General features: G+C 38.7%; 1 protein-coding gene and 2 long non-coding RNA genes across 4 annotated transcripts; 2 read left to right on the forward strand and 1 right to left on the reverse strand.

Annotated features, from left to right (window-relative positions):
* Positions 1–4,582: 4,582 nt before the first annotated feature.
* Positions 4,583–31,296, reverse strand: LOC147379343 (uncharacterized). Of its 2 annotated transcripts, XR_015160546.1 has the most exons (3): positions 31,037–31,249; positions 29,453–29,595; positions 4,583–4,996 (listed from the first exon to the last, which is right to left on the reverse strand). It is a non-coding gene; the product is annotated as an uncharacterized LOC147379343 (long non-coding RNA). The 2 variants fall into 2 exon arrangements; XR_015160545.1 differs by lacking the exon at positions 4,583–4,996 and having other exon boundaries at positions 27,507–29,595; positions 31,037–31,296.
* On the forward strand, positions 31,267–32,083 carry LOC147379344 (uncharacterized). Its single transcript, XR_015160539.1, has 2 exons — positions 31,267–31,434; positions 31,714–32,083. It is a non-coding gene; the product is annotated as an uncharacterized LOC147379344 (long non-coding RNA).
* A 135-nt stretch (positions 32,084–32,218) lies between these two features.
* On the forward strand, positions 32,219–34,727 carry RAP2B (RAP2B, member of RAS oncogene family). The gene has a single exon (XM_086391325.1). It carries the CDS (start codon positions 32,710–32,712, stop codon positions 33,259–33,261), a length of 552 nt encoding a protein of 183 aa, XP_086247451.1. The 5' UTR covers positions 32,219–32,709; the 3' UTR covers positions 33,262–34,727.
* The last annotated feature ends 37,362 nt before the right edge of the window (positions 34,728–72,089 follow it).

The following is a 72,089-nucleotide window of genomic DNA, read 5'->3' on the forward strand; positions in this document are numbered from 1 at the left end:
GATGCTGTGAAAGTGCTGCACTCAATATGCCAGCAAATTTGGAAAACTCAGCAGTGGCCACAGGACTGGAAAAGGTCAGTTTTCATTCCAATCCCAAAGAAAGGCAATGCCAAAGAATGCTCAAATTACCACACAATTGCACTCATCTCACACACTAGTAAAGTAATGCTCAAAATTCTCCAAGCCAGGCTTCAGCAATATGTGAACCATGAACTTCCTGATGTTCAAGCTGGTTTTAGAAAAGGCAGAGGAACCAGAGATCAAATTGTCAACATCTGCTGGATCATGGAAAAAGCAAGAGAGTTCCAGAAAAGCATCTATTTCTGCTTTATTGACTATGCCAAAGCCTTTGACTGTGTGGATCACAATAAACTGTGGGAAATTCTGAAAGAGATGGGAATACGAGACCACCTGATCTGCCTCTTGAGGAATGTGTATGCAGGTCAGGAAGCAACAGTTAGAACTGGACCTGGAACAACAGACTGGTTCCAAATAGGAAAAGGAGTACGTCAAGGCTGTATGTTGTCACCCTGTTTGTTTAACTTATATGCAGAGTACATCATGAGAAACGCTGGACTGGAAGAAACACAAGCTGGAATCAAGATTGCCAGGAGAAATATCAATCACCTCGGATATGCAGATGACACCACCCTTATGGCAGAAAGTGAAAAGGAACTCAAAAGCCTCTTGATGAAAGTGAAAGTGGAGAGTGAAAAAGTGGGCTTAAAGCTCAACATTCAGAAAACTAAGATGGCATCTGGTCCCATCACTTTATGCGAAATAGATGGGGAAACAGTGGAAACAGCATCAGACTTTATTTTTCTGGGCTCCAAAATCACTGCAGATGGTGACTTCAGCCATGAAATTAAAAGACGCTACTCCTTGGAAGAAAAGCTATGACCAACCTAGATAGTATATTGAAAAGCAAAGACATTACTTTGCCAACAGAGGTCCGTCTAGTCAAGGCTATGGTTTTTCCAGTGGTCATGTATGGATGTGAGAGTTGGACTGTGAAGAAAGCTGAGCAGCGAAGAATTGATGCTTTTGAACTGTGGTGTTGGAGAAGACTCTTGAGAGTCCCTTGGACTGCAAGGTGATCCAACAAGTCATTCGTGAAGGAGACCAGTCCTGGGCGTTCTTTGGAAGGACTGATGCTGAGGCTGAAACTCCAATACTTTGGCCACCTCATAGGAAGAGTTGACTCATTGGAAAAGACTCTGATGCTGGGAGGGATGGGGGCAGGAGGAGAAGGGGACGACAGAGGATGAGATAGCTGGATGGCATCACTGATTCGATGGACGTGAGTCTGAGTGAACTCCGGGAGTGGTGATGGACAGGGAGGCCTGGTGTGCTGCAGTTCATGGGGTTGCAAAGCGTCGGACATGACTAAGCGACTGATCTGAATATCCCATTGTATATATGTACATCTTCTTTATCCATTCATCTGTTAATGGACATTTAAGTTGCTTCCATGTTCTGGTCATTGTAAATAGTGCTGCAGTGAACATTGGTGTGCATGTGTCTTTCTGATTTATTGTTTTCTTAGGGTGTATATCCAGTAGTAGGATGCTGAGTCATATGGTAGTTCTGTTTAGTTTTTAAGGAACCTCCATACTGTTCTGCATAGTGGCTGTATCAACTTACATTCCCACCAAAAATACAAGAGGGTTCCCTTTTCTCCACATTTCTCCAGCATTTACTGTTTGTTATCAAAATTTTTTTTGATAATGGCTATTCTGACCAGTGTGAGGGGATAACCTCGTTGTAGTTTTGATCTGCATTTCTCTAGCAATTAGTAATGTTGGGCATCTTTTCATGTGCCTCTTAGCTATCTATGTGTCTTCCTGTGTCTAAAGTGTCTCTTTAGGTCTTCTGCCCATTTTTTGATTGGGTTGTTCATTTTTTTGATGTTGACCTACATGAGCTGTTTTTATATTTTAGAGATTAATCCCTTGTCAGTTGCTTAATTTGCAAATGTTATAACCTTTTGATACCATGTCGTAATTTACAAGAATATTGCCCCAAGGATACAGTGCATGAAGTTCATTAAAGGAAACTCTTGCTAAGAAGTCTGGTGAAACTGCCCTGCCCATTCCCTATGACACACACAGCAAGGTGTGTTACAGAAACTGACGCGGTTAGGGAAAGCATGATCAAGCATCACTGAGGCGGAAGCTGGCTGACAGGAAAACCCAACATGTTCTGTCAGGTCAGCAGTCAGCGTGGCTATAAGCAAATGAGGTTGCAGCGTTTTGAGGTAATCCTAGTCTGACTCAGTCCTTTATCAGTAACTTTCAGGTCATGTTCATGAATGTTCTGTTGAGCAAATAAAACAGTTTCACAATGATGCCATAGTTAAATGTTATGTCTCTGCTTATCCAATCCTCTACTTATTCTTTCTTTTATTTACTTTTCTTGAAATAATCCTTTCACAATAGAGAGCAATGGGAGAGAAAATGAGGGAGCAAACAGTGTCATCTTCTTCTCTATTACTATGATGCCTCTACTTGAGGCCACATTCTAAAGGCTTTAGATACTTGGGAAATCAGGAGAGAGAAAGGAGATAAAGCATTTTTAAGTAGAAGCAGCCTTCAAAGTCACTGCATTTGTTCCCTTAAATTTCTAGATGAGAAACATAAAAGGCCCAAAAAAGAAGAGTCGCTTGCTTAAGTTATACAGCAAGTTAGTGAAAGAACCTGAATTAGAATTCCAGTCTTTTGACCTCCAATCTTAATCTAAAAGTTTATTTATAAATTTTGTTTTAGTTTAACTATAATTTATTTACAGATTGTGTTAGTTTCAGGTGTACAGCTTCAGATTCTTTTTCATTGTAGGTTATTACAAGATATCGAATATAGTTCTCTGTGCTATACAGTAAATCCTTGTTAATCATCTATTTTGTAGGTAGTGGTCTGTATTTGTTAGTCTCATATTTCTAATTTATCCCTCCCCTACTCCCTTTTCTCTTTGTTTTCTATGTCTGTGAGTCTGTTTCTGATTTGTAGATAAGTTCATTTGTGGCATATTTTAGATTCTACATGTAAATATCTTATGACATTTGTCTTTAGCTTACTTCACTTAATATGACAATCTCTAGGTCCATCCATGTTGCTGAAAATGACATTATTTCATTCTTTTTATAGCTGAGTAGTATTTCATTGTATATATGTACTATATTTTCTTTATCCGTTCACAGAATAGTGGATCCAAGCTGTGCTGCTGAGACACAGTACTGTGATTCCAGAATAGCAAGCAAGTTTCCTTGGCATCAGGTTTTCACTTCTCTCTGGACTCAACAGCAAAATAAGGGGCAGGTCATTGTGCAGCTCAAGTGTGGGGCATGCAAGGGCACTTGCGCACACTGATTAGCAGGTGTGAAAGTTAAACTCCATTTAAAGCTGGGAGAAAACAGGGCTCTGGAGACTCAAATCTATGTAGGAAATTTCTTGGGTGTTAGAGTTAAAAGACACATATATGTACCACTGACTGTAGCTAAATTTTAGGGTTAAAGTGCTAGTAGCTAAGAACCCAAGACCTCTGATGTTGCTGGGAAATAGATCAGCTCCAAATAATAGAGACGATGTGGGAGTCAGGCCTCCAAGTGAGAAAAGGGTCTAGAAATCAATGAAAGGGGCTTCCCCAGTGGCTCAGCAGTAAAAAATGTGATTGCCAATGCAGGAGAAGTGGGTTCAATCCCTTGGTCAGGGAGGATTCCCCCGGAAGATGAAGTGGCAACCCACTCCAGTATTCTTGCCTAAGAAATCCTGTGGATTTAATCCCGGTGGGCTATATTCCATGGGGTTCCAAAAGGGTTAGACACAACCTTGCAACTAAACAACAAAACAACAATCAGTGAAAGGAATTGCTGGAAGGGAAGACGTTTTCCTGCATGGAGCCTGAGGAGAATTCCACTCTTCTCTGGGAGCTTGCATGTGATCTAGAAGTGAAACCACAGTGGAATCACCCAACTTCTACATGGGCCTGGTATTCGTCATACTCTGGAAGGAAAAGTTAATGTCCATAAATAGGGCTTTTGATCATCTATAAATGTGCCTTTCTGTGTATGATCTAAAATCTTGTAAATGGCTTTTTCAATTATAATAAGAAATGAGTTTCCTCTGATCTGCCTCATCTATATAAAGGGATATGGAAATAAGGTAAGGGGCTTCACCCCAAAGGCCGTAGTCCCATTTATTTTTTTAATATAAACTTTCAGTCATTCAACAAATATTTATTATGTCCCTCTTATTACATCCATATACTTTCTGATTGAGTATGGGAGAGAAAGATAATATCTCCATCTTCTTTAGGCTTCTAAACAAACAAGTGAATCAATTAAAACAGCATGGTTATGGATTTGATAAGTGATATCAAATCAAGTGATAAGTGATAACCTACATCAGGGGGTGACTAACTTTTCCCGTGAAGGGCCACACAGACAGTGTGTAGGCTATCTGGTCTCTGTGACAACCACTTCATCCTGTTATCCCTGTAGTTCAACACTGTCAGTCATACATCTTATATACTTGAATAGCTCAGCTGTGTTACAATAAAACTTTATTTATAGACACTAAAACTTGAATTTCTTATAATTTTTATATCATGAAATATTATTTATTTAACAACAAAAAGAGTTAAAACCATTCTCAGCTCATGGGCTGTATCCCGCCCCACCAAAAGGAAAGTGTCAGTTTGACCTGTAGACAAGCCCCACTATAGTCTGAATGTTTGTGTCCCTACCCAAATTCATGTGTTGAAATCCTATTGCCCAGTGTGACAGTATTAGGAGGTGGGACCTTTGGGAGGTGCTTCAGTCCTGAGGGTGGAGCCCTCATAGATGGGATTGTTGCCTTGTTGAAGAGACTGCACAGAGCTCCCTAGCTCATTCCATCATTTGAGGACACAATGAGAAGTCAGCAGTCTGCAGCCTGGAAGAGGGTCTTCTCCAGAGTCTGACTGTGCTGGTACCCTGATCCTGGACTTCTAGCCTGCAAATCTGTGAAAAAATAAATTTCAATTGTTTCCAAGCTACCCAGTCTGTGGCATTTTGGTATAGAAGCCTGAATGGGATAAAATATTTCCTTTGCGTTAACTACTGGCTATGTGGTTTAGGGAGAAGGGAGTACAGTTAACTTCGCTAGAACTTGATAAGGCTTCTCTGAGGAGGTGATAACTTAGTGGATGAGGGGAAGCCAGCTGTGGAAAGAGCTAGGAAAATAATACCCCAGGCAGAGGAAAAAACAAACAAACAAACAAAAACCCAAAGCAGTGGGAGCTCCCCAAACCCTTTAGTGTCCATTGAGGTTTATTAAGGAATTAAATACTTAAGCAAAAATCCTTTGAAAATATGTCTCATTGCATTAGCGGCATTGATCTCCAGTCATTAGGTGATAAATGTTATAAAAGAGATGGCATAAACATGGCATAAATAATCCTTTAAAGAAAATTTCACATCTTCTTCCTGTTGTCTCTGGCAAAGAATGACAGGTTGATTTTTTTTTTTTTCTTTCTTGTGTGTGATAACTTGGCAGAGGAAGAGAATAATCATTTCAGATCTCTGTATCAATTTAAATGAATTATCGTGCAGAAATGGCAGACATTTTTCATTGAATGTTTTTACTGTATGTTTGTGTCATTAAGTACAAAACCATATGTTTGCCAGCCAAATATTCTAATTCTTTTAGGCATTCTGCAATGAAATTATGTGTAAAGGTGAATAAAATATATTTATTTGTATATACATTTAGAAGTCTATCCATCAATATTTTACTTCTGTATAAAACGCTTTTATATTACTACAGACTTGTAACCTGGCCATCTGGTAGTATGGTTGGAGAATGTCCATAAAAATGAATGATGAAAAGAAATGTCCAAATACAGTTTTGTTCAGTGTATTTTTCTGAACCCATACTCCATTTGTGATTTCAAAGTTTGGCATAAAAAATACAAAAAAATTACTTGCAGAGTCACCTTATGTGGGAGAGAGATGATTACTTCTGTCTACATTTTAAATCTGCGACAGAACTCCAAATCTTACCCAGATGCTGGTAAAGGGGAACATTTTCTTCATTTTAGAAATAATACTCGGAAAACACACCCATCTGTCTGTTGTAAGAAAATGTCCAAGTCACATTCACATGTTTATCAAAAGAACCCAAAGTGTTAGCGAGAGCTAAAATATGCCAAGAACAGAAAGAAAAAAAAAAAAATCAAGGAAAATAGTGGGCAATAGTGTTTTAAAATGTGTCTCTGGTAAAAATGTATCTAGGGTGTCTGTTACATAAAAAGTACCTCACAGTATATTAAATTCATGATGTTCAAACAGTCTTAAGAAAGATGGCTGTGAGATTCATGTCAGATGTGAAGCAGAAAAATGACGAAATGATATCATTGGTACCTAGTTCAGATTTTTACCAGGTAAATAAGTATATCTTAGTTTACAGAAGAATTTCACTTTTTCTACCCTGTATCATTTCATACTTTAAGGATTTGCATTGTGTAGGTATATTGAGTGTTTTAGGTTTTATAATGCATTGAAATAATCTTTGGATATAACTTCAGTTAAATTCAGCATCACTTATCTAACTCCCTGAGGGTCCCAAATACAAAAATGAGTAAGACTGGAATATTTTCTAAAGTCTTTATGTTCATCAGTTAAAAAAAAAATCTCAAAGATCTCTGATTTGAAGCAGAAAATTGCATTAATCCAGGGAGAAAGTGTGAAGGGAGCAAAGGGAAGGAACTTGATTTCAGTGGAAAAAATCTAGTATGTTTCCTCAGTGAGCTGGCACTTGAGCTGGGCCTGGAACAAATGAGAATACATGAGAAGGCATCCAGCCACTGACATTTTCATCCATGGAAAGCCACCTCATTGAAGTTTTTGAGCAGGAAGTGCTCTGATCAGTTCTGATTTGTTTTTGTTTTTCACATTTTAAAAAAGCTGTAAGATAGAATAAACTTACAGAGAAGCACTTACATCATAAATGTTTGATTTGGGGATTTTTCTGAAAAAATACCTGCATGACTCTCCTCCTACCAAGGATAAATCAAGCAAGCATGCATTAGCAGAATTGCAGAAATTCTGAAACCAGGACCAGCTTCCTGAAGGTGCACCTGGGCGGTAGCACAAACCCCAGCACTGAGCAGGGTCCTTCCTTGGTTTAATGCTCTGCTTTTGCTTCTTGAAATTCTTATTAAATTTTGAACAAGGGACCCTGTGTTTGTATTTGGCATTGAGCCCCACAATTTCTGTAGCCTTTCCTGTCCTAACCATCATTCTCCAACTCATCCAAATGTGCAGTTCTCCTCACTAGGGCAAACCATTATTTTTTATTTTCTTTATGGTTTATTCCCTAATTACACATGCATGAATACAGTAGTTTAATTTTGTCTGTTATGAACATTATAGAAATAGATTTATAAGTCTGTATTCTGTTGTGTCTGGCTTTTTCCCCTTAGTGTTATGATTTTAAGAGTCATCACGATGTGATTCATTCATTTTCTCAGTGGTATTTTTAATGAGCTCTATCTGCTAGATTATGCAAGATTGGTTGGTGCATGGCGGAGAGGAAGACTGGAAGCAGAGAGACTAGTTTGGAGACTAAGCTTATGAACAGTTACAGTGGGAGAGCCTGAGACCTGTAAATAATACTACTGGACAATTTCTGCTCTCTATAAACCAGTATTTTAGAGCCCTCAGACTTTTGCAACTACTGTAGATGCAGAACAAACTTAAAAGCCCAAAACAACAGCAGCAACAGCAACAAAACTCTGGTTTGGGAGCTAAGAAGCAGGCCCTAAGCATCCAGCAACAAATGATAGTGAAGACAGTTCAGGAACCAGAAATGATTCCCAGCATGCTGGGTTAGCCAAGGGGGAAAAAAGGGGATGTTAGGATAGAAAACACACACATATTTTTATGTATTGATATAAATCCACACACATATGTGTAGATAAATACATTTATACATATGCACACTTTATTTTATCACAGATGAATTAAGGTATAGAAGTATCATGAGACAAGAAAATAACAATTTTTTTTTTAAGGGAAAAGGAAAAATAGAGATTAGAGGCTGTGGAGCAAGTTCAAAGTGGCTGGGCTGTGGTCATGGAGTCTATGGTTAGAAATAGATCAGGCAGTGGAAAGGGGCGAGGGTTAGCGACAATGTGAAACAGCTAGACCGCTCTGCAGAGTCCGGCACCATGTGCAACTTACATTCTGATTCAGCAATGAGGCTGCGTTCCCTGAGTGCAGCCCATTAAAATCACCACAAGCCTTCTGTTGTAGGACAGGATCTATATATAGCAATAGGGCGATATTTTATTTATTTGGTAGTCCACTAAAGACCCATCAAACACCACAGTTCAGCATTCTGGGAAAGGCATTCATTATTAAAAACAAATGACCTTAACTAAAGAAACCATCCCAGTGCAGCACAGAGTTGAGGTCAGGCAACTGAGCCAGCTGTGTTTAACACACATTCCTGTACTAGTGAAAAGCAAAAGGCAAGGATGTTTTTTAAAAACTGCTCATCTAAAATAAAAAGGAGTTCTGAAAAGGATGAACATGTAAAGATGACCACAGACAAATAATATTTGTTGAATTAACTTCTTCTGTGCCCTCATTATGCTACAGGAATGTATTGGGCAGTTTCATGTATGTGATCTTTCTGAATGCTGAAGGATTAACTTCCAAATTTGCCTTCACGGTTACCTGTAGTCCTGTTTGGAGTCAGAACCTCAGTTCCCAGTCACACTTCCCAGGAACTCCACCAGGTTCCCTGTTTTTCCTGATGATATGCAGCTGGCTTCTCACAGAGTAAGGAATTCAAGAGACACATAGAGCCCCGGATCAAAGTTCTAGTCTTTTATGACTTAACCTATCATGAAGCAACATATCATCATTTCTGGTCTATTGGTCATATAAGCCAACCCTGGTACACTACGGGAGAGGCTGTTCAAGTGTGAATGCCAGGATGTAGGAATAGTGGAAGCCATTTTGGAGATTGCTCTACCTCTGAAATTGAATTGACCAACTGTACAGCTAGAAAGTGACAGCCAAAATTTAAAAGTAAGTCTATCAGACTATGACTTTAGAACATCAGGAATCAATAAGTGTAAAAGATTATTTTTTTGCAGATTTTTGTGTAAAAAAAAGTTGAATTAACTATAACGTCATATCATATACACAACCAAACTTGAAGACAGATAAAACTTTTTTATTTGTAATTTTCAATGAAAAGATAAGATTATGCTTATCTCTTATCTAGTATTTATTGAGCAGGAATTAAAAATTATGTGTAATTTTAATTGCCTGAAAAATTCTGAGTTTCTAAAGGATATTTCAGTATTTGAGGTAGACACTCTAGGCTGGCTTCCTAAAACCATTCTTTATTTATTTCTCACTTGTCTCCCTTCGCTCTAAAAGGTGGATTAGTTTATTATGAATTACCCCAGCCTCTTTTGCAGCTATAAGGACATTCAATGCAGTACTGGCCAAAGAAATTTAACTGGAAGATTCCTGGAGCTTTTGTTTCTTGATGGAACGTAAAATCCTCCTGGCGTATCCTTGGTCAACCCTCCCACTCCCACTTTCTTCCAGCCTCAAAAACAGATTTGAAGTCTGGGACTCCATTTCTCTTCACTGAACTATTGAACAAAGCCTGGAAGAATTCCAGAATCAGACTTCTTGTTAAATAAAAAATAAAGCTGTATTTGTTTAGCCCCAAACCCTTCCTTGGGTTTCCAGTTAAGTGCAGCCTTAAGAATTCCTAATTCTTTTAGAGTGAGGTAGCATGACTTTACAAATAAAGTCAGAAATCCTGAGGGAAAAAGGGGTATTAAAAAGTTTGATGGCTCGTTAAGAAAACTTGCAAGTGTGTTCCGTCATGTCCAAGTACTTACGACACCATGGACTGTAGCCTGCCAGTCTCCTCTGTCCATAGAATTTTCCAGGCAAAAATACTGGAGTGGGTTGCCACTTCTTACTCCAAAGGATCTTCCTGACCCAAGGATTGAACCAAAGTCTCCTGTGTCTCCTACATTGGCACACAGATTCTTTACCAATGAGCAACTTGGGAACCCCAAGAAAGCTTACTTCTAAACAATTTCCATGTAACCTAAATTCCTACATACCTAACTGAGAAGTAAGACAACCGTAAGCATTTATTTTATTAGTATTATTTTGCCTCAATCTCTACAACAGTGCAGAAAGTCCAGTTCAGTTTGTTCAGTCACTCAGTTGAGTCCTACTCTTTGCCACCGCATGGATTGCAGCATGCCAGGCTTCCCTGTCCATCACGAACTTCTGGAGTGAGTTCAAACTCATGTCCATCAAGTCAGTGATGCCATCCAACTAATCTCATCCTCTGTCATCCCCTTCTCCACCTGCCTTCAATCTTTCCCAGCATCAGGGGCATTTCCAAGGAGTCAGTTCTTCGCATCAAGTGGCCAAAATATTGGAGCTTCAGCATCAGTCCTTCCAATGAATATTCAGGCCTGATTTCCTTTAGGATGGGTAGTTTGCTGTCCTTGCAGTTCAAGGGACTCTCAGGAGTCTTCTCCTGCATCACAGTTCAAAAGCATCAATTCTTCAGTGCTCAGTTTTCTTTATGGTCTAACTCACATCCATTCATGACTACTAGAAAAACTATAATTTTGACTAGACAGACCTTTGTCAGCAAAGTAATGTCTCTGCTTTTTAATATACTGTCTAGGTTGGTCATAACTTTCCTTCCAAGGAGTAAGTGTCTTTTAATTTCATGGCTGCAGTCACCATCTGTAGTGATTTTGGAGCCCCCAAAAATAAAGTCTGACACTGTTTCCACTGTTTCCCCATCTATTTGCCATGAAGTGATGGGACCAGATACCATGATCTTCATTTTCTGAATGTTGAGCTTTAAGCCCACTTTTTCACTCTCCACTTTCACTTTCATCAAGAGGCTTTTGAGTTCCTCTTCACTTTCTGCCATAAGGGTGGTGTCATCTGCATATCTGAGGTGATTGATATTTCTCCCGGCAATCTTGATTCCAGCTTGTGTTTCTTCCAGTCCAGCGTTTCTCATGATGTACTCTGCATAGAAGTTAAATAAGCAGGGTGACAATATACAGCCTTGACGTACTCCTTTTCCTATTTGGAACCAGTCTGTTGTTCCATGTCCAGTTCTAACTGTTGCTTCCTGACCTGCATACAAATTTCTCAAGAGGCAGATCAGGTGGTCTGGTATTCCCATTTCTCTCAGAATTTTCCACAGTTTATTGTTCCTCTAGGTACCTTCACTGAGGTAATTGCAAGGGTAATCCAAGAGGTACCCCCTACATTGGTAGATGCTACACCCCCTTTCTCTTTGGTGACCTTTGCCATCTTTGAATAACACTTATGAGCCTCAGCCATTTCTCCTCTTACCTCTGCAGTGGTAACTTGGTCCCTCACAGAACTGTGCATTTGCTGACCTGATTTACTGGTCCTGGGACGTCCTTTCTGGCTCTCCTGCATCTTAGAATGAAGCAGCTTCGGCTCAAGCTATGATTCTTGATACATAAAAGTCATATAAATTTGGCCTAATTTAATGTGTAGTTGTATACACTGATAAAAGCTTATTTGAATTAAATAGAATAAGAATAGTGTGATAGTTTAATATTTGGAAGATTACATGGGATGGTTCTAAAGCATCTGAGAATGTCCCCTATGGCTTACATTGTACAAATGGTCCTCAGAAAATCTGAAATAGCCTTTTCTGTCACACCCGACCTCCTCTCATTATTTTTATTTACATTAAACAAGGGATCTTTTCAAAACCATAGGCTTTACCTCAGAATAACAAAATATTCTGTTTTCACACAATTATTCAGCTCACCCAGTGGAAATACAGTGGTATCTCTGAACACTGTTTCTATCTCCCAGCTACCAAAATATTAAATAACTCCCTGGGTCAACCTATAGAAAACATGTTATTCAAGACAGGAAATTTTACTACATATAAGGTTTAATGAGAAAGATTTATCAGGTATGTAATATTCAGGAATTTCCATTTCACAGTTACATACACTTTAAAAATATTGCTTATGCCTAGTATTCTATTCAAATCAAATACTGAGAACAGTTTAGAGAAAATCTCAGCCTGAAACAAAGTCAGTAAAATAATCTTTTTTTTTTTTTCTTCTGATAAAGAATTTGCAGCCTCAAGGATCAGTCATTTCCCAAACATTCTGGGACACACTTTGGAAGTAGTGAGGGGCAGATTCCTTTTTAAACCTCAGGAAAAACTTTGGGCAAGAGAGATGGAAGCCTGGGTCCAGTTTGACAAAGGAAGCACGAATGTGTTAATGATGCAGAAGTCACAGCCTGGCTTTGAATGGTGCTGACACATCAAAGGGCACTGTTCACCACAGAAAGGAAGATCATTTCTGGACGGGGACAAACTGGGAGAAAGCAGCTGAAGCCTTTGATTCCCTGGTTAATGATGCAGGCCAGCAAGCAGCCTTTCTGTGCTCCTGCCCCAGGATCATGAATTTGAACCTCCTTCATCCCACCTTCAGAACAAACAGGCAAACAGCCCCAAGCCAGGCTGTCATTTGGGGCTTTGTCAATTAAATCACTTCCTGGGCAACATTAGCATACGTGAGAAATAGTCTCATCAGAATCCATTAAATAAGGAAGGGGAAAACTCTTTGATAAATAAGTTCTTAAGATAACTGTCTTACTTGACCAGTAGGTTATAGAATACCTGAGGTCTACATTAAGCTGTGTGTTAAAATAGTGAGAAAACTAGAATTAGTTTTCTATTTTTCAGATGTGAAAGTCACTCAGTTATGTCCAACTCTTGGCAACCCCATGGACTATACAGTCCACGGAATTCTCCAAGACAGAATATTTGAGTCGGTAGCCTTTCCCTCCTGCAGGGGATCTTTCCAACCCAGGTCTCCCACATTGAAAGTAGATTCTTTACCAGCTGAGCCACAAGGGAAGCCCACTTTTCAAATAATTCCATGGTAAAAAGACAAGAAGACTATTAACCAAAATGTTAAGTTTTTGTTTGGCGGTAATTTATTATTTTTTTCTTTCTGCTTTATTATACATTTTAAATTTATTATGGTAAACAGAGTTTATCTAAAGAACAGAATATAAATATTTTTCTTATGGTAACAGGACACCCTGTACAACAGTGACATTTTCTAGACAGATATTCCACTACTCAAAATGATTCTCTGAGGTTAGGTACCCAAGGTTTTATTATAATTTAGCATGAAATAGAGAAACTCAAGAGATTACATAGTTAAGAAAGTTTCATGAGTTTATTTAATTTCCCATTAGTAATGGAACTTTTAACCATGTTAAGTCACAGTTTTTTTTTAATATTTTCACTAAAGGTATGGGCATATGGGAGATGGGAAGATAATTTTATAATTATTTATTTGTATGTATTGAGAAAAAGCCTTCAGAAATTTTAACAGAATCTGGTTGAACAGACTCAAGAGGAATTGTCAGTATCCTTCTTAATTAAAAACAAGATGAACTGGCATCTTCATGTAACCCAAATTTAACAGCTTCATGCCGTGTGCTGCACAGTTGCTGTTAGAAAACAGTTTGATTTCTACTCCTATTCCCAAACCCACACTTGGCCTCCCTTCTTTCAACAGGTGCCTTATCATTTTTATTTCCAGAGAGAAGGTTATTTGCAGTTTGAACACTTATATTTTCACCTTATCCATTCCAGTTTTTAGGTCTTTTGGCTCTTCTTCTTTCCTGTACAAGAAGAAAGATGTTTTGCCAGCCTCACCACCAGAGTTTTCAGACACCTCCTCTGCCCTCTCCTCAGAAATTTCTATTAAATGGATATCCTACTGCTTGGATTTCAGTCTCTCCATCTTTATTGACATTGAATTACTACTGAATAGTTGACTGAATTATTTTTCAATTGAAAAGCAAGCCAAAATGTAACCATAAAAAGACAGACAAAATGCTAGAGGAAAACACTAGTATTTATAAATACTTATATACCACTAGTTATATAAATATCCTGAAAAGTGAGACAAATTTCTACTTGTGGCATGAAATTCAAAAAGAAAACCCAAAAATAAAAAGGTCAATAAATTCAAATACGATATATTTTAAAATATTAATGAAAAAGCACAAACAAGGGCTAATAACAAGTTAATAGTTATTTGCAGTTCAGTACAATTCAGTCCCATCACTTCATGGGAAATAGATGGGGAAACAGTGGAAACAGTGTCAGACTTTATTTTTGGGGGCTCCAAAATCACTGCAGATGGTGATTGCAGCCATGAAATTAAAAGACGCTTACTCCTTGGAAGGAAAGTTATGACCAACCTAGATAGCATATTCAAAAGCAGAGACATTACTTTGCCAACAAAGGTCCATCTAGTCAAGGCTATGGTTTTTCCAGTGATCATGTATGGATGTGAGAGTTGGACTGTGAAGAAAGCTGAGCGCCGAAGAATTGATGCTTTTGAACTGTGGTGTTGGAGAAGACTCTTGAGAGTCCCTTGGACTGCAAGGAGATCCAACCAGTCCATTCTGAAGGAGATCAGCCCTGGGATTTCTTTGGAAGGAATGATGCTAAAGCTGAAACTGCAGTACTTTGGCCACCTCATGCAAAGAGTTGATTCACTGGAAAAGACTCTGATGCTGAGAGGGATTGGGGCAGGAGAAGGGGACGACAGAGGATGAGATGGCTGGATGGCATCACTGACTCGATGGACGTGAGTCTGAGTGAACTCCAGGAGTTGGTGATGGACAGGAAGGCCTGGAGTGCTGGGATTCATGGGGTTGCAAAGAGTCGGACACGACTGAGCGACTGAACTGAGCTGAACAATTCAGTCACTCAGACATGTCCAACTCTTTGCGACCCCACTGACTGCAGCTCCATCCCCAGCTCCTGGAGCTTACTCAAATTCATGTCCATCAAGTCGGTGACCCATACAACCAATCTCATCCCCTTCTGTCATCCCCTTCTCCTGCCTTCAATCTTTCCCAGCATCAGGGTCTTTTCCAATGAGTCAGTTCTTTGCATCAGGTGCCCAAACTATTGGAGCTTCAGCCTCAGCATCAGTCCTTCCAATGAATATTCAGGCCTGATTTCCTTTAGGAAGGGCTGGTTTGATCTCCTTGCAGTCCAAGGGACTCTCATGCGTCTTCTCCAATACTACAGTTCAAAAACATCAATTCTTCGGTGTTCAACTTTCCTTATGGTCCAACTCTCACATCCATTCATGACTACTAGAAAAACCGTAGCTTTGAGTAGACGGACTTTTGTCGGCAAAGTAACATCTCTGCTTTTTAATATGCGGTTTAAGTTTGTCATAGCTTTTCTTCCAAGGAGCACGCATCTTTTAATTTCATGGCTGCAGTCACCATCTGCACTGATTTTGGAGCCCAAAAAAATAAAGTCTGTCAATGTTTCCATTGTTTCTCCATCTATTTGTCATGAAGTGCTGGGGCTGAATGCCATGATCTTACTTTTTTGAATGTTGAGTTTTAACCCAGCTTTTTCACTCTCCTCTTTCACTTTCATCAAGAGGCTCTTTAGTTCCTCTTCACTTTCTGCCATAAGGGTGGTGTCATCTGCATATCTGAGGTAATTGATATTTCTCCCAGGAATCTTGTTTCCAGCTTGTGCTTCATCCAGCCTGGCACTTCACATGATGTACTCTGAATATAAGTTAAATAAGCAGGGTGACAATATTCAGCCTTGACGTACTCCTTTCCCAATTTGGAACCAGTTCGTTGTTCCGTGTCCAGTTCTAACTGTTGCTTCTTGACCTGCATACAGATTTCTCAGGAGGCAGGTCAGGTGGTCTGGTATTCCCATCTCTTTCAGAATTTTCCACAGTTTGTTGTGATCCACACAAAGGCTTTAGCACAGTCAATAAAGTAGAACTAGATGTTTCTCTGGAACTCTTGCTTTTTCGATGATCCAGTGGATGTAGGCAATTTGATCTCTGGTTCCTCTGCCTTTTCTAAATCCAGCTTGAACATCTGGAAGTTCACAGTTCACATACTGTTGAAGCCTGGCTTGGAGAATTTTGAGCATTGCTTTGCTAGTGTGTGAGATGAGTACAATTGTGCGGCAGTTTGAGCATCCTTTGGCATTGCCTTTCTTTGGGATTGGAATGAAAACTGACCTTTTCCAGTCCCGTGGTCACTGCTGAGTTTTTCAAATTTTCTGACATATTGAATGCAGCACTTTCACAGCATCGTCTTTTAGAATTTGAAATAGCTCAGCTGGAATTTCATCACCTCCATTAGATTTGTTCATAGTGATGCTTCCCAAGGCCCACTTGACTTCACATTCCAGGATATCTGGCTCTAGGTGAGTGATCACACCATCGTGGTTATCTGGGTCATCAAGATCTTTTTTGTACAGTTCTTCTGTGTATTTTTGCCACCTCTTCTTAATATCTTCTGCTTCTGTTAGGTCCCTACCATTTCTGTCCTTTATTGAGCCCATCTTTGCATGAAATGTTCCCTTGGTATGTCTAATTTCCTTGAAGAGATCTCTAATCTTTCCCATTCTATTGTTTTCCTCTGTTTCTTTGCATTGATCCCTGAGGAAGGCTTTCTTATCTCTCCTTGCTATTTTTTGGAACTCTGCATTCAGATGGGTATCTTTCCTTTTCTCTTTTGATTTTCACTTCTCTTCTTTTCTCAGCTATTTGTAAGGCCTCCTCAGACAATCATTTTGCCTTTTTGCATTCCTTTTCTTGGGGATGGTCTTGTACATGTACAGGTACATGTACAATGTCATGAACCTCCATCCATCATTCTTCCTGCACTCTATCAGATCTAATCCCTTGAATCTATTTGTTACTTCTACTATATAATCGCAAGGGATTTGATTTAGGTCGTACTTGAATCGTCTTGGCAATGGCACCCCACTCCAGTACTCTTGCCTGGAAAATCCCATGGACAGAGGAGCCTGGTAGGCTGCAGTCCATGGGGTCACAAAGAGCCAAACACGACTGAGTAACTTCCCTTTCACTTATCACTTTCATGTATTGGAGAAGGAAATGGCAACCCACTCCAGTGTCCTTGTCTGAAGAATCCCAGGGACAGGGGAGCCTGGTGGGCTACCGTCTATGGGGTCACACAGAGTTGGACACAACTGAAGTGACTTAGAGTTAGCAGTGAATCGTTTTATGGTTTTCCCTACTTTCTTCAATTTAAGCCTGAATTTGGCAATAAGTTGATGATCTGAGCCATAGTCAGCTCCTGGTCTTGTTTTTGCTAACTGTATAGAGCTTCTCTATATTTGGCCACAAAGAATATAATTAGTCTGATTTTGGGAAGCCTGGCTTGGCTTGACCATCTGGTGATGTCCACGTGTAGAGTCATCTCTTGTGTTGTTGGAAGGAGGTATTTTCTGTGACCAGTAAATTCTCTTGGCAATACTCTGTAAGCTTTTGCCCTGCTTCATTTTGTACTCCATGCCCAACCTTTCCCTTTACTCCAGGTATCTCTTGACTTCCTATGTTTGCATTCCAGTCCCCTATGATGAAAATGACATCTTTTTTGGGTGTTAGTTCTAAAAGATCTCATAGATCATCGTACAACTATTCAACTTCAACTTCTTCAGCATTAGTGGTAGGGGCATAGACTTGGATTACTATGATAATGAATAGTTTGCCTTGGAAATGAACAGAGGTCATTCTGTCATTTTTGAGATTGCACCCAAGTACTGCATTTTGGACATATGAGGGCTACTCCATTTCTTCTAAGGGATTCTTGCCCACAGTAGTAGATATAATAGTCATCTGAATTAAATTCACCCATTCCTGTCCATTTTAGTTCACTGTTTCCTAAAATGTTGATGTTCACTCTTTCTATCTCCTGTTTGACCACTTCAAATTTACCTTGATTCATGGACCTAACGTTCCAAGGTGCCTAGGCAATATTGTTCTTTACAGCATTGGACTTCCATCACCAGTCACAACTGGGTGTTGTTTTCACTTTGGCTCCCTCTGTCTCTTTATTCTTCCTCGAGTTACTTCTCTGCTCTTCTCCAGTAGCATATTGGGCACCTACTGACCTGGAAAGTTCATCTTTCAGTGTCCTATCTTATTTCCTTTTCATACTGTTCATGAGGTTCCCAAGGTAAGAATACTGAAGTGGTTTGCCATTTCCTTTTCCAGTGGACCATGTTTTGTCAGAACTCTCCATGACCCATCCCTCTTGGGGGGCCCTACACGATATGGCTCATAATTTCATTGAGTTAGACGAGGCTGTGATCCATGTGGTCACATTTATAAATACTTACATAACACTAGTTTTATAAATATCCTAGAGTGTAAGACAGCTTTATACTTGTGGCATGAAATTCTGAAAGAAAACCTAAAAGAAAAAAGTCAATAAATTCAAATAGAATATTTTTTTAATATTAATGAAAAAGCATAAACACAGGGTAATAACAAACTAATAGTTATTTTCCAAGTATGTGATTATCAGAGGTTAATATCCTTATTATATAACATAACTATAATACATAGTCAACAATTATAAATCAATAAGAAAAAGTTGAGAAGTCCAACAAAAGATGGGTGCTACTTTAACTATTGAAAACAAATTTAAAGTACATGTGTAAAAATATAAATCTGTGTATTTCATAAGTTATAAAGAATTTCCTAAAGTTATATATAACTGTGTTTATATATTCACTATTTGAGTAGTATTTCACTATAGATTAAAGGGCTTCCCTTGTGACTCAGCTGGTAAAGAATCTGCCTGCAATGCAGGAGACCTGGGTTTGATCCTTGGGTTGGGAGGATCCCCTGGAGAAGGGAAAAGCTATCTACAGGCCTACTCTAGTATTCTGCCCTGGAGAATTCCATGGACTGTATAGTCCATGGGGTTGCAAAGAGTCAGACAGGACTGAGCAACTTTCACTTTCACTATAGATTGAAGTCAAGAGTTATGGCTATATCCAATGACAGATTATTACCTAATTTTGATTATATGTTTGGCCTCCAGCAACAAATGAGGGTATTTTGTTAATACATAGTTTAGAGATTGGCAAACCATGAGCCTGTGGGCCAAATGCAGCCCACCACCTGTTTCTATAAAGAAAGTGTTATCGAGCTCAATCATGTGCATTTATTTACATATTGTCTATGGCTGCTTTTATACTGCAGGGGCAGATTTGAGTAGCTGTAAGAAGAGATGGCAAGAATACACAGAAGAACTGTACAAAAAAGATCTTCATGACCCAGATAAGCACGATGGTGTGATCATTGACCTAGAGCCAGACATCCTGGAATGTGAAGTCAAGTGGGCCTTAGAAAGCATCACTACGAACAAAGCTAGTGGAGGTGATGGAATTCCAGTGGAGCTCTTTCAAATCCTGAAAGATGATGCTATGAAAGTGCTGCACTCAATATGCCAGCAAATTTGGAAAACTCAGCAGTGGCCACAGGACTGGAAAAGGTCAGTTTTCATTCCAATCTCAAAGAAAGGCAATGCCAAAGAATGCTTAAACTACAGCACAATTGCACTCATCTCACACGCTAGTAAAGTAATGCTCAAAATTCTCCAGGCCGGGCTTCAGCAATATGTGAACTGTGAACTTCCTGATGTTCAAGCTGGTTTTAGAAAAGGAAGAGGAACCAGAGATCAAATTGCCAACATCTGCTGGATCATGGAAAAAGCAAGAGAGTTCCAGAAAAACATCTATTTCTGCTTTATTGACTATGCCAAAGCCTTTGACTGTGTGGATCACAATAAACTGTGGAAAATTCTTCAAGAGATGGGAATACCAGACCACCTGATCTGCCTCTTGAGAAATTTGTATGCAGGTCAGGAAGCAACAGTTAGAACTGGACATGGAACAACAGACTGGTTCCAAATAGGAAAAGGAGTTTGTCAAGGTTGTATACTGTCACCCTGTTTATTTAACTTATATGCAGAGTACATCATGAGAAACGCTGGACTGGAAGAAACACAAGCTGGAATCAAGATTGCCGGGAGAAATATCAATCACCTCAGATATGCAGATGACACCACCCTTATGGCAGAAAGTGAAGAGGAACTCAAAAGCCTCTTGATGAAAGTGAAAGTGGAGAGTGAAAAAATTGGCTTAAAGCTCAACATTCAGAAAATGAAGATCATGGCATCCGGTCCCATCACTTCATGGGAAATAGATGGGGAAACAGTGGAAACAGTGTCAGACTTAATTTTTCTGGGCTCCAAAATCACTACAGATGGTGACTGCAGCCATGAAATTAAAAGACGCTTACTCCTTGGAAGGAAAGTTGTAACCAACCTAGATAGCATATTCAAAAGCAGAGACATTACTTTGCCAACAAAGGTTCGTCTGGTCAAGGCTATGGTTTTTCCTGTGGTCATGTATGGATGTGAGAGTTGGACTGTGAAGAAGGCTGAGCGCCAAAGAATTGATGCTTTTGAACTGTGGTGTTGGAGAAGACTCTTTGAGAGTCCCTTGGACTGCAAGGAGATCCAACCAGTCTATTCTGAAGGAGATCAGCCCTGGGATTTCTTTGGAAGGAATGATGCTGAAGCTGAAACTGCAGTACTTTGGCCACCTCATGCGAAGAGTTGACTCATTGGAAAAGACTCTGATGCTGGGAGGGATTGGGGGCAGGAGGAGAAGGGGACGACAGAGGATGAGATGGCTGGATGGCATCACTGATTCGATGGACGTGAGTCTGAATGAACTCCAGGAGTTGGTGATGGACAGGGAGGCCTGGCGTGCTGCAATTCATGGGGTTGTGAAGAGTTTGACATGACTGAGCGACTGATCTGATCTGATCTGAATGGAGATGTATGGCTCACAAAATCTGAAATATTTACTCTCTGGCCCAAACTAAAGTTTGCCAACTGTTTGTTTAAAACATTTAGCTTACATGAAACATGGAAATGTTTGATAAGTTTCCTAGGATCACTCCTTTGTAATAGTTCTATATAATTATATTCTACATGGCAATAACGTTTTTTTAAGGACATAAATTCCTTAAGAGAAAGGATTTGGTTTTTATACTTCAGGGGTAATATGTTCACGTTGCCATAGTTGAATAATAGGCCAGTACTCTTTCTTTTAAATGTAAGTTTTAAAACAAAGAAAGAAAAAAATCTTCAGAATAACAAACTTCTACGATAGAACTAAATACAATAATCATAAAATCATTTAAACAGCCTGAATTCTGCAGTTCTAGTGTTATCTTCCTAAGATATCACCACAGATCCTTTTCTGAAACTTTCTACCACAAGATAGTGTAACTGCAAGAAAAATAGAAACCCCTTTGGCAGATTCCTTAAACCAAGCCTGACAGCTAATGGTAATTTACAGAGGAAGCTTCCTCTGCCTCAATATAGACTCTCATTGTCTCCATCAAAACCACAAAGTTTGAAGGATTTATTGGAACCCCTGCTGCAGAAAGAATGATAGGCTTCCTCCAGCATCAGGGGAAATGATGGATTTTTGTCCCTGCAAGAGAAAAGGAGACTCCTTTAATTTTGTGGTTGGTGACAAAAAAGCAAGTGAAAGTTCTTTTGTTTTTTTTAACTTTATTATTTTATTGAACTTTGGTTGATTTACAGTGTTAGTTACTGATGTATAGCAAATTTTTCAGTTATAGAGAGATATTTTTTTATAATCTTTTCCATTATGGTTATCATAGGCTATTAAATACAGTTCTCTGTGCTATACAGTAGGACCTCATTGTTTATCTATTCTGTATATAAAAGCATACATCAGCTAACCCCAACCTCCCACTCATTCTTTCCCCATGGCAACCACCAGTCTGTTCTCTATGTCCCTGATGCTGTTTCCTGGATTGGTTCTTTTGTGCCTCATTTTAGACTCCACATATAAGGGTTATCATACGGTATTTGTCTTCCTCTGACTTATTTCACGTAGTGTGACAGTCTCTTGTTGCAGCCGTATTGCTGCAAATAGCATTGTTTTGTCCTTTTTTATGGCTGAGTAGTATTTTATTGTATATATGTACCATGTATCTTTATCTATTCATCTGTTGTTGGACATTTAGGTTGTTTCCATGTCTGGGTTATGTGAACAGTGCTGCTGTGAACATGGGTGCATGTATCCTTTTTAGTTATAGTTTTGACTGAAATAGAGGAAAACAATAGAATGGGAAAGACTAGAGATCTCTTCAAGAAAATTAGATACCAAGGGGACATTTCATGCAAAGATGGGCTCAATAAAGGAGAGAAACGGTAGGGACCTAACAGAAGCAGAAGATATTAAGAAGAGGTGGTAAGAATACACAGAAGAACTGTACAAAAAAGATCTTCATGACCCAGATAACCAGAATGGTGTGAACACTCACCTAGAGCCAGACATCCTGGAATGTGAAGTCAAGTGGGCCTCAGGAAGCATCACTATAAACAAGGCTAGTGGAGGTGACAGAATTCCAGTTGAGCTATTCCAAATCCTGAAAGATGATGCTGTGAAAGTGCTACACTCAATATGCCAGCAAATTTGGAAAACTCAGCAGTGGCCACAGGACTGGAAAAGGTCAGTTTTCATTCCAATCCCTAAGAAAGGCAATGCCAAAGAATGCTCAAACTACCGTACAATTGCACTCATCTCACACACTAGCAAAGGAATGCTCAAAATTCTCCAAGCCAGGCTTTAGCAATACATGAACCGTGAACTTCCAGATGTTCAAGCTGGTTTTAGAAAAGGCAGAGGAACCAGAGATCAAATTGCCAACATCTGCTGGATCATCGGAAAAGCAAGAGAGTTCCAGAAAAACATCTATTTCTGCTTTATTGACTATGCCAAAGCCTTTGACTGTGTGGATCACAATAAACTGTGGAAAATTCTGAAAGAGATGGGAATACCAGACCACATGACCTGCCTCCTGAGAAACCTGTATGCAGGTCAGGAAGCAACAGTTAGAACTGGACCTGGAACAACAGACTGGTTCCAAATAGGAAAAGGAGTACGTCAAGGCTGTATATTGTCATCCTACTTATTTAACTTATATGCAGAGTACATCATGAGAAATGCTAGGCTGGAAGAAGCACAAGCTGGAATCAAGATTGCTGGGAGAAATATCAATCACCTCAGATATGCAGATGACACCACCCTTATGTCAGAAAGTGAAGAGGAACTCAAAAGCCTCTTGATGAAAGTGAAAGAGCAGAGTGACAAAGTTGGCTTAAAGCTCAACATTCAGAAAACTAAGATCATGGCATCTGGTCCCATCACTTCATGGCAAATAGATGGGGAAACAGTGGCTGACTTTATTTTTCTGGGCTCCAAAATCACTGCAGATGGTGACTGCAGCCATGAAATTAAAAGACACTACTTGGAAAGAAAGTTATGACCAACCAAGACAGCATATTAAAAAGCAGAGACACTACTTTTCCAACAAAGATCTGTCTAGTCAAGGCTATGGTTTTTCCTGTGGTCATGTATGGATGTGAGAGTTGGACTGTGAAGAAGGCTGAGCGCCAAAGAATTGATGCTTTTGAACTGTGGTGTTGGAGAAGACTCTTGAGAGTCCCTTGGACTGCAAGGAGATCCAACCAGTCCATCCTAAAGGAGATTAGCCCTGGGTGTTCATTGGAAGGACACGTGCTGAAGCCGAAACTCCAGTACTTTGACCACCTAATGCGAAGAGCTGACTCAGTGGAAAAGACCCTGATGCTAGGAAAGATTGATGGCAGGAGGAGAAGGGGAAGACAGAGGATGAGATGGTTGGATGGCATCACCAACTCAATGGACGTGGGTTTGGGTGGATTCCAGGAGTTGGTGATGGACAGGGAGGCCTGGCGTGCTGTGGTTCATGGGGTCACAAAGAGTCGGACACGACTGAGCAACTGAAGTGAACTTGACTAGATATATGTCCAGGATTAGGATTATTGGATCATATGGTAATTCTATTTTTGATTTTCTGAGGAAGCTCCAACCTCCACAGTGGCTGAACCAGCTTACAATCCCACCAACAGTGTAGCAAGGGTCCATTTTCTCCATACCCTCTTCAGCATTTGTCATCTGTAGACTTTTTCATGATTGCCATCCTGACCAGTGTGAAGTGGTACCTTGTTGTAGTCTTGATTTGCATTTTTTTAATAATTAGTGGTATTGAGCATCTATTCATGTGCCTATTAGCCATCTATATTTCTTCTTTGGAAAAATGTTTGTTTAGGTCTTCTGCTCTTTTTGGATTGGGTTGTTTGTTGTTGTTGTTGTTGTTGTATGAGTTGTTGGTATATTTTGGAAATTAAACCCTTGTCTGTTGCATAATTTGCAAATATGTTCTCCCATTTATGGTTTCCTTTGCTGTGAAAAAGCTTGTTAAGTTTGATTAGGTCCCATTTGTTTATTTTTCTTTTTATTTCTATTGCCTTCAGGGACTAAGAAATTGGTATGATTTATATCAGAGAATGTTTTGCCTGTGATCTCTTCTAGCAGTTTGATGATGTCATGTCTAGGTTTAAGTCTGCAAGCCATTTTGAGCTTATTTTTGTACATGGTGAGAGGGTGTGGTCTGACTTCATTGATTTATATCTCGCTGTCCAACTTTCCCAGTACCACTTGCTAAAGAGACGGTCCTTTCCCTATTGTATATTCTTGCCTCTTTGGTGAGGATTAATTGACTGTAGGTTCAGTTTGTTTTAGTCACTCAGTTGTTTGGCACTCTTTGTGACCCCATGGACTGCAGACTCCAGGCTTCTCTGTCCATCACCAATTACTAGAGCTTGCTCAAACTCATGCCCATCAAGTCGGTGATGCCATTCAACAGTCTCATCCTCTGTTAGCCCCTTCTCCTGCCTTCAATCTCCCAGCATCAGGGTCTTTCCCAATGAGTCAGTTCTTCGAATTAGGTGCCCAAAGTACTGGAGTTTCAGCTTCACCATCAGTCCTTCCAATGAATATTCAGGACTGATTTCCATTAGGATTGAATGGTTTTATCTCCTTGCAATCCAAGGAATTCTCAAAAGTCTTCTCCAACTCCACAGTTCAAAAGCATCAATTCTTTGGCACTCAGCCTTCCTTATAGTCCAACTCTCACATCCATTCATGACTACTGGAAAAACCATAGCTTTGACTAGACAAACCTTTGTTGGCAAAGTAATGCCTCTGCTTTTTAATATGCTATCTAGCTTTTCTTCCAAGGAGCAAGCTTCTTTTAATTTCATGGCTGCAGTCACCATCAGCAGTGATTTTGGAGCCCCCTCCCCCGCAAAAAAAAAGTCTGTCACTGTTTCCACTGTTTCCCCATCTATTTGCCATGAAGTGATGGGACTGGATGCCATGATCTTAGTTTTTTGAATGTTCAGTTTTAGCCTAGCTTTTTCACTATCCTCTTTCATTTTCATCAAGAGGCTCTTTAGTTCCTCTTCGCTTTCTGCATATCTGAGGTTATTGATATTTCTCCTGGTAGTCTTGATTCCAGCTTGTGCTTCATCCAGCCCAGCATTTCTCATGATGTACTCTACATAGAAGTTAAATAAGCAGGGTGACAATATACAGCCTTGACGTACTCCTTTCCCAAGTTGGAACTAGTCTGTTCTTCCATGTCCAGTTCTAACTGGACATGTTGCTTCTTGACTTGCATACAGATTTCTCAGGAGGCAGGTGAGGTGGTCTGGTATTCCCATCTCTTGAAGAATTTTCCACAGTTTGTTGTGATCCACACAGTCAAAGGCTTTGGCACAGTCAGTAAAGCAGATGTTTTTCTGGAACTCTCTTGCTTTTTTGATGATCCAGTGGATGTTGGCAATTTGATCTCTGGTTTCTGTGCCTTTTCTTTTTTTTTTTTTTTTTTTTGTGGTTTAGTCACTAAGCCATGTCCGACTGTTGTGACTCCATGGAATGTAGCCTGCCAGGCTTCTCTATCCATGGGATTCTCCAGGCAAGAATACGGGAGTTCTGTGCCTTTTCTAAATCCAGCTTGAACATTTGGAAGTTCATGGTTCCCGTACTATTGATACCTGGCTTGGAGTATGAAATCTTGCCTGCAGGTGTATGGGTTTATTTCGGTCTCTCTATTCTGTTCTGTAGACCCATATATCTGATTTTGTGCCAGTGCTACAATGTTTTGATTACTGTAGCTTTGTAGTACTGTCTGAAGTCTGGGAAGTTTATGCTTCTTGCTTGCTTGTTCTTCACTAACCCTTGGCAATCCTGGGTCTTTCATGTTCCATAGTAATAGAATTATTTGTTCTACCACTATGAAAAATGTCATGTGTAATTTGATAGGGATTATATTACATTTGTAGATTGCTTTGGATAGAATGACTATTTTAACAATATCAATTCTTCCAATCCAAAAGCATGGAATATCTTTCCATTTCTTTGAATAATATTGTTTCCTTTATACATGTTTTATAGTTGTCAGCATATAAATCTTTCACATCCTTGGTCAGGTTTATTCCTAAGTGTTTTATTTCTGGGGATATAATTTTAAAGTAAGTAAGTAAGTGAAATCACTCAGTCATGTCCGACTCTTTGCGACCCCATGGACTGTAGCCCACCAGGTTTCTCTGTACATGGGATTCTCCAGGCAAGAATGTTGGAGTGGGTTGCCATTTCCTTCTCCAGGGGATCTTCCCTACCCAGGGATCGAACCCGGGTCTCCCGCATTAAAGGCAAACACTTTAACCTCTGAGCCACCAGGGAAGCTTTTTTTTTTTTTTTTTGCATTCCATTGGATATTTCATTGTGGTATAAAGAAATACAGTTAATTCCTATATGTTAATCTTGTATCCTGCTTCCTTGCTGAATTCATTTATTAGTTCTAATAGTTTTTGTATGGAGTCTTTAAGTTTTTCTGTATATAGTATCATATCATCTGCATATAATGACAATTTTACGAGAAGAAAGCACTTTTTAATGGATCTAAGGCATTGCTTCTATTCCTGCTGTATTTGTTTCTGTGGAATGCCAGAATATTGTGTAACTGTGGTTTCAACTATGAAAAATAGGATCAATGAAATCAATTTAAAATTTCCCTTGAGTGAGAATATATTCATCACATAAAAGTGGTGCTCTAAGCCCATTTTGTTCTTTTCTCTACAGATCAGAGTCTCAGGCAAGTCTCAGACTCTATAGAAAAGGTCAGGTCATTTAGCTTAGAAAAGATTTTTCTTTTAAGAAAAATCATGTAAAATAACAACAGTAGACCAAACCATTAGTAAGAGTCTATGATAGAACTCAAGTTGTGTGGTAGTTGCCTATGTTTGTGTAACACTTCAGCCCAGGATAACATTTTTATGGAGTTATGAGTGGTTTTTATTATCAAAAATAACAGTACATTAACATATATGGTGAAATCATATTTAATTCTAATCTGATAGCCTTGAGATGATAGTAATTTTGATTTTTCTATTTCTTTATTTGGGCCTATCAAAAAGTTTGTAAAAAGCTTGGCTGATTTTAAGAGATTATTTTAAAAATTTAACTCACCTACATTTTCCTATGAAAAATAACTTTAAGAGGAGAAAAAAATCCAATCAGAGTACACATAAGGGGCAAACAGTGAAATTATAAAATCAGGCATACATTTGTCTCTCTTTAATTACCATGCTAGAATTTTAGAACATTTTTTAAGATATAAAATCTCATTACAAGGAATACAAACCATTGTTCTTACAAGTTGGCTGCCTAAAGTGCAATATGAAGAGTATGAAATGATGATGGTTTGGCTGACTAATGAATATTTTTAGGGGCATAACTAGTGATTATTTTTTAAAGACCACTGATAAAATAAAACATCTTAAGCCTGCTTGTGGGTGCCTGGTTATAACATGTTCAGGTACTTAACAAATATTTACTGAGAACTCTGAAAGGCACAGTCAGTGTTACAGCAACATCCCTTTAAAATAATGATACATGGTCACTCTCAACTCCTGATATTTTCAAAATTAGAATTTTTTTAAAGAATTATTTATCTACAGGTCAAGCCAGCTAAAACTATGAACATGATGAAATAAACCTCCACTTTGTATAAATGAAGAGGACAAATGGGTACTTATTTTCTGGAGGACTTAGAAGATTCATGTTGTAGCAAACCCTCTTAATTCTTTGAAGGCCCAAAACCAGTGTCACAGAAGCTCACTGTGTGAGCAAGGCCAGGCAGGGATCACCGGGTATATAATAGTCAATACCAAAGATTAAGTAGTTCTTAATCTGTTAGCCTTTACTTCAGATCGTTTTCTAGAGGTGTCTTTTGTGTGTTATCTGCACAAACATTTAATATCTTCAGAGTAAGAGTTTATCTACTGGGTGCTTTGGTAGTTTTTCCCAAGTACTCAGAACCACACCAGACAGCATTGGCAGTGTTTCCATCCATATAAGGGTAGACTTTATCACTCCAGCATCTTTAAGACTCAGGGAGACTGAAACATTAGTATTTTACAGTTTTCTAAGGATACAGGAAGTGTTTTGTCTCACCAAGAATTAGTATATCTTTTACCACAAAGAGAGTTTGGGAAAGGGATAAAATGCCATTCATATACCCATAAATAGTTAATTGAGGGACTCCTGTGTAGGCACTCTTACTGGGGGAAGGACAGAGGTGGCTCCAAAGATAAGCCATATATGGACTCTGACCTCAAGGAATTCACACAGTGACACAATACAAACATGTAAATGATTATGGTACAGGATAATTGGATATGACACAGGATTATACCATAAGGAAGGTACATAAAGACTCCTAACAAATTTCACAGGAAGAACTGATCCACTTTAAAAATTTGTGCATCAGTAATTTCAATCATTACTTCATTTTGAATCACAAAGCCCCAGTGGAAATCTTTCTGAGGGAGACTATCTGAGTGTAATAAAAATTATTATCAAAGAATCCTTAATGGGAAAGATTCAAAGTGTGGCAACTCTTTGGTACCAGAGAGGCCACCAAGATTCAAAAATACCCATCTGCATAACTACCCAGAATCCTGAAGATGGTCTCTTCTAGATACGGCTGTCAAGACACCTGGGTTGTAATTGTCATGAATATATGGTGCACTGCAGCTTTAAAAGCATATTTCCATCCATTATTTGCTAATTATTATCCCTGAGTATAGGCTGGCACCTTGAAAAGGGGCAGCCAGGACTCCAGGGTTCTAATTCTGCTCAGTGGCTGTGATGTAAAATGGAGCATTTGGTCATCAGATACTCTCCAAAGTTCCTTGGGTAGCCCGGTGGGTGGGGCAAACTTTATTATCACCACTTTAGAGATAGAGAAACTAAGGTCAGGAGCAACTTGAGGGGCTTGCCCAAGGTCTCACAAAATAATTGATAAGTAATACTTGAGATTAGACACCTTGCCCATAAGGACAAAGTATTTTCTACTATATCGTACTCAGAACCACACCTAATTTCTGTGGGCTAGAGGACAGAGGCCCAGGTAGCATTACTCTAGTTATATCAGTTATAAATCAAGATAAGTGAAGTCGCTCAGCCGTGACCGACTCTTTGTGACCCCATGGACTGTAGCCTACCAGCCTCCTCCATTAATGGGATTTTCCAGGCAACTAGAGTGGGCTGCCATTTCCTTCTCCAGGGGATCTTCCTGACCCAGGATCGAACCTGAGTCTCCCGCATTGCAGGCAGATGCTTTACCGTCTGAGCCACCAGAGAAGCCCTAAAATCAAGATAACACAAGTGTTAAAATATGGTATGTCCTCCCACCTTGACAAATACTTCTTTGAAAGACCTGGGTGGTCAGGTGTGAATCACAAATTCTTAGACTTCTCCAAGAGCCAGGCTGGAAAGTGGCAGGGAAGAGAAAGCTGACTGGAAGGCACCCCTCTTTCTGCAGTTAAGTGGGGGCCCATAGTGCCTGGGAGGGCACTCCTTAGTTCATGGGTCCAAGCACCACCCGCACTCCAACAAAGACCCATTCCTGCACACAGGGGTGAGTTCAGAGATCCAAGAAGATCCTAGAAGAGGGTTTGGTACTATTTAGGGAGGGGATTCCAGAATTCTGACCACCTGGGGCATGGTCTGGACGTGGGTTCTAGCCCCTTAACCCTGTGGGAAGGGGCACTGTCAGAAGAGTCAGAGGGTGGACATAGGTCCCTCTAGCTTGGGCTTAAGAGCCAGTCTGTTCATACTACCTCAAAAATCAACCTAAGAAAGGGTACAATCTGGAAACTTTCTTGTTAGAAAATAGTATTCCTAATAGTTACAAGACCAGATTCTGCACCCAAACACCTGGGTCAGGATCCCAGCGTGACCACTTATGCTGTGAAATTTCATGCCAGTTATGCCAGTTAGGCGACATCTTAGGATCTCAGTTTCCTCATTTTTAAAATAGGTATAATTACTATTTTTATGAGGAGTAAACAAGATAGCACATGTAAAACACCTGGCAAACATTAAACTGGGTAAATGCGAGGTTCGCTCCAGCTATATTAGGTGAGTTTGCCTTGAAAGGTTTCTGGAGAATTATATAAAGGTTAACTAGCGAAGCACTCTGATAACCCCTCTCTCCACTAAATAGCGGAGCCAGGAGCAGGAATGGGCTCCGCCCACCCAAGGCATGGGCTGCTGCCCAGGACCCATTGGGTCCCATGGCCAGGACTTTAAGTTGCAGCTGTGCATTCTATGAGCTATAGCTAGAGGTTCAAAGAAGGTTAACTGGCAACGCGGCCCTGAGTCACAACGGGACCAAGGCACTGAAACCAAGCATTAGCACACCATTTCTTTTATCCCTCCAATGCAGATGGTTAAACCAGTGAGAAGTGGCGTCGACAGGATACCAAGCCAGGGTTGATGAAGCTCGGTCCCCGCCCACCCCTAAACCCTGGGGCTCACGCTATCATAACTTAGTCTTTTGACAGGTCTTGACATCTCTCCTCCGCGAGAAAGGAGAGACCTGGAACAAGCCAAGGCATCTCGCTGGTAGCTCCTGTGAGTAGGAGCCAAGCCCAGTTTAGCGAATGCCCGCCCCAAAGCAAAGATGTTTACCAAAGGCAAGCCTGGGCATTCCCCCACCCCACCGGGTGAGCTGAATTCAGTGTGGCCCATTTCCACATCCTAGCCCCTCCCCCTCCCTGGGGAAAATTAAAAAAAAAAACCACCTTGGAAACTTTGCCATTTCTTGAGGACCAAGAACTGTAACCAGCTCCCTTTAACGGACAGTCGTGACTGGGCACCGAGAAGTCAGACTTGAAAACACCAACAAAGGACTATATTTAGCTCTGAGCTCTCCGCCTAAATTCCTTTTATTTTTTTCACTTTTAGCTTCAAAACGACTAGGTTGGGGAAGTGGGAGGAAGGGGGCGGGGGAAAGCAGAGAAAGAACAGCTGTGCCTCCGCCTCTCAACTCAATCTCTATAAATAACCAATCATGAGCGGAGGCTACTTTTTAGCCAATGAAGCAGCCCAAACTGATAAAACCTTGGCAGTAGCCAATGGAAGAACATTCGAGGGTGTGAGATTTGCGCCCCAGGACCAATGGGTCCTGAGTCTGGGAGAGGTAATTTGAGCTGGAGCGTGGGTGTGCAGGGCACAAGCTTCCTACTTCCAAACCCCCAAACCTACTCCGCCCACTGAGCATGCCCTGACTAGCTACCGGCACCCGGGCTGATTGTGGATCGGGTTGTGATTCACTCCCCGGGTTTTGGCCCTAGCCGAGTGGGGAGGTGGGTGGGGCCTTCTGAGTCCCAGCCTGGAGACCGCCCTGATCAGTAGAGGCTGCCCATTCCCTCATGCGGACGGGTTTCAGGCCGAATGTTCCTGTTTTCTTTGTCTGAAGGATGAAGTGCGAGGAGAGTCCGCCAGAGAAGGCTGGGTAGAAAGGGCCACGTCTAGAGTGTGGAGAAATGCTCCTCCCATAGAAGAAAATGTTTCTTTGGACCTCGGCCTTCGGGACGCACACCCGCCGGGGGCTCGGGGAGTGGAGTCCACAAGCTTTGGATAAAAGGAGCGGCAAGAGACCAGCCTGTTCCCGGGGTGGTCCACGGCGCCCGTCCTCTTCTCATAGAGCCGGGATTCCTATGCACTAAAGCCAGGTCGGCGAGGGCCTTCGTCCTCCCTCGAACTGTCCCAACCAGTCTCTTAACACCCATACACCACCACACATTTCTCCGGCTCCTACACTAGTGCCTATCCCGAATCCGCTAGTCTTGAATCAAATCACTAGCTCCGCCTACAGCCCCACCCCCGTCCGGCCCCCCGGAAAACCAGGAGCCGGGGATCCGGCGGGCGGGGCCGGCAGCGGCGCACTGGGCATGCTCGCCAGGGCGGGGCGGGCGGGCTGCGCGCGGCGAGTAGGAAGCCCTCGCCCCGCGGAGGCTGCGGGAGAGAGCTCTAAGGGCCGCGGCGGTGGGCGCACGCTCTGCGGGGACTCATGCCACGCGCGTCCCGGCCCGGCGCGCAATTAGCAGCCGCCTCCGCAGCCCGCCGCCGCCGCCTCCTCCTCGCCTTCCTGGGCTGCTGCGGAGAGAAGCTGCAGCCCTCGCCTAGCACCGGCTGCCGGCATTGTCCTCCCGATCCGCCGCCCAGGCTGCTGCCGCCGCCGCCGTGGGCTGCCCCGGGGCCCCGGACCCGCGCTGCAGGGACTCGCCGCCGCGCCGGCCGGCCCGGCGCTCGGCCCCCGCTTGGTGATTTCCGCGTCCTGCGTTCCTCGGTCATCTCCTGAGTTTTTCCTGCATAGCTGAGGACAGAGAAGTCCAGCCACCAAGCCCAGCTTTCCTCCGGTGCGCAGCCCCGACGGGGCCGTGGCAGGCGCAGCGAGAACGCCGACGGAGCCATGAGAGAGTACAAAGTGGTGGTGCTGGGCTCGGGCGGCGTGGGCAAGTCCGCGCTCACGGTGCAATTCGTGACCGGCTCCTTCATCGAGAAGTATGACCCCACCATCGAGGACTTCTACCGCAAAGAGATTGAGGTGGACTCATCGCCGTCGGTGCTGGAGATCTTGGACACGGCAGGCACAGAGCAGTTCGCATCCATGCGGGACCTGTACATCAAAAATGGCCAGGGCTTCATCCTCGTGTATAGTCTTGTTAACCAGCAGAGCTTCCAGGACATCAAGCCCATGCGGGACCAGATCATCCGCGTGAAGCGGTACGAGCGCGTGCCCATGATTCTCGTGGGCAACAAGGTGGACCTGGAGGGCGAGCGCGAGGTTTCATTCGGCGAGGGCAAGGCCCTGGCGGAGGAGTGGAGCTGCCCCTTCATGGAGACTTCGGCCAAAAACAAAGCCTCGGTGGACGAGCTGTTCGCCGAGATCGTGCGGCAGATGAACTACGCGGCGCAGCCCAACGGCGATGAGGGCTGCTGCTCGGCCTGCGTGATCCTCTGAGGCGCCCGCGGCTGCCGCGCGACAGCCGCGCTCTGCGCACAAAAGCCAAACGCACCCGACTCTTCTAAATGTGATTTCTCTTCTTGCTTTGAGATTGGAGATGACTTTGCATCGGCTGGGGGTTCTTGGCGCCCGACTGGCCGCGGTGGTCGCGTCCCCCGCCTCTCCCCGGTTTCCGAGGGGTTGTCCCGTCATGACCATCCGAGTCTTGGTGGAAATGTGGATCTTTGCAGCATGTACGTTTCTCATTGATTTTGGTTGACGCATATTTCCCCATTGAAGCAGCCCGTGGGGCCCTGTATTGGCGGCTTGACACCGGCAGGCGAAAGTTTCAGTCTGGAAAAAAAAAAAAAAGAGAAATGGGGTGGGGGCGGAAGAGGACGGGGAGAAGGTGGAAAAGGGGGGATTTTTTGTTTTTGTTTTTCTGTCAACAACCGTTTTTTTTAGTTCCAAGTTTCAAAAACACGGAAGGAAGTCCGGGAGAACCAAATGAAGGAACAGGAGGAGAGGAAGAAACTTTTGTTTTTTCCTTGTTTTCCAGGAGTAGCTGGAAATTAAGATCGGGTTCCTTTTCTGCCAGCTTGGAAAGGCAACCCCGTGACTGATTTCGATTCTGAGGATGTCTATGCAAAGTTGGATTCTTGTTACAGTGTATCCAATCTGAAGTATTGCACATCTGAACTGGGACTGTTAACACTGATGCCAATACAGTGTGGGGTGCCAGAAAGTGTCTGCTGATAATTTGTGGGGGGAAAAAATCTATTTTGTTTACCTACTGTATCAAAGGGGAGTCTGGGGGAGAACGGTAGTATTTTTTTTTATCAGCTGTGAAAAAAAAATGTTACAGATCTGCACATTTTTGTGTGTACTGTTGTGTGTGTGTTTTTTTAGATTTAGCTTTTTGTTCGTATTGGTTGGCCATACATGGTTTTGATGGCTAGCTCTTTAAACTACAGTACAGAAACTTCGCAATGTGATTCAGGGCCCCCAGCACCCCTGTGTCTGCAGAGTGCCTTCAAAACTCAGCTGTTCCAGCCGGTGCCAACCTGTGAACTTCCCACCAGATCCCAGAATCTGTTATTCCTCCCCCAAACTACTTCCCAGTTTACTTTTAATAATCTTCCTGAAGGAGCCAGGACAATAGGGCCTGTTGTTCAGTGAATTCTTTATTCTTTCCAGCCTTTAAAATGTAATTTACTTGTAATGCAATGGGTTATTTTTTTTTTTAATTTTTTGCTTCATTTTGTTCCAATGTTCAGGTATTTAGCTCCCCTTTTATATAATTTTTTTTTAATTTTTGGTTTTCTGTTTTAGGGTGTTCCTCCAGAAGCACAGAGCAAAATTTTACTGTTGTGATGTACCAAGAGAATTCTAACAATTTGTAATTTCTAATTCCATACACGCGGTTAATCATTGTCTCTTCATTTTAAGATTTTTAATACAAATGTCATTTTTAAAGAAACAAATCCAAACTATTGTTTGTGTTTCTGTGTTTCATATTCAGTGATTTAATACAGTATCACGGCTGAGGTGGACAGGGGCAGGTGCCTGATGCCCCCAAGAGTGGTTTGTTAGATTTTGAAGAGAGAAGTGTCAGTGACAAGTTGGGAGACATTACTCCCAACTCTTTAAACATGAAAAATAATCATCAAGGTCTAGGAATCCCTTGGGTGTGGCTATACCCTCTGACTGTTAAGATGAACTGGATATAGAATCTGTTCTGCTGACTTGGAGCAGGAACAGGAGAAGCCAGCTGCTAAGACTGCCTTAGATCTGGGAGAGTAACCATCCACTGGTCAGGCAGGGTGGTGTTTTTAGTGTTCTTTTTTTCTTTTTCTTTGTTTCCTCATATTTTGTTCTGCTTTGTTTAAAAACACCTATCCAGTTTAAAGCTTGTTTGGAGGATATGATTTTCAATTCTGAAGTCATGCCTTGTAGTGTTTTCTACAGTACACTTGGGTGGGTTGTGAGTAGTGTCTCAGCTCTTTTGTGGCTTTAATTAGGAAACAGATCATTAGGTTAAAAAAGAAGAGAAAACTTAAATCTCTTGCTTTATTACACTGTGCAGAGTGTGGACCATTTTGACCTCATGAAATTTTCCTTCTAACAGCAGGAGGCAGTGTGAGCTTTTTATTTTGTATTTTGTTTTTCTTAAGGGCCATTTTACTGTTATCTTTATGGAGTGGAAGGTTTATGACTATATATCAAAAGCACTTGATATACCTTAGGTCCATGAAGTGTAGGGTGAAGAGTTTTGACTTTCCAAAAGATTTATTGTGTTGAGGGAGCCAAAAGAAGTTAAAGGCCACAGGTTTCTTAAAGCTGTATTAACATATTTTGCCTTAAAATGTTGTGTCTTTGGCCCAGGTGACCTCTCAGAATTGCAGCATGGAGGAGGAATAGAGAATTCTGCCTGGGTTTGGTTCTAAAGCTTTTCTTTCTTTTCTTTTTACACTTGATCTCATTGAAGTTTAGTACCAAACTTAATTAGAAGGTAATGTATATATGCTAAATAAGAAATTAGGAAAAAATATTCACACTTAGGCTTTGCAAAGTTTCATTCTTGTGTTTGTGTAAATTTAGTTGATTCAATAGATCTAAAGTGTTGAAAGCTCTGAAGACATATAACAAGTACTGTATAAAGGATTTTTTAAAATGCATTCAGTGACTTTTTTAGGAGTTTGTTTTAGTTTTTGGAAGCCTTTTGATGTGAAGTACTGGCAAGTATCTAATTTAAGAAATGTATATACTCCTGACAGGGAATTTTTGAAAATGGGAAATTGGAAATGAAATAGTTTGCTGGGTGCATTAATCATCTTCACACAGGATTTAGTCACTTACATGACTAAATTTTTTATAGGTCTGGGATGGCAGGGCAAAAGATTCTAATATGCTCTTACTGAGTACTGTAAAATAAAAGCTTTTTAGATTCTCAATGAAAGCAATTTTGCGTGTGTGCCTGGAGCAGGAAAATAATAAGTATTAAGTTTTGTAGCCTTCTCCAATTATTTTCTTCACGGAATTGAGAGAAATTAGAGACATTGTTTTTAAGACGATGTCAGTTTATTTGGCTAATAAGAACCCCTTAGAATTATGGTGTGAAGAGATAAGGGCATTTGTTTCCCTGAAAAGGGGGCTGACTTAAGGGTGTGAAAGGAAGGGAGGGAGGGAGGGAGGGAGTTTGTTGTAAGGCAGTCACCTGTCAAAACAGAAACTGGGTGGAAAAGGAACCTTTATCTTGGAGAGCAAAAGTTAACAAAAGTTAACTTTTAAACTTGACCCCTGCTGGTTTTTAACAGCTTTTCCTTTTGGTCCCTGACAGTCATCCAAGCTTTATGTTATTTCAAAGGGTTATTTTTGTTCTCCTTTTGTAATAGCCTCGAAAAGTTGAAGATACCATTGGAAGTCTCACATTTTCATATTTGGGAGTTAAGATTCTTAGGTACGACATTGTGCACCTTCTTAACTGCTGAAATAGACTCCATTGCATCACATTTTAGGACCAGCTGTATTGGGATTAGAATTTTTTCAGCGTGTGCGGCCTCATGCTTCCTGGTTTATTACCCTTTTCTGTAGGTGGGAATCCAAAATTGCTCTATTGATGTGAACTATTTGGGTTGTTTTAAACATGTTTTCACCAGCATGTTGTTGCACCTACTTTTGAGTTATTTTCCAGTATTTCTCACAGATGGGATGGGAAAGTGAGAGAACACTCTAGGTAGCAGCTGGTCTTGAGAAATAGATACAAAATGCCTGTACCTTTACTGGCATAAAAGGATCTCTTTCCTTTTCACAACAGAATAAGCCCCCTACTTACAAACATTAGGGTTTAATTGTAGATCACCACCATGAATTAAAATGATATCAGACATTTGTCATAGTGTCTACTTAACTGGGAAAAGCTTGCTAATATAATTTTGTCCTGGTGAAAATGTGAAGTTTTAAGTACTATATAATAGACTGTGGTAAGTTTGATTGTGATATTTTACTCAGACTACTATGAATAATCAAGTGCATTTAACTGAACATAGTGCTAGTTCTAGAAGATACATTTGCTCTAATGACAGAAGGAATGTGATCCTTGGAGAAGGCTTTTATCTATTTCAGAGGATCTTAAACTTGAACATATATCAATCGCCTAGAGGTGAAAACAAGTCTCATAGGCTCTTCTTACAGTTTCTTAATTCAGGCTATCCATCTATTACCTCATAATTTTCATTTCTGACAGGTTTCCAGGTGATGCTGATAGAACTGCTTCAGGGACCACATTTTGGGAATCTTGTCCAAACTCTAAATGTGGACTTCACTGAGAACTACCTAGGGACGCAGACTTCAGACCCATGTCACACATTTAGAGTGCTGCCTCCCACAAAATCATGGAATGATCTTGACTGAATTCTGTGTCTGTTGAGGACACATGCCAGTTACACTAGTGTTCCCTTACTTCGAGATTAAAAGGCAAGAATTTTAGTTTTTTATGATTCCTAGTAAGGATTTTTTAAAAATTGTACTTGAGAATTGAAAGCTTAAGGTCATAGTAAGCACATGCATCTGTCTATATGTAATGTCTGTGTGTTTTAATACATATGTTTAGTTTCTTACCAGACTTTCCAGGAATCAGTTCAGTGTCATGTAGCTCTGTAGTTAACCATCCCGGAACAATGCACAGCATAAAATGGTGCCATGCGTCTTGTTTCATTGGAACTAAGTGTTGATTGATTTTGTTAATTGGAGGGGGCAGCTGTTTATATTTTTCCTTTATTATTAAACGGAAATCTCTTTGGAAATGTTTTTCTTAAGAGTAGGAAACGCATCGTATTTTGTGCAATTGACTAAACTTGCTATTTTCTTTTGAATGAATTACCTAGCACAATTATGTGTACCTAAGTTTATCAGAGGTTTGAAGATGTGTGGTTGTGTTTTTGTGTGTGTATGTGTGGTAATTGTGCAAATACAGCAAAAACATTTTTTAAAAGTAGAAAAGAATATTGATGCATTGAGAATATCGGTGCCCAAAAGGGCCCAAGATTGTTAGTTGTTAAGAATATAGTTACAGTGGATAGTGGTAAACATAACAGAAATAAACTCATTCATTATTCAGCAAGCATTTATTAATATATTAGTTGTGGTGGAAGGGCTAATCCTTAAATAGGCAAAAGCCAGACAAGGGAGCAATGGCTTTGTGCTGGTCTTATCATCATAAATTGTGACAATAGTGTGTATTAAACAGTAGGAGTGTGTGGAAAAGTAGTTACCATCAATTATAATAGAATCCTGTGGGTCTGTCTGGCAGGCAATAGAGTAAGTCAAATTTGTTAAAAATTGGAACTTTACTTTGAAAGGTATGTGAATATTGCAAATAAAAATGGATCCGATGAGGTTTACATAACAGTTGTGTTGCATGTGGAACTCTGTAATTTTGTGCATTGCTTCCAATGAACTTTTTGAGATTAGCTGAAATTGCATATTTGGAAATAAAAAGTCAGTTTGCTTTTATATTTTCATGTCAAAGGAAAGAAGGGAAATAGGCTTATGAAAATTGTTCATTGTCTTTATTTTTATATGAGGAAACAAAAAAGGGAAGGACAGTTAATTTTCTATTCTTAAAGAAAGAAGCAATTGTTGGCATAAGGTTTTCGGGGGTTCCTCATGTAAATAAGATTCAATGGAGTATTTCTTCTGAAAAAGATAATCTAAAAATGAGTGTACCAAAGAATTAGGTTGACGTTTTAAGTTTGCTAAGCCTATAGTTTTTTCATACAGAAGCTCTTGTTCTCAAGCCTTGTGTACTTACTGAAGAAGGCAACCAGCTCAGAGAAAGAAATGTTAGGCAACAAACTGTAAGGAGTAACAATAATAGCAATTATTGTAAAACCATATGAACTAAAGAGTTATGATTATTAACCTCCTGCAGTTTGCAAAATGATTTCTAGTGACTCTCTTGTGTAGAATATCTCATGAATTTAACAGCATGCTTTTTAAATGTAAAAAGTTTAGAATTACAGATAAGATAGTTCATCTGAAAGTACTTCATTATTTTTTTAATCTTATTATTGTAAGGCCATTTATGAGATGAAAATTTGTTACTTACACTTTTGTGGCTAAAGTAGAGGTCTTTATGTTTTACATCTGACCATTTATAAAAAGTTTTCAAAAAATCTGGGTTGAGTCATGAACTCAGAATATTTTAATGTTATTTAATATTTGCATATTACTATATTTCAAAAATATTCTCTTTAAAGGCTAACATTATACTGAATTATCTCTTTCAAGAAAAGAGCCTCTAGAGATCTGTAGTAGTACCAGCATAATTCCGTAAGAACGTTTATGTCAATAAGATATTTTAAAATATATTTTAGATAGTTTTGCATTTATATTCTAAGTAGGTAAGAGAATTGCAAGTATATCTCTTAAGTTGGATTTCAGCATCATTTCGCATCTAGTTTGAAAAAGGCTTGAGTTGGAAGTTCTTCACTCTGAGTTTGGTTATCTTAGGTTTATCACATCACCTGTTTTTTCTTTTTGTGTATCATTTCATTCATCTACCTCAGCTTTATGCAAATGGTGTCTCATATATGTAATCCATGTTAGTAGATTAAAAAACCTAAGACCTTCTTAACTAATGGCTATATAAATGTGTTTTCCATATAATAATATAAAGGGAAAAGTATTTTTTACACTATGTTTGAGGTCCAGACTGAAACAGAACCAACTAGTTAGAGAACATTGCCTACTAAAAATAGATAGTACCTTTTGGTATGGGCATAGCCTTTGCATTTCCTTTCTAGAACTGATAAAGGGATTTTTTTTTTTTTTAAAGAATGCAATTGTAGGAGTATTCATTTTCATATATTTACAAAGGCCTATAAATATTTCCAGACCACCTTTTCTTCCTTACTAATCTGCTGAGGTCAAAAAATGAGAAATAAGCCGTGCACTCTCTCTCTCTCTCTCTCTCTCTCTCTCTCTCTCGGAATACCTTATAACCTAAAAGGGCCAACAATAACCCAATCTGAAGAGCAAAATTTTTCCTGCATTTCTGTACAGACCAGCTTTTATTTTGTCACACAAGAATCATAAATAGTGGTAAGGGCAAAGGAATATTTTCCTTCATCATTTTGGCAACATTCAGCAGGCAGGCTGGGTACTCTGGTTGCTGAGGAAGAAGAGTATGATAGAGCAGAGAAGGCAGGCTGAGGTGAAATCATTCCTCAGCCCCCATCCTCAGCCCTGCATTCCTACAATCCTAGAGGATTTCCTTCTATCCAGGCTTGTTATTCATTGTGATGCAAGATTTACTGAGGCCTAGGGCTGCTGTGGATGGCCAAAAGTGAAGAAGCCTTGTAGGGTGGTGTGATAACGCTACTGTAATAAATTCCACTCTAACTCAGACTTGCTTAACCTCAGTACTACTAATATTGGTGGCTGGATAATTTTCCGTGGAGCAATGTCCTGTGTTTCAGGATGTTTAGCAGCATCCCTGGCCTCTACCCACTAGATGCCAGTAGCACCCCTTCCCACGCCAGTTTGACAACCAAAAATGTCTGCAGACATTGCTGACTAATCCGAGGGGAGTGGGGGTGGAGGTTGCTGCTTAACAGCCCCTGCTTGAGAGCTATTACTGTGTTCAGCCTACCTGTGGAGTTGGAGGAGGCATAAGCCAGAGGAGAGGGGTTGAACCTAGGGGCCTGTGAGACTTTTCTTACTCCATGAAAGTGCTGTAATCATGTAAAGTATCGGTGTTCTCTATTGTGCTTGGGACAATATCACTTTGATCAGTTCATTAAAATCCATGCCTCAGAGTAAATCTCAGGGATTGGGTTTTTTGGTGATTTAATTCAAAAAGTGGTTGTGCTGTGATTGGGGTGATGAACTCATGGTCAGAGAGTAAGTACATCAGATCATGCTGATAATTAAGTAGAGGGACCTAGATAGGAATCAAGGGCAACAGTGTTGCACGTTTGTTCAGAGCCTCTTAAAGCTCCACAAGAAGACATCTGGAAGGCTTTCAGTCTCACCCAGCCTCCTCCACTCACCTCAGTCCCTTTCCAGTTAATCCAGGCCCCTGTTCCCCACTGGCCCTCCTCACTTTGGGGGTGGAAAGGATGCATTTTATGCATCTGTCCCTCCTTATTTTCACTTTAGCAATTCCTCCCACCCTCCCCCTTTCTTCCTTCTACTCTACCTTCAGAACTAATGACTGAATGTGTCCAGGGCAGACCTCAGCTAGTTAACTGCTCACACTTATCTGTGCGCAAAGCCCGCTGCCAGGCTGTCAAGAAGAGAGCCGTGGAGGCAGTAGAGATTGCCTGTTAATGAAGTGATTGTGGGAGCTGGCAGTCTCTAGCCAGCAGAACACAGGCTGTAGCTGCTAACCCCTGAAACACAGCATTAAGGACTATCCTGTCAGCAAATTCATGAATGTGAAGTTAACTCAGTGACCATGGACTTTTAATTTACTTGGTCCTGATTGTTTTTGTCCTTAAGTTTTAAATGAAACATACCTTAAAATCCATGTAAGATACCTCTAAAAACTTTAAGCAACCAGAGACTCTACCTGGTGGGACACTTGTGATTCTACATTTCACAGGGGGAACACTTGGAAACCTCACATTCCTAGTAAGTGGACGACATAACAGCTTTGTAACTGAGAGAGACCCATCTCCAAGCCCATCAAAAGATTCTAAACAGCTACAAGTCTAACAAAGGTAGGCAGTAAATAAAAATAATTCTTTACAATAAAAAGAACCATTTGGTGAAAGTGGATGAGTGGTTTATGTAGCTGAAACTTGCTTCTTAAATTTGAAAACAGTCATGCATTAGGATGGATGGTATTCATGGAGATATTCTCTGTAGTATCTTTGTAGTAAATCAAAAATGGAAACGTGATTGAACTGCTAATGTGATCACAAGATATAGAAAACAGATTTGGTGTATCTAGATTTCCTGTTTTTCTTATATTGTTTTCCTCTTTTATAAATTATCTGTACTGTTTTGCAACAATTTTTCTTATCTCTGAGTTTTATTGGCTTTGAGTATTATGTTTTCTTTCTAATTAAAAAGTCTATAATGAGGGAAATTTTTAGTTATGAGTCATTGTAGCCAGTAGCCAAGAAAATATATGTATTCATATATTTAAACAAATAAATTAATTGTGTAGGATGTTTTGCAATGTCATTATTTGTATTTACCTTTTATGGCTTAGAAATTATTTTCAATGCAACATTTTCAGAGGAAATGAAATTCACCTTTTTCTTTGGTTAATTACCATTTGACTATTATTTGGGGAAAAAAAGTAATCTTTTTTTAAAGTACTATGGTGAAAGCTCTCTAGCTTATATTTTTTAGCAAAATTACTAACAATTTCCCTTTTTAACTCTTTCCTCAGAAGAGTAGCACTTCATGAATAGAAAAAAATGCATCTATGTGAGTTATCCAAAAGTCATACAATAGTTGTTTGGATTTATCATGATGGTGGTGATTTGGCAAAAATATTTACCCACTTAATTGCACATAATATAATTGATTTCTGTTAGCCTATAGGGAAATATCAAAAATATATGCACAGTGGGACTAGTGTGCTTTCTTGGTGTTAACAGTTTTGGAGAATGTGCAAAGTAAATACACATCAGAAGTAAATATACAAAGAGTTCATTTCCTAGAAAGTATTTTGGTTTAGTCATTTTTAACATGTAGTTTTAAAGATTATGTTATGAAAATTATCAGAATGATAACAGTCTTATTTAGTGAGAATCACCAATTTTCATGTTAAAAAAATTTCAGACCACCTAAATAATCTTACTTCCCAAGCCTGGCTCACTTCGACTATTGAGAACACAGTCTTTTATTTGCCCAAGAATGCAAACAGATTTTGTTGTATACAGTGAATTCAAAATGGACTTTAAAGTATTACATACCAGAAATTAAACAAATTGCTTCTTAAACTTGAGAACAGTCTTGTATTAGGATGGATGGTGTTCATAGAGATATTTTATTCTCTGTAGAACCTTTGTATTAAGTAAAAAATGGAGACATATGATTAAATTGGTCATGTGATCACAATTAAGATAGAGAAAACATGTGATATATCTAAATTTCCTGTATTTTTAATGCTCCATTTTCCTCTTATAATTGTACTGGTTTTTTTTTTTTTTCATTTTTAGTATCAGAATACAATCTTTGTATAGAGTGGGTTTCATCAAGCAATAAAACATTTAATCATAAATAATAATGACTATTGTAGAGAAGTGAGTGAATCTTATAATTGCTGTCAGTATCAATGCCATTGGAACTTCATTCCCTTAATCAAGTTTGTGAAATAGGTATTTTCTTGGCTATTCTTTATGTTCATTTAGAGTAAAAATGAAATCTCTATAATTTGCTGTTTAAAAAATTTACCTTTTGGAGTATTTTTCTCTTGGTATTATTCTTAAAAATACTATAGTTAACCTGACTAGAGTTAAAGCCTCAAATACTAAATTATAGTTCCCATAGCAACCATAATTTACTCTCTTATATAACTCCCTGCTTCATGCCATGGATAATATATGCAATATAACTCTCATTAACTTTCATCTTTCCTTAGATTAAGTGTTTGGATTCCAGGAATAGAAGGTAGAGGAAGGTGGGGAGTAATGCTGTATTTGTAAAACCTGCAGATTGAGAACAGGAGGTTTGCTAAGTAATATAAAAAGGATTTACTTAAGATTTCAGTCTTAATATATTGTTTATTGTTTTGGAAAAAAAACATTAAATTGAACATTTAAATTCATGATATATAGTATACATAAATGAAGTTTCTTAACTGACATTATAGATCTTGAATTAGAATCTCCAAAAATAATTATTAGAACATTGTTTAACTTATTTGATTAGAATACTGTTTTAGAAGATGATATATCCTTATTTTATTTTAAGGACATAGCCATCTGCAAACTGTGAAGAATGCATTTATGTAGTCAATTAAATATTGAGCACCAAATAAGCACTGTACTGAGAATAAGATACCATCTGTGCCTTCAATATATTTAATATTTTCTTACATTGAATTTTATTATTGATTTCCTCCACTAGAAGTTAAGTCTATACGGGCAAGGGCTCATCCTTTTATCCTCAGTACCAAGAACAATGTGTCATGAATCAACACTCAGTATTAGTTGAATCAATGAATGAACAATCAGTCACAAGGGGAAAGGAAGTACATTTAACTGCAGTGCTAAAAATAGGTTACAATTACTAGAAAAGTTGGAATATTTCAAAGTCCTGCATCAGTGGCAGGCAAATATTATAGAATGAAATTTGTGGCCTGTTCTTTTATTCATCAGTTCTTAAAATGTATAGCTTGGAATGGCAATGCTACTATATAGTACTAATGGGACTTAATTTTTCTGTACAGTTATCAGAAACAAAGTTAAAAGTTCTAAAACTTTTAGGAAATCAGTATATTGTGTTATAAACCTTTGCATTGCTCTGGATTGTTTTCCAAATGTAGGTATGCCTTGATCTATGCAATGGATATGATTCAGGGAAAAACTGTGTATGAAAATTAAATCATATTTAAGTTACATTTTAATTTAATGGGCCCTCTTTTGAGGGCCCATTTTGAATACTTTTGAATACTTCAAAAACAGATAAATTATTTTATAGTACAACCTCTAGCTAACAATTTGAATTTATATTATCACACTGGATTTTTATGTTAAGCATTTGTTTCTTAATTTTTTAAAATTTGAACACCTGGAATTCTGTTTCTTCCAATGGCAGACTCATTAAATTTAGTAGTGCTGACCTGAGTCCTGTTTGTCTAGATTGTTCCTACTTTGATTTGACTGCTTATCTCTGTCTTTCCAGCTTATTTGCTGTAACTCAGGGGTCTACCAGGACTTAAAGTATTTTTGAATAACCAGTCCTAAGTTAGAATTGCTTTCTAAGCAATACTTTTAACTTTGCAAGAAACTCATAAAATTGTTTGAGAGAGAATCTAGAAAGATGGAAACTAGTTTTTCATATTATACTATTTTCCAAAAATATAATTTATTATCATTAAGATTTTTAAGAAGTTTGTGATAAGAAAAGGATAAATTGTATTGTGCCTAGCAAAGACTGTTAGTAATAAATGTTCCTATTTAGAAAAATAGGCTGTAAGCACGCGAGCATGCTGTCACTCAGTCGAGTCTGACTCTTTGCAACCCTATGGACTATAGCCAGCGCTCCTCTGTCCATGGGATTTTACAGGCACGAGTCCTGGAGTGGGTTGCCATTTCCTTCTGCAGGGGATCTTCCCAACCAAGGGATTGAACCTGCATCTCCTGCATCTCTTGCACTGGCAAGCAGATTCTTTACCACTGAGCCACCAAATATTATATATGTTGTAAATATGTAAGTGTATCTACTCTATCCTTGTTTCAAACTTGTTATATTTTTAAGAATCTTATAATTTATCTAATTCAATTTCTTATGCTCTGCAAACACTATAAGCTTTACATTAGCTCCACAAGCAGGCATCCATATGCCCAGTAGGATTTGCTCTGTGGTAGGAGAAGGCAATGGCACCCCACTCCAGTACTCTTGCCTGGAAAATCCCATGGATGGAGGAGGCTGGTAGGTTGCAGTCCATGGGGTCACTAGAGTCGGACACGACTGAGCGACTTCCCTTTCACTTTTCACTTTCATGCATTGGAAAAAGAAATGGCAACCCACTCCAGTGTTCTTGCCTGAAGAATCCCGGGGATAGGGGAGCCTGGTGGGCTGCCGTCTATGGGGTCTCACAGAGTCAGACACGACTGAAGCAACTTAGCTGCAGCAGCAGCAGTGGTTTTCAAAGTAAGGGCCCCAAACCAGTAACATCAGCATTACCTTGTTAAAAATGCAGATTCTCAGATCCCAACTCAGATCTCCTCTATCAGAACTCTAAGGGTGGGGCTGAACAATGTGTTTTAATGTACATTCCACATGCTTTTATCCATGGTAAAGTTTGAGAAGCACAGTTCTATGCAATATAGGAAGGAAAACTCATGGATAATGCCTGTTTTGTTGGAAAGATAAGACATGTACACAATGACAGTAATAACAGGGTGACAATGAGAAAAGGGTGGCATTCAGTGTAAAATAGTCATAGATAAATTGGAATTAGAATTTGTGGAGAAGAGACTACTCTAAGATGGAACTGATATTCCTAATCATTCATTCGTTTATTGAAATATTCTAGGTGCTGGGACTCAGTAAGACATGATCCTTGACTTGTTAAATATTTGGTTTAAGTTGATAAACAGGTGGTTCCACTTGCTAATTACAACTAGAATAAACTTAAGAGATCACATAATCCATCTTGAGAGTGCATCAAAATCATCTGGAAGGCTTGTTAAAATACATATTGCTGAAGCCCAGCTGTTCTAATTCAGTAAGTACAGGGTGGGGCCTGGGAAGCAATATTTCTAACAAATTCCCAGGTCTTCAACTTGAGAATCACTGACATTAGTCAATAACTTCAAGTTAAAACTGGTAATGCTAGAACCCAGAAATGTGACTTGCCCAACCAAGTTAGCTAATGCCTACGATGGACATAAAACCAGGTTGCCATCTCCCAGTTCAATAGAACCTTCACTGCAGACTGTCTTTGGGACACCCCTTGAAGAGAGGATGCTTGCTTAAGATCACAATTGATTCTAAGAACAACTCTAGGAGTAAAGAATTAACTGGATAATATTTCATCTGACTTTTGTTTATATTGTAATTTCTTATTTCACAATCAGCCCATGTTTGTGACATCTGCAGTCTCAATTCTGAACTGCCAAGTATTCTATATTGTGTATGGGGATCTGGTCTGCATATAAAAGTAACATTTGAATCTCAATATCATTTCAAAAGGCAATTCTAATACTCACTAATATTGTCTTCCTGATAATAGGGGGCTCTCAGGACAAAGATCTTTGATTACAAAAACACTTCTCTCTGTAGAAGCTCCCTGTTAGATGACTAGTTGTGGAGCTAACAAAAAATGAAGCATTTTCATTGAGAGTAAAGAGTGAAAATATGTACTGGAAGACAGTTAATGGAGATAATGCGCTGTGCATTCTTTGCTGATAATTCACTTTTCTTTCAGAAGCATGCGTGCTTTATCCATATATCCACAAATCCATTAATTTCTCTAATTCTGTAAATTAGAGAAAATATATTCATCTCCTTTTATTTGGTGATAAAGATAGATTTTCCCCAAATTTAATTAATCTACTTTGCATTCTTGAATGATTATGTGAAAAACCCAGACAACTCAGCACAAATCATGTAATTGTACTTTAAGAGATAATGTGGGAAAAATTAGGCATGGATGAAACTGATATAATCTGAATTGTACTATGACTTCCTCTGAAAAGTTCAAAATCCTTATTTTATTGCCTTCATTTTAAATTGAGTCTTGTAAGAAAACTATTTTGATAACCTGAGGGTTAGCACTAAAGAAGAACTAGAAATGAAGAAGAGGCAAAATTTCCAGATGGTGTCTTAGCATCAGCGGATGAATCTTGTGGATATTGGAGGGATGATTTGCTTAATTCCATTGTGATGACCCTGGAAAAGACCCTGATGCTGGGAAAGACGGAAAGCAGTAGGAGAAGGGGGCGGCAGAGGATGAGATAGTTAGATAGCATCACCAAATCAATGAACATGAATTTGAGCAAACTCTGGGACACAGTGAAGGATAGGGAAGCCTGGCATGTTGCAGTCCAGGTCACAAAAAGTTGGACTTATTGACTCAACAACAACATTGTGATGAAGGGCCTCTAAAGGGATGAGAGCATGTTTTGGACACTTATTTCATACCCCCCCCCACACCCCCCTCCCCCCCCCACACACAAATTAACTACTACTGAATCAATGGTAGCACATAAAGGATGGGGGAACATTGTCTCCACTTACCTGTAGTTAATCTCTTCTTCCTCCCATTTTGTCAGATAGGTACAAAAAATGTTTAAACTCCAACATAGTTAAATCTTAGACACTCTGACTTGCCACAGTCATTATCAGTCTCCCAGATTAAAGAACAGCTGTTCGGATTCTCTTGGGTAGGACATGATGAGCCTTATTTCCTACTTCGTGTGGAGCTCAGTTTGAACTGTTTCTGATTCTCTAGAACTTTAAGTAATCATCTATTCTTTAAAAGGAGACAAAAACTCAATACTATTTTCTTGAGGACTTTGGATGACTGCTTTCATCTTGAAAACAATTGTTTTATTTTGTTCCTAAATGTAGCATTCTTACTATTATATGAAAAAGTTTACTTAATATACCTGTATTGTGTTGTGAGAAATAGCACAAAGTTGTTACTTCCCACATGAAACAAAGCCAAGTAAAAGTGTCACCTCTTTCTTACTTAAGAGTTTAATGCCTTCAATAATCCCACTTAGGTAGAAAACTGTTTTCTAATGTAATTGACTCAGATTTCTGAAACTGGTTGCTTGGGCTCAAAAAATAAAAAGTAAAAGTTGGATGAAAGAGAGGAGATAGCTTAAATTAAGAGTGAAACATCTTGAACAGATTTTTATTTCCTCCTACCTACTTCTAGAAGTGGAGGTTTATGGGAAATTACAGGTCTAAAGCAACTTTCAGCTCTGAATTCCTAGTTTTAAGTATGTATGTAGAGTAACTTCATCACTGAGTCAGCTTAATTTCATTATTAATAAGACCTAAGAATCAATTGTTTCTAATATCAGTGTACTAGATTGTTTTACCATCACAGCTCAATTTAATACGCAGATGCTGCTGCTGCTGCTAAGTTGCTTCAGTCGTGTCTGACTCTGTGCGACCCCATGGACGGCAGCCTACCAGGCTTCTCCATCCATGGGATTTTCCAGGCAAGCGTACTGGAGTGGGTTGCCATTGCCTTCTCCCTCAGATGTTACTAAAATGCAGGTTCTTACTGAGTAGGTCTGAGATTCTGACAAACTCGGCGATAAGGCAGATGCTGCTGTCCATGGACCTCACTTTGAGCATCTGGGGTGTATACAGTGCAACACATAATTGAATTTTATGACTTTGTATCTTTTCCCTATCATCTTTGATTCATGTGCAAACAACTTCTCAAGATAAAATAGTGACTCCAGAGGTCAGAAAGCACACAGAAATTTTTTGAAGTAAAGAATTTGGACTTAGGATGGGATTTAATTATTTTTTCAATAATGGAAACAAGATAGTAAAATTGAAAACCTGGCATCTCTTTTAAATTAAGAAGTTTGAAAATGTGTCTAATTCCTAATGATTCATTTTGACTATACTGGATTCTTCAGTTCTCCTTGAGAAATGAATGTCAGCACTTAGAAATTCAGTGTCACTCAAAATCATTTTCCATTTTATGAATATTAGAGTGATTTGAAAACTAAATTTTAGAATATGTTTTAAGAGTTTGAATATCAACTAAATATGCCACAGTTCAATGCCAGTTGAATTAAGTCAATATACTTTTTCCCCTTTTAATAAAATAAACATTTGAGGAAATAATAGGAACTCAAAAAATTGGAATTTCAATGAAAGAATGACATATTATACATCCGATTTATAACTAAAGTGTAGGCCAAAAAGCCTTTCAGATACAGTTAAGTCATTTAGGTACACTGTATGTATCCATGTGGAAATAGATATAATGATAATAAATAACAATGAAAATTTATAGTTCTTTTAAAGCTGGAGATAGGATATTGTGCATTACTAAAAACATAATTTAGTAGTTTTCATTAATTTACATAAACTCTAAAATTTAGAATCTAAATTTTAAATGTTTTTGTAATAGAGAAAATTATATTTAAAAACAACTTTTCCATAATAGCTTAATTTTTATTGCCTGATCCATATACCTCCTTATATTCCCATGAAAAAAAAGTTTGCTTTTTGAGAGAATACTTAAAAATTAATTTTGCATTCAATTTGAAGGTACATTTAAAAAGATTTTGATGGTTTCAATATTCAGAATCTAGTTAATGTGAATGTTTGTGGTTAAATTAAATCACTCTTGACATTATAGGCATATATATATATTTTTAATGAGTTATGTAAATCTGTGTTCATGCCTCCTAACATATATTCTCAGTTTTTTGTTGGGAGAAATGTTAGTTTTTATGTTATTAAATTCTGGGTGGCTCCCCATGCTTCTGCTGTATTTCTGACTGATTCACAGCTACCTCAAATTATTAACTGCAGTGATAAATTGCAGTAGTTTATTTAGGGCTTCCCTGGTGGCTCAGACAGTAAAGAATCTACCTGCAATGCAGGAAACCTAAGTTTGATCCCTGGGTTGGGAAGATCCCCTGGAGAAGGGAATGGCAACCCACTCCAGTATTCTTGCCTGAAGAATTTCATGGACAGAGGAGCCTGGTGGGCTACAGTCCATGGTGTCACAAAGAGTTAGACACAACTCTGAGCCACTAACACTTTCTCTTCTTGTGCCATGTAATTTGCATACATAATTTCATATACACCTCAGAATAATCCTACATGTCCATCACATTCTTTCTTTCACAAACTCAGAGAAGTTAAGTAATTTATGGGGCTGTCACAGCAACAATAATCAGATAAAAAGACATTGAGTTTTCTAATGTGTCTGCTCTGTCTTCAAAGATCATATTCTTACTCTTATGTGCCTCCTATACTGCTGCTCCTGAAATGCCTTTAAATGTTTGTCTGTAAAGAATACAACTGTGACTCAGGTTGTTACCACTGAAGGACACAAAAAAGGATTCTTTTACAGTCTAACACTGAATAGTTGGTATGTTGTGATTATTGTACTTGTGATTTTCCCATTCTGTTAATCTAATGGTATTTTGTCCTTTTTTTTCATCCTGTGACCATCATAATCATTATTTTAAAAATTCTAATTCAATGTCTGTAGATCATTAGAGGCAGTTGTGAGTGCTGTTTCTGAGTCTCTGCCTTGGATATAAGAACTAGCAATTCTTCATGATTTTATTATCTAGGTTTTTTTTTTTTAAATAATAAGAGTAATAAATGTTCAGCATGAAAACAACTCAAACATTATAAGTATATAGATTCATCTCAAGTCTAATTTCTCAAATGAAACTACCCTACTACAACTACAACTCTACAGTTTCTTCTTCAATATGTTCTAAGGGCAAAGCACTTTGTTCTGCTCATTTGTAAAACCAAGTGTAAGCAGAGGGGCAAGGAGCACAGACACAGAAAAATTTGTTTTTAATTCTAGAAAGTTCCAAAACAAAATTTGAATTTGCTGTGTTAGAAACTGTTTACATAGCATTTACATTGGAGAAGGAAAGGCAACCCACTCCAGTGTTCTTGCCTGGAGAATCCCAGGGACGGTGGAGCCTGGTGGGCTGCCGTCTATGGGGTCGCACAGAGTTGGACACGACTGAAGCGACTTAGCAGCAGCAGCAGCAGGTCTTATAAGTAATCTGTGCTGTTGTACTTCGTTGCTCAGCCATGTCTGACTCTTTGCGACCCCATGGACTGTAGCCCGCTAGACTCCTCTGTCCATGGGGATTCTCCAGGCAAGAATACTGGCATGGGTTGCCATGCCCTCCTCCAGGGGATCTTTCCCAACCCAGGGATCAAACCCAGGTCTCCTGCATTGCAGGTTGAACTTTTACCGTCTGAGCCACCAAGGAAGCCGGTAAGAAATCTAGATAGAGATAATTTAAAGTACTATTGGCCCTTGAACAACATGAGAGTTGGGGGCACTGTTGAAAATTTGCATATAATTTATCGTTGGCCCTCCATAAAGATGATTTCTCCGCATCCTTGGTTCTACATCCTTTGATTCAACCAAGGATCATTTAGTGCTGCAGTATTTGCTGTTGAAAAAAATCTGTGTATAAGTGGATCTGCTGCTGCTGCTGCTGCTGCTGCTGCTGCTGCTGCTAAGTCACTTCAGTCAAGTCCGACTCTGTGCGACCCCATAGACGGCAGCCCACCAGGCTCCCCCATCCCTGGGATTCTCCAGGCAACAACACTGGAGTGGGTTGCCATTTCCTTCTCCAATGCATGAAAGTGAAAAGTGAAAGTGAAGTCCCTCAGTAGTGTCCAACTCTTAGCGACCCCATGGACTGCAGCCTACCAGGCTCCTCCATCCATGGGATTTTCCAGGCAAGAGTACTGGAGTGGGGTATCATTGCCTTCTCCATAAGTGGACCTGCTGTAATTCAAACCTGTGTTATTCAAGAGTCATCTGTGTCCAGGAGGATATGCATCAAGCATATGCAAATACCACACCATTTTATGTATAAGACTTGGGTATTCAAGGATTTTGTATTCAAGGGGGTCATGGAGCCTGTCCCCCTAGGATATACCCAGAGACAACTTTACAGATTACATTTAGTGAGGCGATTTACATTTTCTTGTTGACTCCTGCAATCTGTTCATTTCCATTTAAAATCTAGCTTGTCACACACTAAACCAAACAAACCCTTTTGCAAAATCCTTCCACCATTTTGGGGTAATAGCAAAAAAAAAAAAAAAATGGTGAATCAGTAAATTTTACTTATACACTAATTTATAAGTGAATAATTTGAACTTTAACATAGCTTCTGAAGCATACACCTCACTTGTGCAGGAAGGCAACTGTCTAATTATTTTTTTCCAAGAAACTTTTCCACACTCATAGAACTCTTATTCAAATAACCGTGGTTAAAATTGTGGCTAGAATATTTTCCCAGAAATTATGTCTGCTTTGCAAATACAAAACAATCACCTATTGTCATATGGCTGTGAAGGAGAGAAAGGAGAATGCAGTCTAATAAACATTGCTCAGCAAATTGTGTTTGTTTACTCACTAGCAGACACATTAATCTGATATGCCTTTATTCCCTCATTAGTTTGTTAGATTGTCCATTGGTGTCCCTTTCTCATTGAATAATAATGTCTGTCTCATATTCACTCAGGCAAGGTGCCCCTAGACTGGCTCTTTGTTTAAAGTTGCTTCACTGCTTAGAGACATCTTTTGCATTTATTAGCAGGGCTTTATATTTTTTAGAATTTATTTTGCTGTATAATTAGGGAGGTTGCTGTTAGTTTGCAACAATTATTTCAGTGCAGAAGTTTCTGATTATAAATGGTAAAAGCACAAACTTCTATGAAATGAAAATTTGAGTGCTTAACCATTATTAACAAAAGTGCTTCCTTAGCTAGAGTCAAAAAATATGTCTTTTTTTTTTTTTAATTCAATACCTTGGTAAATGTGACTGAGACATTTTATTGAAGGAAGCTTTTCATTTTTTTCCTCCGTTGAGTCAAACTATGTGGAGTGTTTTAATTAGAGCAGAGCATCAGTCAGCTATGCTTTAGACTGGAAAGAGTAACAAGAAGTAACTTATAAAATATTAATCTTAAGAATTCAATTCATTCAAGCATTTCAGATTTTTAAATAATTGGTGTCAAAGTCAGGTAATTTTGAAAGATTGTTGTGCAAATGGTAGACACCTAAAATATGACAATGAGATAGATGAATGTTGCAGTCTCCAATACAGGGAATGCAACTGACTATATTTACTTAGTCTTTTTTTTTTTTTCTTTTTTGCCTAAGTATAATTGTTTTTAGAAGTTTTAAAAAACAAGTCTGAAAAGGAATAGTGGGGGCTATTTCTTTAATTGACTATACACAGGAGAATCTTTCTTTAAAAAAAATCTGAACAGGATTCCCCACTGAAGGGTTGCAATACATTAATGTACCATATGTAATTATTTACCAGTCCTAATTATCTTATGAATGTTTGAGGAATGACTGCTTTGTTTTCTTTACAAAGCAGAGTATATTCAAGATTAGTCCTTATTCTTTCATCTGCCTTCTGATGGATTGTCTTTAGTAGAGAAAAAAAGGAATAGAGCAGTATAACTTGAAAGGTCCTATTGTGTAGAAAACAATAAGTGGGATAAGTTTTATATCAAAAAAATAAACGCTTACCTTTTCCTTTTGATTTACTTTAGTTAAACCAAAAATAGGCTTGAACCATCCTCATCTGGCTTCAGATGAATAAGGAATGAGTCTTGAATAAAAGAAAGCCTCAAATTCATTATGTACTTCTTAGGTGAAAATCAGCAAAATTCCATAAGGATAAGGATGCTCTTTAAATGTGCCAAAGCATGATGTTGAAAGACAATGGGAAATACTGCTCTGTGTTCCCTTTTTTCAAATATATTTTAGAATTTGAAAACTTGGGGAGAATTGTATTTCAGAAATAGAAAAAAAATCTGGAGCAAAAGACAAATAAATGGGGCTTTTTATTGAGTGTTTATGAGCATATGTGTCCACTCACCCACAAGTACAGCATCTGAATTAGATTTCTGGAAAAATGGAATGTGTGGGAGGGAGTTATACAGCACAGTGACATAACCTGTTGATTTCTTTTGTGAGAAATGAAATGTCATTTTAGCCTAGTTTACAGAGTTGAGAGTATCATCTTGAGCTGTTTTACTGATAGCGTCTTAATTAGTTTCTCCCTCTCCCATCGTTTCTCAACTTCTCTTATTCACTTAATATCTGGTGTGTACAGCACACCGCTTGGACTCCACAGGGAGTGCCCCAGCAGATATATATCAAATCTGGAAAAAACAAACTGACCCCAACAACTGATAGTAGGGTTTTTAGAAAAGCAGCACACATTATTTAATTAACTGAAGATGATTTATTCATAAGCATTAGGCATATGAAATAAATTCAATTTATGAAGATTGGTTTCTACTCTGTGCTGTTATATGTAATAAGATATAAGGTTAAGTGGCTTATCCTCCGTGACTTGACCTTTCTCTTTATTTTCATTATCTTAACAATTTGATTTCATTAAAGAAACATTAAACAAGGCATTTTATGAATAACTCAGGCCTGGGCCTTCAGAATTCATCTCTTTGGCTATTAGCTGCAAACAGATTAAACTGTACCTCAGTAATTCTTACATTTGAAAGTTTTGTTCAGAAATTTTTGTTCTTAAAACTTTGCATCATATCAGAGCCACTCTGCTTTAAAAATTATGGACTTTTATCAATTAATTTTTTGTAGTGGCAGAGAGTAAAGTGGTTAGGAAAATCTCATTTTTATATCTTTTATTAATCACTAAAACAAGAAAATGCATAACAGATGATCTTTGTCCTTTAATGTTATAGGACAAATGATATATTAGCAAAGCAGGTGGTACTTCAGTCTGTTTTTATTTTAAATTGATTTCCTACCCAATAACTTATTGAGTATATAGCTCCTAAACAAATTCATTTAACCCTGGATAAATCCTGTTCCAAAGTTTATAATACCTTCTTTGATTCATTATTTTTTTCCTCCAAACATTTACATTAAAAAATTATATAGTAAAATAAATAATTTGGTTGGAATCTAGAAGTAAAATATATAACCCTTAACATTTTAATAGTTACTTGTGTTCTATTATTTCCCAGGTGTGCACTGATATGGAAATAGATTCAAGGACCAGTCCACCTGCAGTTTGGTAGATGATAATAGCAAGAGGAAAATCCTGATTTAGGGTTTATAAAATAATGATGTTAATTTTTTACAAAAACTGAAATTTTATTAAACTAACGAATACCTTAAATTTGAATTGATGTCCTTAGGACCATCAAATTTTTGTACTGCATTTTCAAATTTTATTAATTTGAAGTTACTGCCATTTAAAAGAACTTTTAAAATAAAATATTCATTTTACTCTAATTTTTTGTTTGTGTTTTGGCATTTGGCCACATCTTCACTGAGAGCTTTCAAATGAACTCTTTTTAAAAGAAATAACATTTCTCTATGTGGAATAGGAAGATCATTATAAAGGATTCACTCACTTATTTATTCTATTTTTTATCATCATAGTTAAGCTATAACTTGGGATTCTGCTATATTTAACTTGAGGAAGACCTCTTTAACACAGATTTAGGTATAAATAATTGTCTTTTTCCAAAATTGCTGATTCATTAGACTATGACTCATAATTATAATAGGGTTCATATATTTAGGTATCAATAATTTATGTCAGCTCTACAGAAAAATAGTTAGAAATTAGTGATGTGGCATTGTTAGAGGCTGAACTGTGTTCCCACAAATTCACATGTTTAAGTCTTAACTCCCAGTACCTCACAATGTTACTTTATTTGAAGATAAGGTCTTTAAAAAGGTAATTAAGTTAAAATGAGGTCATTTGGGTGGGGCTTAACGTAATTTGACTGATATTATTATGCTGCTGCTGCTGCTGCTAAGTCACCTCAGTCATGTCTGACTCTGTGCAACCCCACAGACAGCAGCCCACCAGGCTCCCCCGTCCCTGGGATTCTCCAGGCAAGAACATTGGAGTGGGTTGCCATTTCCTTCTCCAATGCATGAAAGTGAAAAGTGAAAGTGAAGTCCCTCAGTTGTGTCCGACTCTTAGCGACCCCATGGACTGTAGCCCACCAGGCTCCTCCATCCATGGGATTTTCCAGGCGAGAGTACTGGATTGGGGTGCAATTGCCTTCTCCAATATTATTATAAGAGGAAATTCAGACACACAGGTTCAGAAGGAAAACCATGTGAAGACGCAGAAAAAAGATAGCCATCTACAAGCCAAGAAGAGAGGTCTCAGAAGAAACCAACTCATGATCTCAGAATTCTAGCCTCTAGAATTGTCAGAAAATAAGTTCTCTTGTGTGAACCACAGATACTAAATTACAGCAGCCCTAACAAATTAATGGGCTTCCCTGGTGCTCAGTGGTAAAGAATCCCCCTGCCAATACAGAAGACACAGGTTTGATCCTTGGGTCAGGAAGATCCCCTGGAGCCTCCTCAACCTATTCCAGTATTCTTGCTTGAGAAATTCCATGTATAGAGGAGCCTGGTGGGCTACAGCCCATAGGGTCACAAAGAGTTGGACGCGACTGAAGTGATTTAGCATTCATGCACAATTTAGGACCAGAAAACAAATGAGTCACAATTAAAACTGGAATTTCCAAAGTTCAGATTAGATCAGTTGCTCAGTCATGTCCGACTCTTTGTGACCCCATGAACCGCAGCACACCAGTCCTCCCTGTCCATCACCAACTCCTGGAATTTACCCAAACTCATGTCCATTGAGTCAGTGATGCCATCCAACCATCTCATCCTCTGTTGTCCCCTTCTCCTCCTGCCCTCAATCTTTCCCAGCATTAGGGTCTTTTCAAATGAGTCAGCCCTTCGCATCAGGCGGCCAAAGTATTGGAGTTTCAGCTTCAACATCATTCCTTCCAATGAACACCCGGGACTGATGTCCTTTAGGATGGACTGGTTGGATCTCCTTGCTGTCTGAGGGGCTCTCAAGAGTCTTCTGCAACACCACAGTTCAAAAGCATTAATTCTTTGGCGCTCAGCTTTCTTTATAGACCAACTCTCACATCCATATATGACTACTGGAAAAACCATAGCCTTGACTAGATGGACCTTTGTTGGCAAAGTAATGTCTCTGGTTTTTAATATGCTGTCTCGGTTGGTCATAACTTTCCTTCCAAGGAGTAAGTGTCTTTTAATTTCATGGCTGCAATCACCATCTACAGTGATTTTGGAGCCCAGAAAAATAAAGTCAGCCACTGTTTCCACTGTTTCCCCACCTATTTGCCATGAAGTGATGGGACTGGATGCCATGATCTTAGTTTTCTGAATGTTGTGCTTTAAGCCAACTTTTTCACTCTCCTCTTTTACTTTCATCAAGAGGCTCTTTAGTTGCTCTTCACTTTCTGCCATAAGGGTGGAGTCATCTGCATATCTGAGGTTATTAATATTTCTCCTGGCAATCTTGATTCCAGCTTCTGCTTCTTCCAGCCTAGAGTTTCTCATGATGTACTCTGCATATAAGTTAAGTAAGCAGGGTAACAATACATTGCCTTGATGTACTCCTTTTCCTATTTGGAACCAGTCTGTTGTTCCATGTCCAGTTCTAACTGTTGCTTCTTGACCTGCATACAGGTTTCTCACAATGCAGGTCAGGTGGTCTGGTATTCCAATTTCTTTCAGAATCTTCCACAGTTTGTTGTGATCCACACAGTCAAAGGCTTTAGCATAGTCAATAAAGTAAAAATAGATATTTTTCTGGAACTCTCTTGCTTTTTCAGTGATCCAACAGATGCTGGCAATTTGATCTTTGGTTCCTTTGCCTTTTCTAAGACCAGCTTGAACATCTGGAAGTTCACAGTTCACGTATTGCTGAAGCCTGGCTTGGAGAATTTTGAGCATTCCTTTGCTAGTGTGTGAGATGAGTGCAATTGTGCGGTAGTTTGAGCATTCTTTGGCATTGCCTTTCTTAGGGTTTGGAATGAAAACTGACCTTTTCCAGGTTAAATAACATAATTTCCTTGTTTGTTGCTCTTACTTCCATAACCATCCAATGCAAGAGTAAAAGAAGCATTTGAAACTCAGACTTATGTAGGAAACATTGAAGAGGAATGCAAACTTAACTGAAAATTTATTGGATAACTCTGTCAAAACACAGAAATAAATGGAAGGCTGAGGCTTTTCCCTATATTATTATATCAGTAATAATATAAAATAACCACTAACATATATAGTCTCAGTGGGTCAAGAGTTGTTCTGAATATTTCACATTTATCAAGTCTTTTAATCGTAAGTTTATGAGATCTAAAATTATATTATTTTATAATAATCTTCATTTTACAGATAAGGAAACTGAAAACCAAAAGGTTAAATTACTTGTCAAGATCATACAAATAGTAAGAGGCATACAGGATTTTGACCCAAATAGTCTAGTTCTAAAACAGAAACAATCTAATTCTGTGGTCTGTGCTCTTAACCAGTATTGCAGTACTGCTCTTAACCAAGATTGCAACAATCTTGAATAACCTTCTGTGTCTTAAGTTTCTTTTGAATTCTCTTATATTATTCTCTGGGAGGTACAATAAATGCTGTGACAGAGAATGTAAAGGAGGGCACCTAAACCATATGTATGCCCTCTTCAGTCACAGAAGACTTAGCAGATCTATGTCTCCAGCAGGGCAGGAGAGTACAAATAACAGTGTCGTGTGGCTCTGGGGACTTGGGAAAGATTTTATTTAGGGATGGCAATCATATGTATACTTTTCATTGTGGACGATGGGTTCCAGGAGGTCACAATAGAGGCAGGAAGGTAAATTAGAAAACTATTAAAGTGGCTTGAACTAGTGATTGAGTCGCCAAAATTAGGAGAAATGGTAGTGAGAGTTGAGGAAGATTGCTTTCAAGCTGGCCAAAGAATACCACCAAATTAATCCTTCCTAGTACTCTTGCCTGGAAAATCCCATGGATTGAGGAGCCTGGTGGGCTGTAGTCCATGAGGTTACTAAGAGTCAGACATGACTGAGTGACTTCCCTTTCACTTTTTGCTTTCATGCATTGGAGAAGGAATGGCAACCCACTCCAGTATTCTTGCCTGGAGAATCCTGGGGATGGGGGAGCCTGGTGGGCTGCAGTCTATGGGGTCGCACAGAGTCAGACATGACTGAAGTGACTTAGCAGCAGCAGCAGCCCTACCATAAAACATATAAAACCAAGCTTGAACCCTAATACATACTGTGGACTTTAGTGGGGAAAACTGTGTGTTAGTAGGGGGTGGGGGTATGTGGGAAATCTCTATATCTTTTCCTCAATATCGTTGTGAACCTAAAACTGCTCTAAAGATACAGATATATGTATTTCACTGATATACTGTTTCCCCATTGATTGATTCAGTAGTTCCACAGACATTTATTGACTGCCTACTATTTGCCAGGGTCTGTTTTAAAGTTTGGGGATATAGCAGTGAGTAAAACTCTTACAGTTCCTGATTTCATGGAGACTATGGAGCACAGACAATAGCAGATACATGTATAACTTCAGATAGTGAGAAGTGCTATGAAGGAAAATTAAAGGGATAGAGAGCAATGTGGATGGTGAGGAATCTTTTGGATAGGTTTTCAGGAAAGGCCTTTCTGAGGAGGTGAACTTTGACAGACTCTGGAGGGAAGTACAAAGGGATGAATTATGCAGAGACCTGGGGTCAAAGAAACTCAGGAAAGGAGAATCCAGAGAAAAGCCCTAGGGTTAGGACAGGTTTTATACCTGTGAGGAACAATAAGCAGCTTGTGAGCCTGGGGCTCAGTGAGTCATGAGAGAGCAAGAGAAAGGAAGTCAGGGAGTTAGATCCCAGATCACTCAAAGCCTGGTTAACAGGGGTAAAGACATGAGTTTTATTTTGTGATAGAAAGCTATTAGAAGCTTATAAGCTAGGGAAAGAAATGATTGACCTAATTTACTCAGGTAAGAATAAAAGCAAAATGGCTATTAGATCCTGATGACTTAGAATAAATTAAAATTGATAGGACGTGAGTCAAGCCCAAGATATAAGTATAGCCAAAAGGACTGGCTGAATTGGACGTGGCTTGAGACTGAGAATCAAGGAATACTGGGGGTTGATCTGAGGGTTGGTTCAGATAGTTAGATGAGTGGTGAGAAGGGGAGCACCAACCAAAATCACTGCAGATGGTGACTGCAGCCATGAAATTAAAAGACGCTTGCTCCTTGGAAGAAAAGCTATGATAAACCTAGACAATGTATTATAAAGGTCTGTCTAGTCAAAGCTATGATTTTTCCAGTAGTCATGTATGGATGTGAGAGTTGGACCATAAAGAAAGCTGAGTGCTGAAGAATTTATGCTTTTGAACTGTGGTGTTTGAGAAGACTCTTGAGAGTCCCTTGGGCTGCAAGGAGATCCATGCAGTCAATCCTAAAGAAAATCGGTCCTGAATATTCATTGCAAGGACTGATGCTGAAGCTGAAGCTCCGATACTTTGACTACCTGATGCGAAGAACTGACTCCTTGGAAAAGACCCTGATTCTGGGAAAGACTGAAGGCATGAGAAAGGCATGACAGAGGATGAGATTGTTGGATTGCATCACTGATTCAACGGACATGAGTTTGAGCAAGCTCTGGGAGTTGGTGATGGACCGGGAAGCCTGGTGTGCTGCAGTCCATGGAGGTGCAAAGAGTTGGACACGACTGAGCAGCTGAACTGAACTGAGAAGGGGAGCATTGGAAGAGAATCAGTTTGGGGTGCAAAAACTAAGAGTTTCATTTTGGTATAAGTTAAGATGTTTATTAGACATTCAAGTGGAGATTTTGAGGAGGCAATTGAATATATGCAGTTCAGGAAAGAGGTCAGGCCTAGAGACAGTTGACAGCCACAGTCATATTTGCATAGATAAGCTAGGCTGTGTGTTTGTGGGGGTGTGGGTGTACAGTTGAGGACTGAACCCTGGGTTTCTCCAACATTTAGAGGGGAAGGGTCCAACAAAAGAGTGAGGTAGGAGGTAATCCATGTGTATATAGGACACACACTATAAATTGCCTACTGAAAACAATTTAAGTTGCAAATATGATAGCAGAATCATTAAATTACTAAAATAAGAGTATAGGATATTCTAGATTTTGGTATATATATGAATTCATACCTGAAAAGATTCCTTCAAATCCTCCTTTTCTTCTCTGTCCTATTCCAGGGCATGATTAAGCTACTGTTTTGTTTGAACCATAAGAAAAACTATCAAAACTTGAACTGCTTTGTTTTAACCATGGATGAGAAATGCCAACACAAAGAAGGACCAATGAGTATATGAATATTTCAATTTGTGAATAAGTGAACGTATAAAAATGAAATATTTCTTGACTTATTTTGAGTGGGCTTATTGTTTTTTTCTTTTTTGCTACCCTAAAGTTTCTGGTAATGGTTGCCCATCAGAATCATCTAGGGCAGAACTTTAGGAAAATACCAATATTTAGGCTCTACCCCAGACCAATTAAATCAGAAATTCTGAGGCATCAAAATATTTTACATTTTTAACATTTCTCAGGAAATTCTGACATGCACCCAGGGTTGAGAGTTGCTTATCTCCATGTACATACCACTTTACATAGCTGTAATTATTATAACGCTCAGTGGTAAAGAATTCGGCTGCCAATGCAGGAGACATGGGTTCAATCCCTGGATCAGGAAGATCCCTTGAAGGAGGAAATAGCAACCCACACCTATATTCTTGCCTGGGAAATCCCATGGACAAAGGAGCTTGGCAGGCCATAGATAGTCCATGAGGTCACAAAAAGTTAGATACAACTGAAATGACTGGGCACAATTATTATAATAAGTATAATGCTTTTTTTAATTCCTTCACTTAATATTATCTCATAATTTTTCTTTTTTACATAATATTTAAATTTTACATGATATATTGCCATAATTACATACTTATCTATTGTTTTATAGTTAAATGAAACCTAAAACCTTAATATTTTGAGGTCATATAAAACTTTGTAGTTAACCAATGATTTACAGTCCCCTCGTGTATTGGGGAAATAAGATTTATTACAATCTCACCCATATTAAATATAAGGATTTTTTCCTTTGAATTGCTAGAGTAATGGATTGTAATAATGAAGATGTTTTTCTTTGCAAGCCTGAAGTTACTTAGAGACTAATTCATGGCCCCTTAAAACAAAAAAGAATTATTTTCTTATATGACTAAAAAAATTTCAGAGGTTATTTGAATGTGGTTAGTGATGGATCTTGGGCTTCAAATAATGATACAGGATTCAGTTTCTGTTTCTCCAATGGGCAGCACTGTGTGCTTCTCGGTGGGCTTTATTCTTGGGCAGCGTAGTATTAATATATCCTACTACTTTAGATTCTTTCATAACCCCAGCCTTTGATGAGGATTCATTCTGACTGGCTCAGTCTGAATTATTCATTGTGGTTACTACTACTTGGATCTAGAATTCCCAACACTTCCTCTGGATTCAGGTATGAAGTTACCAAACTAGAAAGACAGATTCAGAATTGGAAGGGAGTGGTGCTTTAGAGAGATGCCAGGCAAGCAAAAACAAAAAAAATGTTTGCAGTATAGATTTAATGTGATGTTTGACTTTGAACATGTTTTCACTATAGTGTTCTAATACTGTTTTGGTAGAATGTTTAGGATGTTGATGTAGCAATACATACTACATTCTTTGAAAAAATACATTTATGTAAAGAGAGTCTATAGAGTATTTGTGAAAAGAAAAATATATAGTTTTAAGAATAAGAATTTTGGTTTTTAAGAATTTTTCACTCTGTATTCCTTTTCTTGACATCTGCAGGTCAGGGTTTGGCTCATATGTTTATTTATGAAATTAGAAGTAGAGGATGTCCCATTGCATATTCAATATTCTATGTGAACATACTGTGCTCCCACAAGTCAGGCCTCTGTTGAATTTTAGGAGGGTGGACTATGCAGCAGCTCCCAGAAATGTGTATTTTTGATCTGTTGGTGGTTTATTGCAAAGCTGAACCATAACTTTAACTAGTTCATCACCATAATGTTGATGTTTACAGACCAAACCAGCAGTCAATAATTGACGTTGTTTTAATAATGTTGAAAAAAATTATTAAACATTTATTCAAGGTCATGGAACATAACGCTCAGACCAAAATCATTCCCTTCTGAAGAGAAGATGAGAAACCAATCTAACAGTTTCTCTCCAGAACCAGCTTATTGATATGGTACAAGGTATAGGAACAGACAGACAGTTTTTGCTCACTTCTGAAAGCTGCACTGATTATATTAGAATCTAAAATGTGATAAAGTCAAGATTATGTCAAATTTTATCTGATAATGTTGAAACATTTGATTAAATGGCAAAAATATTGTGTACCAGTTATTCATTTGCTTCTTTTTGTTGTCACTTAATAAAATTAATGTGATTTCTAATAGCAGCAAGTCACATTCCTATGATACATAATATGCATTTTTATTGTGCTATATTAACAAGAATGTTCCCTAGGAAAAGATTTTCTTTTTAATGTTTTTCTTTAGTATTGACAAATTGAGGTCATTTGGGAAAACAAACAGTGGAAATATAGAAAGGTAGAAAACATTTACAAAATTATCACAATGTGTAATATTTTGAGAATTTTTATTAAATTTTTATATAGGCTAAAAATATAACTACTACAAATAAATATACAAAAAATATATATATTAATAGTCTTAAAAGTTGAGGATCATAATACTTTGGTTTTTAACTTTGTCTTGACTTGTTCAGTTTATTTGTAATCACCAATTCGATGGACATGAGTCTGAGCAAGCTCTGGGAGTTGGTGATGGACAGGGAAGCCTGGTGTACTGCAGTCCGTGGGGTCGCAAAAAGTCGGACATGACTGAGCGACTGAGCTGAAAGGGTATAAAAATGACATTGGAATTAATCTACCTAAGAATGAAGACATTCTTTACACTTAGAACTTTAAATGTTTTTGCAACTTGATTAGATACAAAGTTCTCATTATATATTAATTTCTAGAACTTCAGGTCTATCAGATCACTAAGCCCTATCACACATTCAGTCCTTGTAAATGTCCCAATAATGACCATTATATTTATAGATAATCTGCACATTTCTATAATTCTAATCTGGGTTCATTCTTACAAGTTGACTTTTCCTTTATCTATTCTTAAAATAAAAGCTAACAATTACTGAATACTTCTCTAGGCCACTATTATTCTAAAAACTTTTCTTGGATGTTGGTACTGTTTTTACAAATGAGTAGACTAACTCAAGGAAGTTGTGTTATGCCTCGAACACATCCTCGCTTGGGTGTGCAAAACTGGAAGATCTCACATGAAGCCTTACTGCCTGGAGGGTAGAACTTCTGTCCTCTGAAAGAGCAGAAGTGCCCACAAAGTAGTTAAAGAGCTCTAAGATTTAGTTGAGGCTTTTCGCTAGGACACCCACCAATGAACTTTGGAGAAGATGCTAGGAATCAGTTAAGGTTTAAATTGTCCCATAAAGCATGACATTCCTTAGGAATTCATCAAAGACTGTGTCTTTCAAGAAGCGAGTATTTAAAACTAATTGGCTCAATGGAACTGTGTCGTTCTTGTTCAGTCGCTAAATCGTGTCTGCGACCCCATGGACTGCAGCACGCCGGGCTTTCCTGTCCTTCACCACCTCCCAGAGTTTGCTGAAACTTTGTCCTTTGAGACAGTGATGCCATCCAACCATCTCATCCTCTGTCACCCCTTTCTCCTCTTGCCCTCAGTCTTTCCCAGTCTCAGGGTCTTTTCCAATGAGTCAGTTCTTCCCATCAGATGGCCAAAGTATTAAAGTTTCAGCTTCAACATCAGTCCTTCCAGTGAATATTCAGGACTGATTTCCTTACAATTGACTGATTTGTTCTCCTTGCAGTCCAAAGGACTCTCAAGAGCCTTCTCCAACACCAGAGATCAAAAGCAACAATTATTTGGCACTCAGTTTTCCGTATAGTCCAACTCTCACATCCATACATGACTACTGGAAAAACCACAGCTTTGACTAGATGGACCTTTGTTGGCAAGTAATATCTCTGCTTTTTAATATGTTGTCTAAGTTGGTCATAGCTTTTCTTCCAAGGAGCAAGCGTCTTTTAATTTCATGGCTGCAGTCACCATCTGCAGTGATTTTGGAGCTCCAAAAAATAAAGTCTGTAACTGTTTCCATTGTTTCCCCATCTATTTGCCATGAAGTGATGGGACTGGAGGCCATGATCTTAGTTTTCTGAATGCTGAGTTTTAAGCCAACCTTTTCACTCTCCTCTTTCACTTTCAACAAGAGGCTCTTTCATTCCTCTTCTCTCTCTGCCATTAAACGGTTTTATCTGCTATCTGCTGTTGTTGATATTTCTCCCAGCAGTCTTGATTCTTGTGAGTCATTTAGCCCAACATTTCATTTGATGTAATCTGCATATAAGTTAAATAAGCAGGGTGAAAATATACAGCTTTGACATACTCCTTTCCTTTCCCAATTTTGAACCAGTCCATTGTTCCATGTCTGGTTTTAACTATTGCTTCTTATCCTGCATACATGTTTCTCAGGAGGTATCACAGCCATGGAACTTAGTGAATCTTACAAAAACTTCTCCTAGCATGGTTCTTACTGTGTTGAAGAATCGCGTAGACATTATCATATTAAAGATTGAGTCTCCTCTCTTCTTTTTTTTGGGTGGACGATGACTATTAATGACTATTACAGTCCAAGGTCCCTTGAAATTCTTTTTTTATTATAATAAAGCTGATTTTCAAAATTAAAACTAAAAATCCCTGGAACTAGAATGTTAGTATTCCAAAAGAGTAATATTTTGGAAAGAATGGAATTTGATAAAAGTCACAGCATTAATCACCTACCATGGCAGTTCTTGGGCTTCCCTGGTGGCTCAGTCAGTAAAGAATCTGCCTGCAATGCAGGAGTCCTGGGTTTGATTCCTGAGTTGGGAAGATACCCTGGAGAAGAGAATGACTACCCACTCCAGTTTTCTTGCCTGGAGAATTCCATGGACAGAGGAGCCTGGCAGGCTACAGTCAATGGGGTCACAAAGAGTCGGACACTACAAAGCGACCTGCATTTTCACTTTTCATGGCAGTTCTCAAATATTCAATCCTAAAACACTTTTTTGTTCTTAAGAATTACTGAGAATCACAAAAAAGCTCTTGTTTTTGACAGTTACCTATTGATAATCCAACCACAAAACTAGAAAATTTTAAGAAATATTTAGTTAAATAAGTCATTTCATACTAACATCGAATGTTTTAATATTACTAAAATATTAAAATCTAAATTAAAATTTTAAGTTAAAAATTTAAATAAAAAATAAAAACATACTAATGTTTTAATAAAGAAATATTTTCTAAAACAAAATATTAATAATTAAAAGAATGATGCTTTCATATTTTTGCACATCTCCTTAATGTCTGGATTAGTGAAAGATATTTGGATTCTCATATATGTTTCTAGATTTGATATGCTTTGATAATGTAGTTTTGATTGAAATATGAGAAGATAATTTGACCTCATCCAGATGTGTAGATATGCTGTTGGAAATATCTTTTTCTTTTTTCTCTATTCTTTTACATAATTGTGGATATTCTCATTTGATATTGTTGTTGTTGTACATTCAGACTTTTCAAGTAGTTTCTTAAAATTTGGTTGCAATGTGGATCTGAAACTGTATCAATAAACTTCTGGTTTATTTATTATGTTAAAATCCATTGGCTATCATGTACTTTGAATGAATTCTGTAACATCATGCATTGGTTATTTGGAAAACCTTGATTTGCTAATTATGAAAATTTTAATTTTGCAAATGTAGGTGCATCATTATACAATATCAAGAAAAATCACATTAGTATTTGGTAGCACCTCCAATTTTATCCAAAATGTTTTTAACTACCAGGAAACTGATAAGCTCAGAGTAGAGGATATAAGTTTTCCTAAATTTTAGCTTTTGCTTAAAAATTTGAATTTATCATCTTGGTAACACATACTACTAATTGTTTTACTGAAGTGACACCAAAGTGACCAACTTGCTCCACTATGCCCGGTACTTTTGCCGTTTTTGCAATGAGAATAGCTGTGTCCCCAGACCCTTTAATCCCAGGCAAACAAGAATGATTGATAACCCTAAGTTCCAAGCTTACATTTTTAAAATAATATTCCTAAATACTCAAGTCTGAATAACCATAGCATGTCAGACATTTGTTCAAGTAGAACAGTGATATGTTAACAAGGCTAGTTTAATTCATCGCCCAAACAATTACACAAGAGCTTTTCCTGGAGAAAGTGTTAGTCATTCAGTCGTGTCCGACTCTGTGACCCCACGGACAGTAGCCTACCAGGCTCCTCTGTCCATGGAATTCTCTAGGCAAGAATATTGGAGTGGGTTGCCATTGCATTCTCCAGGGTTCCTGGAGAAAACCATTTGTGTTTCTGGATGCAGAAGTGCTTTATGCTTATTTCAGTTTCTGTGACACAGAATATTTTTCAAGCGTATTCCTAAGTGTGATATTACTTTTTTTTCACTTTTCTTAAGTGCAAGTGCCTAGTGGTGTGGAATACAATTACTAGTAAATACAATTTGGTGTCATTGCTTGAATTTATGCTAAGAACTAGCGCAGATTTTTTCCTGATTTTTTTTTTTTTTACATTGCAGGTTTAAATGTTGATATAATAAAAAGACAAATAATTTTTTAGTGTTATTATAAAAATAGTTTTGGCTTCATGGAGGCCCTGAGAAGGGGTCTTAAATATCTCCAAGGTGTGCATATCTCACTTTGAGAACCACTGATCTCACAGAATATTGTTTACAGTGTGCACATCACAAATATTTGATATTAAATCTTTTAAGTAAACATTATAGCAGTGGCTACTTCTCTGCCTTTGTCATTGTCATAGAAACTAATCTCTCATTGCATAGAAATTAATATCCACATTCAAAACTATATGTACTTCTGGAAAAAGTACTTCAAATAACAGTGTATGGTTATATATCAGAAATGTTTGCTCTATATGTAGAAGGGTAAATTCTGAGAGTTACTCATTAACTGTATGATCTTGAGTATCACTCTGTGGCTCAGTTTCCTATGTAGTAAATAAGACAGGTGGCTTAAATTAGTGATTAACAGGGAAGTATTTCCTCCCTAGAGATAGGTATATGTAACATGGAGTTTGGTTTTATTGAATTTGTTGTTGTTGCAATTAGGAAGGAGGTTCACTGGCATTCAGTACTCTCAGGATCAGGGTTGCTAAATTTCTTCCCAGCCAGTAAGTCCTACACCTATAACAATAATACCACTTTCAAGACATACTATAGCTTTCTATAGTCAGATAACAAATACTTTGTTCCTCCAATAGGAGTACATTTCAAGGAACAGGAAGTTTTATGTCAAAGGAGAAGAAAAATGACATGTTGCTGGAGAGATGTACTAAAGTGAGAGAACAGAACTATCTGTTGGTTGTGGTAGAATAGTTAAGGAAAGAGAGAGGACAGGCTGATGGGTGTATGAGAGCTGCTGGTCTTCCTTGTCACTTACCTTCATCTCATACCTCCAGCTCTCCTTTGCTCTGGTTAATATCAGTACAATTAAGTCAATTAAAATTTTTTACATATATATATATTTATATTGCATATTCCAAAAGATATTTTACCTATATTTTATCATGCAATCAGATGCATTGTAAACAAAAGTTCTGAAACAAAATTCTTCCATTTTCATACAACCTACATAAAACATTGGAATAAAACCGATATTCACTGTTTTCAGATTCGTTGAATTTATAGCTACCTAGTCCCTATTGTTTTAAAATAGGAAACTTACACTGCAAAGAAGGAATGGATTTAGTCAAAGGCACATGTGTAGTGGCCAAGTGAAACTGCTTCCCAATAATTGGAGATAAACTGAATTTAAAAGATTATGTCTGGACCAGTATTTGGAATTTTATTTTAAAATTTGACTCAATACTTTTAAGTTATAGCAAACTTGTATAAGTGAAGCACAAGTTTTTTTAAGTTTCAGTGTCTTATAAAGATTAGCTTCTTAAGCTACAGTGAATATCAGAAGGAATTATTAATAAAACAAGAGGTTTTGATATACCTGATACAGTTTTAAAGAGACCATACTCAATTTTTCATGTTTATTTTTTTTTTATGAATTAACTGGGAGTTTTTTTTTTTTTTTTTTTATGAATTAACTGGGAGTTTTGGCTTCTTTGTATTTTCTGCTTCAGTATCTTGTCTGTTTTAAGACTCCTAAGACAGTATCTACCCATAGGCAGAGAAAGACCAATATTAATCATCCATTTGTCTTCTATTTCTTTGGTTGCCTTGGTAGAATAAGTGACTGAGGAAAAATGTTTTTAAAAGAAACTTTAACTTAATTGTCAGTTGTATTTATACAGTATTTGGTACTTTACCTCAAGCCCCTCCTGCTACTGCTGCTAAGTCGCTTCAGTTGTGTCCGACTCTGTACGACGCCATAGACAGCAGCCCACTAGGCTTCTCTGTCCCTGGGATTCTCCAGGCAAGAATACTGGAGTGGGTTGCGATTTCCTTCTCCAGTGCATGAAAGTGAAAAGTGAAAGGGAAGTCGCTCAGTCATGCCCGACTCTTAGCAACCCCATGGACTGCAGGCTCCTCTGTCCATGGGATTTTCCAGGCAAGAGTACTGGAGTGGGATGCCATTGCCTTCTCTGCAAGCCCCTCCTACTTCCCTAGTAATTGTAAGAAATTGATAGACTGTTTGTCTTTGAAATTAGAACAAGTAGATTATAATTTTAGCTCTGCTTTCATAAGCTTGGTGATATGGGTAAGTTTCTCCATTTGAAAAATACGGACTGATATATAATTATTGTGTTGATTAAATTATAGGTATCTTATAAATTACAATGCTTAATGCCTAGTGAAAAATTGGTACTTAATATAGAGGATTCATTTTCTTTTGTTCTTTATTAAATAATAAAAACTAATAAACAGGGACTTCCCTGGTGATCCAGTAGCTGAGACTCTGAGCTCCCAATGCAGGGAGCCTGGGTTCAATCCTTGGTCAGGGAAATAGATCCCACATGCCACAACTAAAGATTCTGCATGCTGCAACTAAAAAAAAAACAAAAAAAGTCCTGTGTGCCCTAAATCCCAGCTCAACCAAAAAATAAACATATATAGCAATTATGGATATATACTTAGTTTAGATTAATTTTACTTTGCTTTACCCTGGGTTTAATTCAGAATTCCGTTCATTTTGAAGTCTTATGTTAAATTTTGATATTGCTTTTGTGGATTTGAAATTTGGGTCCAGCAGATCAGCCCTGGGATTTCTTTGGAAGGAATGATGCTAAAGCTGAAACTCCAGTACTTTGGCCACATCGTGTGAAGAGTTGACTCATTGGAAAAGACTCTGATGCTGGGAGGGATTGAGGGCAGGAGGAAAAGGGGATGACAGAGGATGAGATGGCTGGATGGCATCACTGACTCGATGGACGTGAGTCTGAGTGAACTCCAGGAGTTGGTGATGGACAGGGAGGCCTGGCGTGCTGCGATTCATGGGGTCGCAAAGAGTCAGACACAACTGAGCGACTGAACTGAACTGAACTGAATGGTTATCCATGTTGTTTCTCTTCTGATGAGGAAAAGGTATGGAGTAAGATTGTTTTAGAAAGAGGAGATGGGCTCCAGGGATTATGGAAGCTCCATAACTATCCAGGACATACCATGGCATCCAATGTATAGCAGGCTCTCAATAAATACTAGTTGTTTAATGAATATATTCCACCTCTTCTCTTTTACTGCAAGGGCATATCTGGGTGTGCTGGTGGGCAGGTGAAAGCCTCTTTTTAGAGTTTGGCTCTGCCTTAATGTATTTTTCGGAGAAGGCAATGGCACCCCACTCCAGTATTCTTGCCTGGAAAATCCCATGGATGGAGGAGCCTGGAAGGCTGCAGTCCATGGGGTCGCTAAGAGTTGGACACGACTGAGCGACTTCACTTTCACTTTTCACTTTCATACATTGTTTCACTTTCATGCATTGGAGAAGGCAATGGCACCCCACTCCAGTACTCTTGCCTGGAAAATCCCATGGATGGAGGAGCCTGGTAGGCTGCAGTCCATGGGGTCGCTAAGAGTTGGACATGACTGAGCGACTTCACTTTCACTTTTCACTTTCATGCATTGGAGAAGGAAATGGCAACCCACTCCAGTCTTCTTGCCTGGAGAATCCCAGGGATGGGGGAGCCTGGTGGGCTCCCATCTATGGGGTCACACAGAGTCAGACATGACGAAGTGACTTAGCAGTAGCAGTAATGTATTTTTGTCTGATTGTAAAAATTATAAACGTATAAAAATTAGAAAACACAAGTGAAAACAAACAAGCAATTAAAAAAAAAACCCACAGTCATAGTTCTCAGTGTTATAACTACTTTAACAGACATTTTTAAAACAAAATTAGGACCTGAAATTTAAATTTATGTTTCTACCTGACTCCTTTTAGGACCAATATTTGTGAGCTGGCTACATTAAAT

This window comes from Bos grunniens, chromosome 1 (genome assembly GCF_055505025.1).
Source record: "Bos grunniens cultivar Pamir isolate PY7600 chromosome 1, Bosgru_T2T1.0, whole genome shotgun sequence".
NCBI classification, from domain to species: domain Eukaryota; kingdom Metazoa; phylum Chordata; class Mammalia; order Artiodactyla; family Bovidae; genus Bos; species Bos grunniens.

Bases quoted from the DNA above. Each gene is read 5' to 3' on its own strand.
- RAP2B (XM_086391325.1), top strand. From the start codon at position 32,710: ATGAGAGAGTACAAAGTGGTGGTGCTGGGCTCGGGCGGCGTGGGCAAG.